Below are 72,089 nucleotides of genomic sequence, written 5' to 3'. Positions count from 1 at the left end.
GTAATGTTGGTCTGTGTCTTGTGTTTATGAGGAAAAACACTGCTTGACATATTTTACTCAAATTTAGCTCCAAAAGAGAATAAAATAGCCAACAATAGAATTATATGACATACAATGTAAAACAAGCATATACTCCAGTCAGTTTTGAAATAATTATTGTGAATAGTTGCAACACTCTCACATAAGTTAGGGGTTTTAACAGTAGGCCATATAGGTCGTTATTTGCCAGCATACTTTTATGGCGAGTGTAACAATTTCCAATAAAACTCACATGGTGCTTCACGTTATAATAATAATTGGCATGGCACGAGAGACGAACTTGAACACTAATAGCATTTCCAAGAGTCCGTCAAACTGTGAAAAGCTGCAGACTCACCTCGGCTACGCCAAACCGCAGACACGCCGCCAGCAACGCGAGCAGCAGCTGTACCCACGAGCTCATCTTGCTGCCCAGCCTCGAGCCTCTTCAACGGACCGGGCATTTATGGAAGCGCGAGAGTCCCTCTCTCCTCAGCACTGCGCGCGGGGGGACAGCGGCTCGCACTGCGGAACTGCGCGCGCGTAGACGGTCTGTCTCCACTGTTTGTTTCTCCGGTAGAGGTATCCGAGGAGGAGGGAGAAGAAAGCGCTCGTGCTCGGTCAGCGGCACGCACCTTTTAATAAGTCCCCGTAAAGGAAAAAAAAAAAAGGATCTCCAATGGGCTGGATGAATGATAAACCTCCACGTCTTAATTCAGGCGCTTTGTCTTCAACGTGATGTCCAGTCTTCTCTTTTTTTAGTCCACCTTGCGCACAAGTGCGCGTTTTACGGCTAAAAGCGCAAGATGTTACCACAAGACCTCATGACATTTCCGAGTCACAAACAAAACGATCCAGGAGACTCAGAAAGTGAGGAAAGTTGAAATGACTCCAAGGATATACCGCTTTCTGTCAAATACAATATATCCAATTGACTTCTCTTGTCAAGGGTCTCTTTAACCGTGACGCGTTACAAAAAAAACCTCACACGCTAAAAGTCTGAAATAACGTCGCAGGTCAGCTCGCTGGTTTGCGGTGCTCTTCTTCCAAGAAGTCTTATCACTAAGCAAAGCCCCGTGTGGCTCGGTGCCCGTCAGCCCTGGACCTGCCTGATTACGCAGTGGTGGTGGTGGTGGTGAGGGGAAGAGCACATTTCCAAGAGTCTCTCTCCCGCCCCCTGCCTGAAGAATGGGTGATAATCTGCGCACAAAGAAGCGACATCAGTCCACAGACGTCCGCCTCGCAGCAGCCCCTCCGAGCAACGTTTCCTCTGTCGTGAATCATTCATGCAGATCCAACGGACCGGGTTCGTCTGTTGATCTGAATTCTGTTTCTGCCACATGATCTGGTTTGAAATGTTCGTATTATTAACCCTGAGGGTGTAAAAATATCAACTGTCGGAGCGTTTGAGCAGTGGTCCTAAAGTAATACTGCAGTGATCTTTTCAGCCATTGTATGAGGTGCAATAGATATAGTTTGAGGTCGTGAACTTGAATATGTTCCACTTAATGTTACTTTATGTACTCTACTATCTACGTACATTTCAATCTAGCCACAACACCAACTTGACAAACTAAATTGCTAGTTACACGTTAATTAATCTGTATTAGTAATCCAATAATATGTGATCATTTAACACTCAGTCATGTGTCTGCAGACCAGCTACTATATATTTATACTATCTGAAGCACATTTATGTAGTTTTACTTCAGTAAGCTGTTGAGTGCAGCACTTTTAAAGGAGTACTTTCCCCATTGTGCTATTGTTACTCATGCTGAAGTAAAGGATCTAAACACTTCCTCCACAGTTTATGAGTGCACAAACCCCATGTTGTAATTTATTCGAGAGTTTTTAACAGATGCCACATTGACAAATGATTCAAAACAACAATGGGTAAAGGTTCACTTCAAATAACTGTCGAGAAACAATCTTCCATGTCCAATTTTGTTATTTATGAACAGTGAGACACTTTGCCATGTCGACCCTTTAGTGTTTATGTGACTTTTCACTTCAAAGTTAAAGACGTAGAGCCACTGCTTTAATTCATGAATGACTTTATACAAAAGACGCTTTAAGCAGAGTCCTCACTTATGAATAACCCATGACCCTAAATTCAGCCTGTTGCATATCGGACCTTTATGCAGCTACTATTGCTGGAGAGGTCACGGGGATAGTTGCCATGCCAACTGACTCCTCTTGTTACCTCAGCATCACGGCGAGCCGGGCTATCTGCAAACAAAAGGTGTTTCTAAATATCACAGGGGTTATTCTCAGAGTCCTGACCTTTGCCGGTCACCCGTGTTCAGGGAACATTTTTAAACAATGCCCGACGGTGACACTGCACGTTTAAACTCAGCCGACCCAGGCCCCAAAAATAGTACATCAGCCTGCCAACCTCGTGGACCTGAAACGATACGGGACAGGGGGGAGGGGGGGGGGGGGGGGTAAAGAGCAAGAATGTTTTTTTATCATCAGACACAAACATTTGAAAAGGTGAAGCGCAGTAGAGAACAAAACTGCTCATTAAATTCATGGTTTCTGACTGAAAGGCGTTGGAGGCGGATCCTCAGACACCACTGTGCTGTATAGCTATGAACAATGTCCCAACGGTCAGTGAAAAGTCTTTTCTTCCAGTTCAATCATGGCCCGGTGAATAATAGGATGCCATTGTTTTCCTAACAAGAGTGGATGGAGGAAACAGCATGAGCTATGGACCTATGTTTACACTCCGTTTCATATTTGCACGTTTGGCCAAGGCCGCTGGCAGTATGGGGTAACGATTGTGACTTAGGATGCCGGTGTAATGCAGTGCTGAGGAAACGCTGGTGATGTGAAGTGAAACGGTCAAATTGTACAACAAATCTTTTTGTACATGTAAAATACAGCTTATTTTGCCTTTCGCTCTCAATTTTTGAAACTCAAAATACTTTTACTAATGTACTTTTTTCACGAATGGAAGTCTGTAGACATGATCATGGTGAGTGAAATATGGGCCTGATATTATAATGTATACCAGGGGCTGAGTTTAACTTCTGAAAAAGACAGCTACAACTAAGGAGTTTTGTTTATGTTCTTCCTCACCGATGCTATCAGTGTTGCCAGTTTTACGACCCTGTACGCCTCAAAACGTATATGATATTATGCCACCACACGAGTGTGTGGTGTGGTTGGGTTTCTGAGGAGATACGAGGAGGAAGAGGAGGAAGCAGAGGAGGAGCAGGTTCTTGACTTGAGGTAGGGATTTTCCAACCAGGAGCGTCATTCGTCTCACAGGCACACACTCACACACACTCACACACACACACACGCTCACACCTGCGACTGTAACATCTCACCACAACCGCAAAGAGAGAAGGCCATCCATCATGTTCTACAGAGGCGACAACTTAACAGGAAATACTGTGCATGCACCAGTACTTAAGGCGCGGTAGCGTGTGTGAAGACATGTAACATTTGTATGCATGCATGCAAATACACTCTTGCATGTGCACCCAAATGCACACACCAAATACGCACAGACTCATTGAAATTGCACATGAAAAGCATTCACACATGTTAAAGCTGTTGTGTGGAACACATCACACTCCCTCAAATGTTGGCTCACACGCACACACACACACACACACACACGCACGTGCGTGCGCTCACTGTCCCGAGCTGACAACCAACTTCAGGAGGACAGAGGGCTCTCTATGCCTAACAATTGAGTGAGAAATGACAGTACTCGCTGAAATATTTAAGAGCTTTTCAGAAGATCCGGAGAGGGTCACAGCACCCTGAGCTAATCTCCTGTTGAACAAAGATGCCATTTGATTTCATGCGTTTTTTCCATCGTTGGCTCAGAAGCTTCAGCGGTTTATTTGACGCAGTAATCGCATAGTTGAGCGCTCTCCCCCACGGTCGGCTTCTCCGGAGGAAAAACATGAATGTACTGTAGTTGTGTTGCACAAAAGCGCCATGGGTTTGTGTGCAACATGTGGGTGCAGGGGTGCACTTCTGGCTGCTGTCACACGCATCACAGTTGAGAGGGGAGACAATTGACCCTCGATTAGTCGCGGGGATAGACTCTCTCCGGCGCGTGTGTCTCAGAGATAACAGAGGATCATGTAGACCAAATGGACTTATGGGAAGTCATTAGCTGTCCCCTCGAGCCTCGAGTATGACCGCTCACCCCGACTCTCAGGTTTCCCCAATCCAAGGGGGAGGAATGTGACTGAATCAGGTCAAAAGACGAAACAGGGGTAGATTCAGGTGCAAGAAAGACCCGTGGCTGATTTATTCACATTCAGCAACAGCATACGCACACATTAAAAAAACAAAAACAGTCAGATCCGAGTAATAATCCGTCTTAGATGAGGGACTTTTATCGTGATCGACCATTGCTCAGTTTGCCAGAGTTAAAGCAGCTGAAGGCCTTCGTGTCTCAGCAGGGATCTGTCACCAGCATCTAACGAATGGGTCTGAATGAGAGGGACTGACAGTGAGGAATTGTTGGAATGCAGTCTGCTGAGACGAGGACGGAGAGAGAGGACGGCGTGGAGAAAAGAAAGACCGACACGCTGAGGGAAGACAAAAACACACAGCAAATCTATGTGAAAAAAAGATATATTGGGGTGCACGTCTGAGGGCAGAACACACAGATTAGCCGGTTTGTCTCAGAGTGCTTCTGGACGAGCGCTAACAGCACTCCCTCGGATGTTTGTAGCCCTGCTGTTGCAACCGGGGCTGATTTAAGCCTCACAGCTGATATGGACTCGATCAGGCTGCATCCTCTACCAGTCTGTACTCTTCATGCATTGGCCCCACATAACTGTACCATCATGTTATAAGTGTTTTAAACGGGATACCTAACCTTCAGTAACTCATTCGTACATGCAGCACTGACTTTTTAATGAAAACCGAGCCGAAATAGCATTTGTCAGGACATGTTTTTCTGGCTGGATTGATCAAAGAAAATAGCCAAAGCTTGTCCTGCAATGCATGTTACATAAGTCTAAAGGATGCAAAGCAAAACAATGGCTTGGGGAGATTTTTTTAAAATATATGTACATTTCTGATGTATTTCTCCAATGGCAGGTTTATGGGCGAAGATTCTGATTCTAATGTTCTCAATGTAACCGAGTAATTCTTTATGCTTTCTTCAAGCTTTGCCAAAATTGGGAGTATGTCGTCAACTCTCTTCTAAATGAGGTTATATTTCTGTTGGATGAGCAGACTGCTGACACTAACAGATAACAGTGAGGCTGGACCACACCACGCTGCAGAGCATAAACACCTCCATGAGGAATGCCTGGTTTTGTTCAGCTCCAAGTGGCTGTATACAACAGCATTCCTCTGCCAGCCTCCCCTCCCTGTCCTGGCTCACAGGGGACTTCCCTGCTCTCTACTGTACAGAAACTACTCTAATGAATTCCATGTAGGCCTACCGTTATAATAATAATAATATCTGTGTCAGGAATAAACGGCATGCACAGGTTAATGATTTACCTCTGTCTGACCTATCCTCTGCCATTCATGAGTCTGATCCTTTATCCTCAAACATACTGTACTTGTCAATCATAAGCCACATCTATCAGCACTGAGACCACTTATTGGCTGGTCCCTCTATTCCAAAGGCCCCATTGCAGTAATAGATTAAAAAATGCACGTATCAGCGCAAACCTGACAAGCGAAAGGATGTTTTCAAAACGCATCAAAGTGTCTCTCAAATCAAATTAGATCGATTTTATGATAAGCTTCATCCACTTATTTACATATTCATCATCTTTGTTTTTAGCCAAGCTAGTGGCTCCACCACTTCGGTCCAGACTGAAATATCTCAACAACTATCGAATCTCTAAATTTCATACAGACAAAAACTTGGGCGATCCCACAACTTTTCATCTAGCTCATCAGCTCAAAGCAACTTGAACAATGTGGCGTTAAGTCCTAAATGGCAAAATGTAAACATACAAACTTGCTAAACAAAGATGGTGACCACGTTAAACATAATGCCTGCTAAAACTCTGCTGGACCGGTTTAACCAAAAGGGCCCAAGACCTCTGGAGGGCCGAGCACAGAAGCTAAATATCCGGTTCACTTACAGTTTTTCTCGATTGCTAAGACACATTTCTTGAAACGGTCGGCCATTCTCTCAAAACTGTAAACACAAAACCTCATCTTCAAGCACTATTTACAAAACCTCTGAATCCTCTTGCAAAATGAAACTTTCGCCTCAAAACAGTTTTACCTGTGCTCAAAATCAAACACTGCTCTCAAATCATAAACAAAGTGATCAAAATAATATACACCATCAAGCAGTCAGTAAACAATACACCAATAAACAGAAAGCACATTGTTCAAAACATATAGTTCTCAGGGAGAAGTCGATTTTTAATCTCAAAACAAATTTCATATGAACGAAAACATGTTCCATTACAGTAGCTCAAAATTGATCAGAAATGACTACTGTGCTTTGCTCTTTGCAATTTCTTTTGTTCTTCCTCCTCCTTGTACCCCTATTTTTACAGTACTGTACCCTGCATCTCACAAACGTGTCCGTTGTCTCTGTGATACTGTAATTCTTGTTCTTTGTTGATATGAACCTGCAACCAGTCAAAATCTATTGAGCAGTCAGTACTGTTACTGTAACAAATAGAAAGCACGATGTTCAAGGCCATACAATTTGTTTATTGTACATTATACAGCCTACAATGCACTGTAGGCCTACTACAGTATACAATACTACAGTGAAAGGGACAAAAATCAAAGGAGTCAACATGTCATCAATGTGCTTCTTCCAGTCTTTGGGCTGGGTCAGGCCAGAGCACTTCGTCGACATCACCTTCAACCACCTGTTTGCTCTCTAAACTGGCTAATATTGGTTGTGTCACATCATTTGATACAAGTGAAATCAATTTTGAGTGATTGTGTTTAATCAATGACATGTGTTCTCTATTTCTATTTGATTGTTGCCACTTGTGTTTACCAGTATGGATGACATGTGCATTAGAGTGCAGAATGTGTTTTGAGACTGAGAATGTGTTTGGAGTTTTGCTGAAAAGTCTAAGTGAGATCTGCAAATTGTGTTTCACCATGTGAAATAGTTTAAGGTATTGACAACAGACTGCACAATTAGCTAAATGAGTTCAGGCAACTGAGAACTTTGTTCAGCCAATGGGTTTTAGTGTTTTAGCAATTGAGAAATACTGTAACATATCCGCAGGTGCCGCTTGTAGCCTACTCGCACGGTGCGACGGCGACCAGACAGACCCTCCTCTTATTGGTCGGTGTTGTTTTCAACAATCACGTACCCTGCAAACCAAACAATGCAAAAAGAGAGAAGCCTGGAGAACAAAATGTATATATACATAAATATACCTGAAATACATTGACCACTACACATTGAGTGTGTACTTGTGTGTTGATGGTAGTATTCAGTTGCTGGATTTTTGGGGCAAAAACACAAATATGGTGTATTCTGTATTACATATATTTAGGCTTCACTGTAGCAACAACCTTGAGAGCAAAGTGAGTGGAAAGGTGAATGTGGGACAGTCAAGCGTGTGAGGGAGTAACGGATGACATGTCAGACAGACAAAAAGGCGGCTGGGATTCACCTCGTAACAAAAATAGATAGGGAAACTGAATAAGAGAGGGAGGAGGGGAGACAGGGTTACAGGTGTATTTGTAACGGTCAATCTAAAAATGCCTCCATGAACTTGGTTTCTCTCCGGGGCTTTTTTCTGCTAAGTTGCTGAGCCTCCTCCCAGTCATTCCTGTTTACAAGGCTGCTTCCTGGTGACGTTGTGCTGAGTGTGTCATGGTCCGTCATCTGGTATTCCTCTCAGAGAGCGGCACCGTGAGCTGTGTGTATGTTTATTGATTGATCCTGAGCTTATTGATCCTGAGCTTTTCACATCGATGTCATAAAGACTAATAGACTATAGACTCTTTCCTTCCTCTGATTGAGGATTCCTAACGTCAACCCTTTGGTGACACGATAGCTTTTATAAAAACCTGTGGGCCTCAGCCATGCTGTTTGTAGGTTACACATCCTGGAACAGAGGACATGACATTGTTCTCTGACTTCATGAAATGACAAGTTTGAAATTGTTGATCTAGCTGTCATAACCTGACCCCTGGGGCCAAAACAAAAATGGGAAGTGGACGTGGAAATGCCAGCAAATTTGAAGTGTCTATTTTGATAAAGGAAATTGACCAAAAAAAAGTGTATATGTTGCAATAGGAGTGAAGAAGCGCTTTGGCATGTGTTGAATACAGAATATGTGACGTGTGGGTCTTGGAGGTTTTGTTGAAAGTCACCTTCAATGCAGTAACGAAAGTAAAGTAACGACTAGAGCAGCTCACTGAATAATTAGTAAAGTAGTGTAATCACTTATTCGGGGAAGATGAAATTCAATTAGAATTTGTATCGCACAATATAATACAGAAGCCGTTCAGAGCGCTTCACATAAAAACAGCAAAAATGCGAAAACAATGTGCACATTAACAGAGATATCCATGTAAATACACGTAATAATATCTAAACATGCTCAGGTACAAACAAGCTTACTGTAAAATACACGGTGTGTTCATTTAAGAAAATGCTGGAGTGAAAAGGAAGGTCTTTAGTGAGTAATTGATCACATTTATTAAATAACTCGCCGGACACTGTTTATTGGATTAAATGTGTTAAATTGTGCTGTTGTTGCTGTTTTTGTATCTATTGTTATCACATCTGCATGGCTGTCTGAAATGTCTGCTGTCATCTGGTCCTTCACTTGTATTGCTTGCTTTATATTTTTTTAGGCCGAAAAAAACATGTGAAGTTTACTGATGGATGTAACTTTCTTTTTCTCCATTTAAGTACCTGCTTTCAGTCTGCAAACCTAGTAACTATCAACCAATAAGAACCTTCGTGGGCCATATGCATCTGTGTTAAGTCTCTTAAATGGAAAATAAAGAGTCCAAAGATCCACTGAAAAAGACATGAAATAAAGAAAAGGAGGCGGCAGGTAATTAATGTGACACGCCCACGCTTGACACCTTTGTAATTTGGCAGCGCTGCTCTTTGTTGCTTTGCCATGCAGCTGCTTCACCGAAAGTTGAAAATCCGAGCGGCGTAAATTACACAGATGTCAAGTCCTCCGCACAGATTCTTTCACGGCTTTTATACGGTGAGCGTGTGCACACCTGCATTCACAGCCACATGCATAATGTGCTGCACAGACGTGCATGTGCACACGCATTTAAACTGGAATGCGCACGCACACCTAGCCATCACTGCAGTCCACACACGCTGCAGAGTCTCTGTCCTTCCACGGTAGCTCACTCAGCAGCACATATTCATACTTTGGTTGAGCAGAGGACCCTGTAATCAAAGCAAACAATCAGACAGGTCCAAACAGCACAGGAGTGGTGCACAGTCAATACCAAACTGCATCCGAAAATGCCTTAAATATCTCTGCTGTACCTGCTTATTAAATTATGAAGGCAAATACTGATCCAATGGATTTGGCGAGGGGAGAAGGAAAATAGCGAGCAATGTTGCCACTTTCTGTCTCGGTGACTGGAGGTATAAAAAACGGTATTCTGGGTAAGCAAAGATAAAGAGAGTGAGGATGATACTCTCACATTTATTTGTCTGATACCACAACTTTAACACGAAAGCTGGGGATATTTTCACAGGATAGTAATGAGATTTTGGTCAGATAGAATTGGTCCAATGAGAAATTTGCTGCTAGAAGTATCGTATATATATCAAGCCACGAGGACAGGTTCAGAGCAGGTAGGCACAGAGCAGGAGGGGGTGTGTGTGTGTGTGGGGGGGGGGCAGCTTTTGAATAAAAGGACATAATGGTTTAACAGGGGAGGAGAGGAAATGAGAGGAGTGGTGCTAAATGAGAGGGTGAGAGCGAGGCGTTAGTTGTTAAAGAGCTAGGGAGAGTGGAAACGGGGAAATCCAGGCTTTACCTCCCAGAAGTCAGCAACTAACTCCTGAATGCCAGTGAGGGTCGTTGAGTACAACAAGCGCTTGGCGTCGCCTGCAGCAGTGATCTCCGTCCCCTCCTACTCCAGATACAATGAAAATTGTGTCTGCAAACAATGCCATCTGCAGAGACGGAGTGGGAAGAAACTTTGGAGTGGCCCGGTTCAGCTGCATGGCAGCCAGGGAACTGTGTCAAGGATGTGATGTCTGGACAACTCAGCAGAGCCTCTGTGTGCCTTGTTTCTTAGGCAGAGCCAGTCTATGGTGTGTGTCTGTGTTACTTTGTGTCAGTAAGCCTGATTTGGGTTTTTTCTACAGAAATAAAGTGATACAAAAACATATTTTGTGTCACTATCACTGTTTTTTTTAAATCTTGTATTGTTTGTGTCCTGCAACAAACCTGTATTCTCAAAGGCGTCAGTATGCTTCTCTCTCAAGTTATCTGTTTTCATTCCTTCACCAGCTACTTCAGTCACTGTTTGAGTGCAACATATGAATGTGTTCCAGGATGAAATGTGAGCCAGTATCCCCATATTTTCAACCATCACTGCTTCCCACCCGTCTCTCAGCTATAAAAACCTTCTGCTTCCAAATATGTCGTGGGAACTCGTTTTCTTTTTGAGCATACCACCACCTCAAAGACACTGCATGCTGAGGTCCTCTACTTTCTGAAACAATGGCTGTGGACAGCTGGTTATGATGTCCAGATAATGTCAGCTAGTTGGCTCTCTTTCTTGTCTGTACTCTATGCTATATTCAGTACCTTGACTTCCTGTGTGATGTACTTACATTACAGAGCAAAAGTGCAACAAATACGCTTGTTTGCTTTGTTGTCGCCAATCAACTCAGGGGAATTGTGGCGTTCAGCTAAAATGAATTGGGGGGAAATTAATTTTCTCTCATTTTAAAATGGCTCTGGTCCCTCACAAACCAACTTCTTCTACAGCAGCTCAATCTCAATGATGCCACACTGACGTATAAACCGGAACTCTCTCTTCCTGGACTCCACATGGCTTCAACGGCAGCTACTTGCTCTCTCTCGCTCCTCTGTGTCTAATTCCCCTCCTCATCCTGCCTCTCCTCTCCCTCTTCTTCCTCTTCCCTTCCCTGGGTTTGTTTGTTCTCCCTCAGCTCCCAGGTGTTTTCCTGCACAGCTCCATGTTCCGCTGAGCAGAGGTGCCGCTTAAGGCTCCTCTTCCGCTCTGACTCAGGTACAGCATACCGCTTCCCCTTACTGCAACACAACACATGATCAATATACACCACACACGTGTGACACACTGGTCACATATTGAAACAGAGACATCAATGACACAGACTGTAGTAGGCAAAACACACACACACACACACACAGCCTTATTGCAGCCCCCTCCCTCTTTGTCCCTCATCCAACAATAACACAACAAACCTTGCTTCCTGTGCGTGGGGGAACAATAGTGGGATGGCTTTGATGGTCAGAGGTGGTTTGTGGTAGATACTCCCTTATCGGCCCCAACATCAGCAGATCAGCTATAGATCCTGTCAGCATCCTACTGTGTGGAACGGCGTTATCGTTTCACCGATGTCAGGATGTATGGACGATGTGCCGCTGCATTAACAGACAGCACCTTAAAGAATGGCTTGTTGTTGCAAGTGTATTATTGTGTATTATTGTGAATATGCCCATGCTGGCTAGTTATGTACTTTGTAGAAAATGAACCACTCCTTTGCACAAAATATTGACTGTGTGCAACAGCTTATTTTAATTCGATAGTTTTGACTTTGTATCATTTACAGTTGGCTTCCTCCTTAACAGCAGATTGTGTGTTGCATGCCTGATTTAAAAGCCGATATGTTATATGAGGTACTTGCACCACTTTACAAATTGTCAGTTGTAATGTAATTAAAGGTGTGCAAGCGAATATTTACCAATTGATCAAATTACTATGAGGTGAACAAACAGAGAATCAGCATCCAACTGTTTCCCACAGTACAAGGAACATTTTAGAGCTATTTTTGGAGGGGGGGGGGGGGGGGGGGTCGTGTTATAGTCAACAACTTCCCTGTTTTAGTTTAGTTTCATCTTTTTCATTAGCTGTCTTTCCAGCAGCAGGCAGCTGTTTCAGCAAAGAGTGACTAATTGATGAACATAGTGGAGCATTTAGCACCTAAAGAGCAAGTTATTTCCATCTGGAGTTGGTGGAGATCAAAACAGAGCTCAAAGAAAAGCAAATATTGGATTTAATTGTTGGATGGCCAGAAACACAACTCTAAATTATTTTTTTCTCAGTGTCTGCTAGACGTGCAACTGTTATTAATACTATCAACAACTTGTGATACACTGATATTGTACCAATAGCTCTCAATAGCGGTTGTAAAAATCAAATATTGTTATCGTATTTTCTTTGATGGAAAAACGATCTTATAATCCTATATTAGATGCCTTTGAATCCCTGAGTTAATAAATGCACCACTCTGGCACATATTAGTGCTACAGACACTAATAACACACGTCCTCACAAGGTTAGAGAATACATACCCCTGTATGTATGTGTGACATTGCAAACACACACACACACACACACACACACACACACACATCAATACACCTGCATCATACAGGGCTCTGAGTTTCAGTATCGGTAAAAACGATGAAAGTACATGAAGACAAGTAACCTCAGCGATACATAAAGCATGTACTCTGCAACTAATCACACACACACTCACTGTCCTCTCATTTCTCTCCTCTGTTGCCTCACTCTCTCCATGTGTATCAATACTACCATTGATTCAATGAGCCACGGGCGTTACCGGGGTCAGAGCTGTGTTGGGATATCAGTTGCCCAGGGCAACATCTTCATCGGTCCGCCCCCACATCCTACATGAAGCCCCCGTCCCTTTTGTCCATGCGCTGCACTGTATACCCAATGATGCACCGTGTGTTTGTGTATGTGTGTATCACTATGGAGCTCCGGCTGACAGCAGCTGTGTACGGCTGTTTGTGTGTGTGTGTGTGTGTGTGCGTGTGTGCGTGCGTGCGTGTGTGTGAGAACGACTGCGTGGGAGAAAGGAGGCGATGAGTCATAGCACACATACCAGCAGGACACAACAGCTCCCCCTGTTGCCGGGGCAGGGGAAGCCCCGGAGGTGTGGGTGTATTGTCAGGGAGAACAGAGCAGACCGTGACATCATAGGACGTCGCTCCCACACCAGAACGGGGGAGAAGTTCAGGGAAAAGGGGGGACGAGGACGGGGGGGGGGGGCGAGGACGGGGGGGGGGGGGGGGGGGAGGACAGGTGGAGGCAGTGGTTCTTTCTTAACGTCAGGGACGGACTGGTGAGAGCAGAATCTGTCACTCATTCCTGAGTTGTACTAATACTTTGATACTGCAGCTTTCATCAACGATTAACTTTTATGAATGAGCCTCACTGTCTGATGAGTCTCGTTCTTTTTCCAGGAGGATTTAGCGAAAGCATTGATTGAGAAGTGATGTCGAAGGAAGAAAGTTATTATCATAGTACTGCTGGATCTGGGTGCTTTTCTGTGCACTTGTGTTAGAGTTGACATATATGTGAGATCATATCGAGTACTTAGTACTACTTAAGTAGTACATATAATTAAAATTTCCAGTATTTCTTTTCTAAATTACTGCATTATGTAGGTCATTAATAAATGTATTTAAAAAGGCACATGCCATGCTGCTACATGTCATGTTGTTGCATCTGTTTTTAACATTAAATAACGTCACACATAGGCTCAACTGATTTCAAGAGTGTAGTAAACTTTGGATTCAAATACTGAAATCAGCAGCCCTGAGCATGTGTGTGTGTGTGAGAGGGAGATCCACTAGGTGTGAAACAGCATGCATCACTCTTCAAGCCTCTGTACTTTGTTGTACGCCGGCCCAGTTCACTAAAACACAAGCACACACACATTTATACACAAGGACAGGGCCCTCACACGCGCATCAACTCATACGCTCACATGCACGTGTGCGCGCACGCAGCAGGGAGAGGAAACTGCAGCACAATGATAAGGTCTGGGAACACAATGGGCTCAGCAGTGCACAGACAGAAGCCAGGACCAGTTTAGCTCTGAAAGGTCAACAAGCCTCTCCAAGCTTTCGTTCAGTTCCCCCAGTTATTATTGTTCCAACATTATAATGATTACTCTGATGGCCTTTATTTTGCAAATGTGGGAGCCATCCGGAAATACCAATGAAATATGAAAATGCAGGCCGGACCAGCGAGGAGAAAAAAAGGTTACTTGTGTTGGAGGGTGAACTTCTTTGACGTCAAGTTTCCCATGGCCCGGCCCGGCCTTGGATTGGACTTCAGGTTCATCTGAGATCTCTGGTGAGGGGCCAATTGAATGCACATCTGCTTTTATCCACACAACAGACAATAACTCCTGTCATGATAGCGAAGGTACTGTTTGCCGAATGTGTCCTCTGTGCACCCACACAGGTGTTGTCAGTCACTCTGGCGGCTGAGACCTCTGATCAGGCTTTGATAAGAATTCGGGACAGGAGACTCATGAATATGTCACTTAATTAGTCTGTAGACATCCACAGTATTGAGAAGAAGGCCAATCAGCAAGACTAACTCAAAACACCTGTGTGGCTTCAAAACATATGCAGGGACTAACTGACAAAATGTGAACGTGTAAGATTAAAATATACTTTAAAGCTGCACCTTGAGACTGTGCACCTTCAAACAGTAAAAAATAACTTCATTGTGTATCAGATATTAATGCATTTCTCAACAAATATGCCGAACTTCGTCGTCATCTTTCTTATATTCCTGTAACCTAAAAACTGTACAATTAGGCCTCCATATCGACAGGACAATTTTCATTATATGTGAAAACAGGGATAAAATTGAAAAAAAACATGCTTCCTGTATCCTTTATGTGTGGTATTTTCTTGCTTTGCAAATTCGACACATTAGGTACCGCGTGGCATCGATAGTGACATCTTTGTCACCTCACATCGCATAGAATGAGCCTGTGACGAGCCTCTCTGCTGGATCTGCTGATGCTGCATCAAGACATCAATTCAGCCCACGAGTGGCGCCGACCTCTCGGGTCCGTCTGAGCGAGCGTCTGACTGATCCTTCAAAGCAATGAAGGAGCAGAGCGGGTCACAGCCCACTCCGAAATGTCACGGCCATTACACAATCCCTGCCCGCATGTATTTTCTCTGTCGGGACACACCAGCTATACCCCTCTGCTCGCTCTGAGGTCCTCCAACAAGACAAAAAGGTCAGGACATTAGAGAGAGGAGAATGGACTCTGGCATGCATGCCTAGCATCATGCAAAAGGTTAGCATGCAGAGTGGGAATTTGGGCAATTAGAGAGTGACCATGACCCACTCTCTCTGACCTTGATGCATTATGTCACAGTTATTGTGGGTAAGTGACCGATGAAGCTTTGCTTTCAAGTCTGGCTTTGTTAAACTGGTGTGGTGAGTGAGCAACTGGACATTTGAAGAAGGGTGGCTCAGATCACTGTGATACTACGTGACGAATCATCATCATCGTCATCAGAAGTCACCGTTAATGGTAAAACTGAACACAAATCATGGATTCTAGACTTTACTTTTTTTGTGTCCATGAAAAGAAAAGAACAAAAAGTTAAATTTTGTTTGTAATTCATGTCCCGTGCCAATAAACCTGACCTCTGCCCAATCACTTTCTTTTTCCCCTGGAAAACGTTTACCAAAGCTCCAAAGAAAGGCAAACCTCCTGGGACAAACAAAGCTTAAGATATTGCTGCCAACATCTAAAAGCAGCATGATTAAAAACAGAAAGCCTTGGTGATGGCACTCATTTCTACAAAGACAGTAGTTTCTCACCATCTCAAAAATGTCTGAAGCCCAAATATAGTTCTGCAGCAGAGGGTTACATGTGAATATCTTCTCCAAGCTGGATAAGAATCTGTAATTGAAGGTGATTGTTTTTGTTTCCATGAGAGTGAAGATCTGTTTTTTCCACGCGTTCAAAAGCAGTAGTCTCACCAAAGACACAGACTATTGGAGCCTCGTAAGTGATAATGACTGTTTGCTGATGTTTCAGGCAAACAGTCGCCTGCGGTTATGTGAGACAAAGAAATTCTTCACCGTTTCGTGTGCGTGTCAGACAGAAAGCATCAAGGCAGAAAGTACCACATGTGTAGTAAATGGAATGTACCATATACTGGTCCTGCATGTTTCAGCTCATTAACTACCATGGTTCACATTACTTTTCCAAAGCAAACCATGCGTTTCACATTGATTTTCTACCCTCTGGAAAAAGGAAGTTTGCCCAGAAGCTAAAAATCTATCTAAAAATCGATGCTGTGCTTTGAAAAATGGTCAGAACCAATGTAAATTAAGTGAGGAAACCTAAAGTGAAATGGCTAACCACCACATGGTTCATTTAAATTTCCAGAAAATAAATACATTAGAATTGTATTTTGACTAAGCTGAGTGACTCTTGAACGCAACACATTGTGTTTTGTTCTCTTGTAGATGACGAGGAAAGATGACAGTTCACTGAGTCAACAAATCCTTCAGCGGTCTTTTCTATTCTAATTTCAAACTTTAAAGACATTTTTCAAGAAGACATTTCTCCTAAACTGTGCATCAATATTAGTTTCTGAATAAATACGAGGGGGATATTAACTAAAGCTTTGCAGACTGTATTTTGGCACAAAATACCTGTGTTTCACCAATGTTTTGCACGAGTAAAACACTGGAAACAGTTAGCCTGGCTCTGTCCAAAGGTAACAAAATCCACTCACAAAATAATCCAGGACTACTTCTTAGCTGGGCACCGCAGTCTTGTGGTCACTGTGAGGTTACCAGCCAACCAGGAAGTCAATGAAGTCATTGAGACATAACGACCTGTCGTTCTTACACCTTAATTTATGTAGTGATTAAACAAATGAGCCATGACGTGTTAATTAGCTAACTTTAGAGTCACTGGAAGGCGGATTATGTTACCTATGGACAGAGCCAGGCAAGCTGTTTACCCGTTTCCAGTTTTTGTGCTAAGCTAAGCTAACGGGCTGCTGGCTGTAGCTTCATATTTATCGTAAAGATATGAGTTGTGCCGATCTTCTCATGTACCTGTCTGCAAGATAGTGAATAAGCGTATTTCCTAAAACGCAGAAGTTTTTCTTTAAAGCTACTTGATGTTTTTGCATTGTTGCGTGTCTCTTGATACACATCATTGTGAACATGCATGGCCTTGTTAGCTTCTGATGACATAGCAGATGCCTGGTGTTTGTGCACAATGTTGATCTCAAAACAAAATACCACATGTATGTGGAAACCTTGGCGAAAGAAAGACTGGGCACTGTGCGTGCGTGCGCGTGCGTGTGTGTGGATAAATGTCCAGTGGCTCTGCATCAGTGCACACGCATGTAAGTGGGAGGAGAGCCATATGCTTCATTGTCCATGTGCTTTTCGCTCGCTTGTTAAAAGCTAATTTCTCTCCCCCCCCCCAAACCATCTCCCTTGCCCAACACCACCCCCTCCCTCTTCCCCTGGCTCGCTGTCTTGTGCGATCAACAATAGTCTATTCTGTGCTGTCCCGTGCGAGTGGAGACACACCCAAAGCCAAGGCCACGGTGCGAGGGGAGATTTTTGGGTGGTGGCCAACTGAGCGGGACACTGGCTCAATTCTCGTCTGGGAGCGTGGATCCTGCCTCGACAAGAGGGAAGAGGTGGTCTGTTTGGCAATTTTAGTGGTCATGTACTGCAGCGATGGGTAGGCCCACTGCAGCATGTTACCAAGGGTACATGGACAGATTGGGGAGTAACTGAATACATTTGAAAAATATATATGTTATAATAGATTGAGCACTGGATAAACAGTTAACTAAAAGTAATGGATACAAGTTGAAAAGGCTAAAGGGAGTGAACCAATGGTTGGAATGGCAAAAGGTAAATTGCTGAAATTAGCTAAATTAGCTAGTTAGCTCAAAGATAAAAGTAACGGATAATAGTTTGAAATGTCCAGCATGCCCACTCCAATGATGGTAGTAGCCTACAAATTATATCAAAAAGGATTGTGATAATATCCACTTTTATACATTTAACGGTGTTAAGTACCATCCAGCACCATGCCATCCATTCAATTTGGTCTTCAATGTTTCAATGTTTCTGGTTGTCGGAGCCCCGAAAGTCCCCACCTCTTCACATATCATGGGGTCCAAAACACACACACACACACACACACACACCAAGGCTCGGGCCCTGATGACGGCCGGGCCACATGCTGACGGTCGTTCTATCGACCCGTTATTCTCTATCACGACAATCTGTTCCTAAGTGCCACAGCTGGAGCCCCCCCCCCCCCACACACACACCCTGCTGCCTCCTCTGATAAGACCAGACTCTCTTCATTGTCTGATAACATAAATATGACACACCAACACACCATCTGACGATCCCCTGTCTGCACCAGCCAGCCTAATTATATAATTATCCCTTGTCTGATTGTGCCCGTGCAGCTGAGACGAGGGAGGGCCTTTGTGTGGCGGTGGAATGTGGTGCGCTTGGCATTTTTCAGCGAAAGGGCAGCTTTCTGGATGCCGCTGCCAGAGGAGAGTAGAGGAGGGTGAGATCACAGCTGCTGGTGCCCACTCTTCTTTTTTCTCTCTCTCTCTTCTGACTCTATCACTCAGTCAATCTTTCTCTTGCTTCTCTCGATCAGTCTCTGGATCTAGCTCTCCCACTTCTGGACAATCCCATCTCTCTTCTGTATCTGCCCCCCCCCCCCCCTTATCCTCTTCATCTCCTTCTCACGAACTATTCTGCCCAACACTTAACTCCTCTCCAGACCTTCACGTTTGGCAAACCCAGCTGTCTTGCAGATGAAGTGGCCTTTTCGAGATGGAATGCCCAGGATTTGGCTCTCCGATGATAAGAGCTGACAAACTGTTTCGGAGAAGCCGAGCGGCGATTTCTGATAGCGAACTCGGAGGCGACTGCTCCGTCGCATGATAGGAAGGCCCTGCTATTGTTTCTGGTGGAGAGCTGTTGAGGGGATAAGAGGGACTAGAGCGTGAGCAGGTGTTGGGAGAGATTACAGTATAGGCCTCGAAAGCATGCACCTCTTTTCTTGAATCAAAGTCAAAAGCAACAAGCCGCGCGTCACATAAACCATGTTGTCCTACAGAACAATAGAGGATCCAGACCTTTTTTCTGACATTTACATCAAGGGCCTCCCAGTCATTGCACATCGCTACAGGTTATATGTTATGAGTTTTATTACTTTATCAGATGCCTTTTATACTCACTAATGAAAACAGCAGGGCTAAGAGTATTTTGGCGCCAACGCTTTCCCTCTGAATTCCTCCGTAGGACCTGCTGTATAATTTAAGAACATGTCGTCATTTCAGCAGACCTAGCCAAGATAGATTGCACTTTCAAACACAAATATTCACACCCTGAGGTGAACTTGTATGTCCGAGGCCTCAACGGGCTCAAAAGTTTGAATGCAAGGTAGGAGAAAACCAAGTTCTCCCAACTTTTCTTCCCAGCGCTGCTCTGCATGTTGGAGTAAATACAGGCGTCACAAGAGCGACCTGAAGTTCACGTTGCCGATCAGCTGCAGTAAACAAGTGTATCAGAGACCTGAGACGGCATTGTTTAACCACAAGTGTGCATGTCTGCAGCAGAACCACTGGTAACCAACAGCACTTGAGAAATTCCCATAGAATTCCGAGCTGTCCGTCTGATCCCTGGGCCCGCTCGTCAAAGGCCCCCTCTGGTGATCACACAGCACGGAGTATGTGAAAGAATGCTGTCGGGACACAGCAGGACACAGGGGGCCCATGTATTCCCAGCACAAGCTTCCCTAAATGCCCCCAGTGATTTTTTTTATTTTTATGACATCAATAAAAGTGAAAAATTTGATCACGAAGTACGAGAGACCGTGGCAACGGACCCCGAGACAATATGTGTAAATAAACAGAGAAGTTGGATGAGAGACATAGTTTGGGTGCCGGAGCCAAGAGGAGGACCTCTCCCACTATCGGCGTGGCTGTGAGAGCTCCATTGTTTTGCCCATCTCAAATAGCCCTGACAAATTGTGCTGAATGTCCAACCTCTGTCTAAACTAGAGGCATCTTCCAAAAACATGCTGGCACGGCGCCAGAGCTCTATTTTCCCATCCGGATTAATGATCATCAGCCAGGCACCGCTCCACAGCGCCCCTACTGGTGAGTGCAGTTACTGTGGCTGTGAAGGGCAACTTCAATGTGCAGAAAAGATTCATATTGGACTAACAGTATTGCAGAGCTTTGATTAGTAATTTTTGAAAAAGTCCTTTAAAATAAAAGCTTGAATGTATAAAATAGTGGGTTACAGTTCTCATTGTGCATTATGTCCTAAGGAAACTTGATTGTCTCTCTTGCTAACAAAACTTTTCCTGCATAACTCCATCCTCTGTTTCTATTCCCTGTCCTCTATTGTATTACATCCAGCTGACAGGTGGAGAGCGAGGGAGAAAAAGACCCGACTTTTCCTGGTATTCTCTGTCTATGCACTAATAACGGATGTTGTTACATATATGAAATACAGTGCTGAGAGAAGGAAGAGGAAAAAATATAGAGATAATGATATATGTATGAGTAAATGATCTGTGGATACATTTATCACATATAGTACCTTTTAAAGCAGGGGTCTCAAACTCAAGGCCCGCGGCCTGCCAAGTCATTTTATGTGGCCCGCGAATCCGCCAGCAAAAAAAAAAGTTAAAATATGAAAAAAAAAAATAATAATAATTAAAAGTTAGACTTGATAATTAAATAATCCCCATGGTCGAAATTATGAGATAGAAAGTCGAAGTTATGAGACTGAAAGTCATAACTATGATAGAAAGTCATAACTATGAGATAGAAAGTCATAACTATGAGATAGAAAGTCAAAATGATGAGATACTTAAACACACAATCATAGAAGCAGCTCTTTGGCTGGTTACTGTACATTTGAAATGGAAATGTATTGTGAGTACATTGAAGACTACTTTAAACATGGCTTTAAAAGACATGAAATACTTCACGTGGGATTGTGCAAATGCACCCTTGAAAGGATTTTAAGCATTGAACAAAGTTATTGTAATAACTTGTTTGATATTTGTCTTTGCTATTTTCTTTAATAGTTTGATCTTTGATAGAGTAATGTGGGTTTCTTAACCCTCAAATAAAAGGATTTAAGTTATAATAATAATAATAATAATAATAATCCTTTATTTTATATAGCGCTTTTCTAGGTACCCAAAGACGCTTTACAAGGATCCATGCACACAATGTTCCCTCTAAGCTGCGCGCTTGAGCAATCGCGCACTGCTCGCACATTCTCAGCGCACAAGAAAATCTATGCAGCGCATAAAATAAAATTCAACATAAACGTATTAATTAATATCTAATATTAGTCCTAATCTTATCTAATCAATTAAACCAATAATAATAATAATAATAATAATAATTTTGTTTTCTGTACTATTTTGCAACGTAACTCAGTGAGTGACAGGTGTCCAGCCAATGATACGATTCGGTTCACTTACGCTACGCAGCCAATCATAGCATTGACACTATTGCCCTGCCCATTCGCGCCGTGCAGGTTAGCTAGCTAACAACAGTGCGGCGGAGTTACGAGACGCAAATGCTAACCCCTTATCATGGCGAAACGAACGGGCAGCGACACATCCACTCACCAAGCCATTGGAGAAAAGAAATGTGGTTCTTTTAAGCTTCCAGTGCAGATTGTGAAAGAGGATTCAGTTTAATGAATCGTATCAAAACAGCATCCAGAAATCGTCTTGAAGTGGCACATTTGGACCAGCTGATGCACATAAAGTCAAAGCAAGAAGCAGACGAAGCCATCAACCTGGACAAAGTGTACAACCATTGGAGAAGTGAGAAGGGCAGACGTGAAAAATAAGGTAAAATTTAAGTCAGATTTGTGCATATTCTAGTGACATTTATTAAGATTTTTTACTTATGGATATTAATCATTAAATTATGTTACTACTAGATAATTTATGGGTAGTAGAAATGATAATAAAAACTGAGTAATTACATATTTTACAGACAGAGTTACAGGAATTTACACTGTAACACAAGCTACAGCACACGTCATTGTGCAAAATGTGAATGTTTTAATGTGAACAAAATGTTATGTCTGAAAGGTGTATATGTATCATTTCTTCCAGAACAGGACCCTCACACAGGCCACAACAGGACCTCACACAGGCCAAAGCAAGACTCTTCCCATGGCCAAGCAGGACTGTCACATAAAACATACTACACATCTCATGAACAACAAGATTTTTGTCTTTTTCCTTTAAAGTTTGTCAAATCACTTATATTAAAAGTAAACTAGTGAAAATTGCTGCTGTAATTTGATTCTTTTAATAAGCCATGTAACTTGCTATGATCCAAGGTTTTGAACAGGTGTGATACTGGTGTGTGGCCACAGCGTGCACATCTGATGTTGCTCACAGTGGTCCTCAGTGTGCTCAGGGAGCTTGTGTGTATGCCCAGACACATGAAAAATTAGAGGGAACATTGCATGCACACCATTCGCCCAGTCATACCGGTGATGGTAAGCTACGTCTGTAGCCACAGCTGCCCTGGGGCAGACTGACGGCGTGGCAACTAATTTGTGCACAACGGCCCCTCCGACCAACACCAAGCATTCACTCGCATTCACACCAAGCATTCACCATTCATTCCTTGCATGTTTTTCCGAGGTGGGGGAAACCGGAGTGCCCGGAGGAAACCCACGCGGCCACGGCTGAGAACATGCAAACTCAACACAGGTTGTACCAGGAATCGAAACCAGAAACCTTGACTGGGAAGCGAACCCAGTACCTTCTTACTGTGAGGCAGTGATCTTAACCACTCTGCCACCGTGCCGCCCATAACAGAAATGTGCTTAAATATTTTGCATTGATATAACTGCATGTACAATATTTTTACACTTGAATAAACAATAATCAAATGCAGAGAGAGTCATTTACCAATATGTTAGGAGACGTTACATTTACACAGTCTTACATTTACAACCGGCCCTTTGTGGCCAACCGTGATGCTGATGTGGCCCCAGAGTGAAAATGAGTTTGAGACCCCTGCTTTAAAGGGTTATTATTGAATAGACATCAAAGCACTGTGCAGATTGAATGATAGCTGAATGGTGCCACCATGTGTTAGTGCACATTTATTGCAGTTTACATTCTACAGACTCAGTCAAACGAATAATCAGTTCATCGTCAGATTATCATTTTAAAGAAATAGAAAGATAACATGTTCTTTACTCTCCTTATGTGTTGATCAACATAAAAAGGAAAAGGTAAATCTTGCAAACACACAGAGACAAAGTGTGAGATAAAAATGTTCAAATACCACTTCAAGGTTCATTAACAAAATCTGCACTTGGGAGTGTGTTACGTCTGTGTGACCCACGAGATGTAGTTTGTGTTTGAATTCTCAGCCCCTTCCTCTTGTGCCTCTCTATCTGCAGTTTCCTGCTTTGTGGTCGCAAACAATGTGAGGGACCTTTCAAAACACGCTTTATACATGCATGCTGCCATTCAACATGAGCTAAATCTGTCATTTAAAAATAATACATCTTTAAAAAAATATATACAGCATATATATATATATATATATATAGCATCTTTTTAAGAGATTTTAAGACATAATTGTGGCAATAACTTATTACACCCTAACCCCCTAAACAGTTAGCTAAAAGTGATGGATAAATGTTTGTACAGCTAAAAATAATGGACAATAGCTGACGTAGCTAAAAGTAATTTATAAACCGATGAAATAGTTGTTAAAAGTTGGATAAATTAATAAAAAGTGGATAAATTATCGAAATAGTTAGCATTTGATTGGTTAATAGTTGATTTAAAATGGCTAAAACGTATGGATAAAGGTTGAAATAGATAGTTAAACAGAATGGATAAATTGTTCAAATGTAACATAATTAATAACGTTAACTAACATCCAGTTTAAAATCAGTTCAAATGAACACATTTGGTTCATAGTGGTGTTCTGTTTCTGATTCTATCACATTTCATACACCGTAGGCACAGCTACAGGAGCAATGTTGGGGTTAAGTGTCTTGCTCAAGGGCACATCGACATGCGACTATAGCATAGCCAGGGGTCGAACCGCCGATCCTCTGATTGAAGGACAGCCCTGCTCTGCACTTTGCCACAGTCGCCTCTCTCTAGAAGTAATGAACCAGTTACTGAAGATGATCTACAGACCTTGTTGTGAGCAGTTTTATGCCGGAACTATTTTCCATCTACCGAACTAAAACTATAAATAATAAATAAACAGCCTGGTCAGTGCTACTCGGCAACTGAAACCGACACATGTTAACGTCAGCCACACTCTTTACCTAAAACTCACTGAATGGTTGTGTTGTCTAAACATTTTGTGAATGTCGACGTTTATTTATTTATTTATTTTTTGAAATTATTTATTGTATTTTACTTGATTTTAATTTCCTCATCCTTCTGTTTTAATGTTGTTCTGGTGCATTTTTGCATCATATAAAACATTCTGAAATTGCCTCTTGTGCGTTTAAACGAAACGAAAATATAAGAAAATGATAACACATTTAGGTTACTTCATCTTTCACAACAAAGTGAAAAGATACATCTTTATCCTGTGTGTACTCTCATGTGTTCCTTCAGACTTCCCTGCTGTTTAAATCTTTTCCCACAAACATCACATCCAAATAGTTTCTCTCCTGTGTGAACTCTCATGTGTTTCTTCAGATCTCCCCCTCTTTTAACTCTTTTCCCACAAACATCACATCCAAATGGTTTCTCTCCTGTGTGAACTCTCATGTGTGTCTTCAGATGTCCCTGCATTATAAATCTTTCCCCACAAACATCACATCCAAATGGTTTATCTCCTGTGTGAACTCTTGTATGTCTCTTCAGACTTCCCTGCTCTGTAAATCTTTTCCCACAAACATCACATCCAAATGGTTTATCTCCTGTGTGAACTCTTGTATGTCTCTTCAGATGTCCCTGCTCTGTAAATCTTTTCCCACAAACATCACATCCAAATGGTTTCTCTCCTGTGTGAACTCTCATGTGTTTCTTCAGATCTCCCTGATGTTTAGATCTTTTCCCACAAACATCACATCCAAATGGTTTCTCTCCTGTGTGAACTCTCATGTGTTCCTTCAGAGCTCCCTCTCTTTTAACTCTTTTCCCACAAACATCACATCCAAATGGTTTATCTCCTGTGTGAACTCTTGTATGTCTCTTCAGACCTCCATGCACTGTAAATCTTTTCCCACAAACATCACATCCAAATGGTTTCTCTCCTGTGTGAACTCTCATGTGTTTCTTCAGACTTCCCTGCTCTGTAAATCTTTTCCCACAAACATCACCACCAAATGGTTTCTCTCCTGTGTGAACTCTTGTATGTCTCTTCAGACTTCCCTGCTCTGTAAATCTTTTCCCACAAACATCACATCCAAATGGTTTCTCTCTTGTGTGAACTCTCATGTGTCTCTTCAGATTTCCCTGCATTGTAAATCTTTTCCCACAAACATCACATCCAAATGGTTTCTCTCCTGTGTGAACTCTCATGTGTTTCTTCAGATATCCCTTCCGTGTAAATATTTTCCCACAAACATCACATCTAAATAGTTTCTCTCCCGCTTGGGCTCTTTTCTGTGAATCTACCTTTTTCTTCACTTTCAAACATTTCTTACGAACCAAACAGCTCAAGTACATTTTTCCATCATTACACATCATGGGTCTCTTAAGAAAGCCCTTGTAGTAAAATATATTACTACACTTGAAGAAGCTGAAGGATTTCTTGCCAGTGTTACAGACTACATCCCTTACAATTGTTTCCTTAACTTTCAGAGCATGTGCAGCAGAATCTGGTGCCCTGGTCTCCTTCCAATCACTGTCACTCTCCTCTGTTTCAGATCCAGAATCTAACAAAGGCTTTTGCCAATCATCATAACTGACTTCCATCTCAGAGTCAGAAACCATTTCATCATCAGCATTCGGTTGCTCGTGACGATCTGGATCGAGGTTCCCGGCTGGTCCTGATCCTCCACAGTCCTCTACACCAGTAGCTGAGCTGCTGGCTGGAGGCTCTGCCTCTCTGTTATCCTCCTTTTGGCTATGATGAAGCTGTGAAGACTGAGGTATCTCATAGTCATCTTCAATCTTCAAAAGCACAGCATTGAATAGGAACCTAGTGGCATCTGCCTCCTCCAGCCCTTTGAGGTGCTCTGCCTTCAGACTGGACCAGAGTTCCTTTGGCTCCTCTTTTATGCAGAGGGGCTCTTGGTCCTCCTGTTCCTCTTTTATGCGGAGGGGCTCTTGGTCCTCCTGTTCCTCTTTTATGCAGAGGGGCTCTTGGTCCTCCTGTTCCTCTTTTATGCAGAGGAGCTCTTGGTCCTCCTGCTTCTCTTTTATGCAGAGGGGCTCTTGGTCCTCCTGCTTCTCTTTTATGCAGAGGGGCTCTTGGTCCTCCTGCTTCTCTTTTATGCAGAGGGGCTCTTGGTCCTCCTGCTTCTCTTTGATGCAGAGGGGCTCTTGGTCCTCCTGCTTCTCTTTGATGCAGAGGGGCTCTTGGTCCTCCTGCTCCTCTTTTATGCGGAGGGGCTCTTGGTCCTCTTGTTCCTCTTTTATGCGGAGGGGCTCTTGGTCCTCCTGTTCCTCTTTTATGCGGAGGGGCTCTTGGTCCTCCTGTTCCTCTTTTATGCGGAGGGGCTCTTGGTCCTCCTGCTCCTCTTTTATGCAGAGGGGCTCTTGGTCCTCCTGCTTCTCTTTTATGCAGAGGGGCTCTTGGTCCTCCTGCTCCTCTTTTATGCAGAGGGGCTCTTGGTCCTCCTGCTTCTCTTTTATGTGAAGGGGCTCTTGGTCATCCTGTTCCTCTTTGATGCAGAGAGGCTCTTGGTCCTCCTGCTCTTCTTTTATGCAGAGACGCTCTTGGTCCTCCTGGTCCAGGCTGGGGCTCCCCTCAGTGGGAAAATCTTCTTTCATCATCAACAGCAGCTGAACATCTGCAGGGAGAACATTATGGACAACTGTGATGTCACACTCATGTCTCTGGTATCATTACATTATCTTACTGAGATCTTGTGTCACACATCATTACCGATACTAAATAAGTGTCGCAGTACCCTGCCGTTAAAAAATGGTTCAATACCCCATCTTATTAGTACCGTTACTTTAAGAATGGCAGTACTTTATTAAGAGCCGTATTTTGGAGTTGAGACGATGTGCAACAGCAGATAACTGCTTCCACTCGCTACAGATGTAGTGGGAGTGTTTTTCTCTCATATGTCAATACAAGTGTCCTTATCTACTGTCCGTATCTACTGTCTGCAAATACGACAAACAGTGACATATGGCTCTAAAGTGCTGCAGGGTTGTAATTTGTGTCTATACATATGAATGTAATACAGTAATATCAGAGAGGCTCCGTCGTCCTCAAGAACCAAAGAATCAGACAGCTTTACAAAATGGCAAACACATGGTGGACTAGTGATTACTGAATGTCTTGGGACACAGTCTACTGGACTGATAAATGGACTCATCTACACAGTAACACTAGCTGTGTCTCAGTTCAGGGGCTGCATCCTTCGGAGGCTGCATTCGTAGAACGGGTACGTCACAGCGCTGCGACTAGGCTGTCCCATATCGCAAGATTTCGAAGACTCCTTCAAGCCGACGAATGCAGCCTTCTGCCCCCAAATTCGGAAGACACAACTGATGTATCCTTCGCGGCCCACCATATCCCAAGATGCACTGCGTGCTGATGAAGATTTTATTTTATCCAACATGGCGGCGAGTGATGCGGGAGCTGGAGAAGCGGCAGTATTCACTTTTAAATGCATGTATTGGATTTCAACCCACTCGAATATCAGCGATACTGATGTTGAAGCAAAATAAGAGATCTTATAGCATCACGTGTGTTAAAGTGATCGGTTAAGTTACATGACATTGAAGCTGACGAGCAGTGGCGGCTGGTGGAAAATGTTCTAGGTAGGGCCATCCTATCAATTTCAGCAAACATCCCAGAATGATTTAATGCAAAAAAAATAAAGTATCAAACACGCATTACTACTTTGCAGTTAAATATTTAACATTTATTCCAACACGGAAAAAATCAGTAAATAACACTTATATAATAAAATATAATATAACATAACATGTTTATTTTTTGAGATGCCCCTATAGACCTCGTTATAGGAGGTAAAGATCAGGAGAAGTAAACATGAAGTGTAATTATGAATACTGATGTTAAATTAAGCAATGATGAGTTTTCACTGTTAATTTACCATCTATATTAAATGTTGATGCCTCCATGACCAAGTTAAGCAGATGCGACTGAGGACAGCTATGTAGAAGAAAAGAGGTTCACTTTGTCTAATATGTAGCTTGACAGAGTTCTCCATGTGTCCTGGTGTTCTCATGTTTCCTTACCTCCTCATCCCTCACTCCCTAACTGTCCGTGCTGGATCTGTCCCCGTTGTTTTAAAAAGATAAATAAGTTATTAGCATGACGTCATCTTGCTAGCCAAACCTGTCTGGTGTACAGCTGGTAGTGAAGCTTCGCATGTACTGCTTCCCTTTCCCCGCGCGAGTCTGCTGTCTGATTGTGAGGTCAGGCTGATCTGATATCAGCATCTTTGGCTGCAGAATCTCCGCCAAAGTTCTCCTCTCAAACGGGTCTTGGAGGAGTCGTAGAGACTGTAGAGACTTCTCCTGACGAGAACGCGCAGCTAGGGGGGGGGAAATCTTTTTGGCCCCACTGAATCTATTTGAGGGCGCTGATTGGCTAAATTGTATGTCACTCATTTATATCTTCAATCAGCAATTGGCTAAACTGCTTCATAGACCCGCCTCTTTTGGGCAAAAACGATTTTGTCCCCCTAGCTGCACGTTCTGAGACTTGTCGTGCACACAGGCGGAGGGGACGAGCAGGAAAAGCATATCTTTTGTGCAGATATCATATTTTACACATATTACTGGGTACATTCCATAATTCAAACACAAATATTGACAATTTGTAAAACTTTATGATTATTATAATTTTTTTTTGTGTGGCTCGAGGTGGGGCCATGCCCTCTATTGACCAGCCGCCACTGCTGACAAGTTAACTAACGTTAGCCGCTGCTCTATTAACGCTCGTCTGCCTGCATCCGACCGTAGTTAGCATTGAAAAGTAACTTTTAATAACTTCACTTTCAAACCTCTATCTAGATTGTGACGATTTTACAGATTTATAATTCATATCATGTACATAAACGGACCAACGTGAGCTCAGGTAGGCATGTTGTGAACCTGAAATGTCACTTTCAGTCCGCTAACGTTTCAAACATTGAGATTAATTTCACGAATTTGAGTATTTTGCCAATTCTGTTCTTGTTTTGTTACAGGGAGCCAGGAGCTGAGGGGAGAACGACGGACAAACATTCAGCAACCATGGCTTTGAATTAAGACATTAGTCCATTTGTAATATCTCCATTTGACCATCTTGTACTTAAGCATACAGTTACATGAGCTCTCATCCTGTACAAAGCCTTCACTAATAAGACAACCAGTAGCCAACCGGGGCGACCGTGGCTTACGGGGTAGAGGGTTGTCCGCCAACCGAAAGGTCACCGGTTCGATCCTCGGCTGCACCGTGTCCTGTGTCGAAGTGTCCCTGAGCAAGACACTGTACCCCTAACTGCTCCCCGGGCGCCTGTCATTGGCAGCCCACTCCTCCCTATATACACAGGGATGGGTCAAATGCAGAGAATAATTTCCCCACTGTGGGACTAATAAAATAATGTTTCTTCTTCTAGATCCTTCTCATGTGTTAATGTTGCTGTCACAGAGATGACAGTTGTGATATCACATTTTTATTTTATTTATTTAAATTGAAAATAAGACATCCATGTAAATGATTTCAATGTGAATTGGTGTATATTCTGCTGTGTAAAAATTGTCAATCTTCGAGGTTTGGATACTTGTGTTGACATTATTGATAACTTTTTAACTTTTCATCATTTTGTCAATGTGATTCGGACAATTTTGAGAAAATGTGTCTGCAGGGTGTGTGACCTATATAAAGTGTGTTACTGCAAGTTAATAAACATGTTTGCTGACATTTGTTTTGCTGCTGTTAATGTTAACCGTCTTGATTGATTTCCTCTGGTTTAGGATATATATTATATATATATATATATATATTGCTTTGTTGTCTGTAGTAGCAGCTATTGTGGAGTTAAATTCGTCATTTTACAATGCTGCTAATGCCTACATGCGGAGGAGGCGAGCTGTTCTTCGAGCGATGAGCGAGCTGCTTGACCATCGGCGATCAGCCCCCACGGAGCGGCTGTCTGAAGCTACAGTTAGCAATAAATGCTATTCAGAGCTACAGCTACAAACAGACAACACAGAGGAAACTAGTGATCGACGCTGATTCGTTTTACTTTTTCCGTTTGGTGGCCTTGAGAGACCTTAGTCTGCAAGTATTTCTTTATGAAAATATGTACGAATATATATTATATTCGCTAATGCTAATCGCGGTTAGCATTTCCTCATTGGCGGTAATGTTAAAATTTGGGGGGACACATTTAAAATATGTTTTACTGGATGAAGAGGAGCAGCGATTCCAAGACGCTCGACATGTCTAAAGCCGAGATTCTGAGAGGAATCGTTACCGAGAAACTCACCACGGCCGCGCAGGACATCTTGGCGGTGGTGGGGAGGACCGTGGCCGGCTACGAGGAGGAGGCGTCGGGCTTCAGGCGGGAGATCGACCGGCAGAAGAAGCAGCTGGAGGTCCTCCTGCAGCCTCGTGTCTCTCTGGAGAGGAGAGGTCTGTTGCGGAATTCCGTTCATGATTTCCCTTTGTTTGCTTCCTGACGAAGCTGCAGACTTCAGAGGACATCAAATAAAACGCTTTCACACTTTGTGGTGATGTGGTTGAACAAATTAAGCCCGTTTTCCACGAATCAATGTGCTAATAGTGATGTGACCTTTCGTGTCGAGGTATCGAAGCTTGTGTCGAGTAATCCAGGAAGATTTTTACGAGGCGCGTATCGAGGCTTGTGTTGATGACGTATGTGGTGACGTGCTGACAGCCAATGAAATTGCAGCATTATTAACGCTGTCCAAGGAGCTCAAAATCCACTTTCATATCGCTGGTTTCAGCTCCTGGACGCAGATTCGAGTCTCACTTGGGGCTACGCCACACATCAATGATAAAGAGATATTTATAAATCAAGAAATGTTTATCCAACTTTACCTTTTACTGATTATCACTAGATTGTAGTGGCAGATAGAGTATCAAGTACTTGACTTATTTATGGCTATTAACCTATTATATTGTAGTTTTTACTGTTGACTATCATGATTCACGTATTAATGAGACATGTAAACATTAGTGAAAGAAATATATTTATTAAACACAACAGGGACAGTGAATATTGAACACAGAGCCAATAATGCAAGGTCACAAATACACAACACAAATATGTTAAACAAATATAATGATCTTCTTCATCCAGATCCTCTGCTGCTGTGAACAGGTCCACTGGCTGACTTCATGGTCGTAGCCAGGGAGCTGTGGAGGACGGGTGGGGACAGCTAACGGCCTGGGTAACGGCTCACCGAGTCAGACAAGAATAAACAGAGCAAATTAGTATGATTTTGGGTTCGTCTTGATTTCATCTTTTTGACATGAAAAACATTGTAATACTAACTTTGATCTGTCTGTGCAGGTGACAGTTGACCTGGCTCTGCAGACGTCTCAGGAGAAATCAGGGGGGCCTCTGACACTATAGAGAATATTAAACATGTTATTATTATTATTGACAGTAGGATGAAGCAAGGATGTAACATGACATCTACACTGTAGTCTGTGAAACTCAGCAAGCTGGACACTAGAGTGCTGCCTACCTTTTGTCTGAATACAGTGCAGCAGTTACTTTAAAGAATTAACAACAGTTTTGATGGACACTACATATAGTTTATTTTTAAGATGAAAATACAGGTCAAATAATACACACCAGGGACTGTGACAGGCGTCTCTGTTGATGGACGACCCGCTCCCTCTAGCAGCAGACACGTGAGCTCCTGGGAAACAGGTACAGGTCTCTTTACAGTTAGAGCAGCGGCTGCAAGAGAAGGATCACAAAACATAATCAATGGTTTATAACAGATATGAGCACAGTGACTATGACAGATACGTTTACATGTTGGATGTATTTACCATCTACTCGTGAACCCTTCAGATGAGTTGGTGCAGCCAGTGCAGCAGATGGTTCTACAACGAAAAAACCTTGTAAGTCATTTATATTTTGACAATATACAAACACTACTGTTAGTATTGTTACTTCACCTTTCTCAGCCTTATCCAATGACAGACTGTTTCTCACATTAATATGTAAAGAATATACTTCATTCATACACGTGTGTTGATGTTTCAATGGGTTAATATTCAGTGGACAGTCATGATGTAACCTAGGCAGGTGAAGCAACATGGCACACTTCAAACACATGCATTCAGGTGTTAGTAACACAGCAGTTTCACACATACATATTGTTTCTTTTTATCCATAGAAGAAACCAAAGAGTGATACGTACCCTCATCATGACTGGTATCAATTCATAGGACAACAAGATAAGTAACTAGTAACTAATGCTGTCAAACACACGTGGAGCAGTTCATGTACATAACTATGATCTACATGCATGAATGAAGTTTCGTGACCTGATACAACGGAGACGTGCGTGTTTATTTAACGTTAACGTGATTCAAATGAAGCACCGGGTCCAGTCATAGCTTGTTACGTGTCCGTAAAGTAACATCCAGAGTATGATATTTCCTTACTAATTCTGTATGAAAGTTTGAATATATACGTCCTTTACATTCTGCACTATCGATGCATTCTACTTCACTTTTCTTTTTTAATTGAAGTACCAGGAGGAACTCTTCTTTTTGAGGGGGAACAAGATCATCTGATTCCCTCCACTTCGCATGACCTTTTGGAGAGTGACTTCTTTGTTGTTGCTGGCCGAATGATTGGTCATTCATTCCTCCATAATGGGCCATGTCTTGGAGGACTCAGCCCAGCTATCCTGCATGTGCTCTTTGGTGGATCCCCAGAAGAATATTAGATAGATACATAATAGATATTAAGGACTGTGCTGACCTTGACATCCGTGAGACAATCAAAGTGGTACAATACATTTTTCCAGTAAGATTTTAATGATACAAATTCAGGGCAAGGACAATAAAAGTAATACCTGATGTCAGAAATTTTTCTCTGATATTTATGCCACAATCACATCATTTACTAATTTAAACCAGCAGGGGGTGCTGAAGCAATATTAGTTATTGACAAGTTGTCCTTTCCCTATTTGTTGTATCAAATCTGAATGTTATGCAAGTCTTGAGAAATCAGGAATTCTAATCTATTCTAATTGTCATTATTAGCTGGAGGGTACAGCAGATTTGTCATCTGAAGAAAAAAACATAATCAATGAGTTGGCACTGACATGGGATTTGCCTGCAGTCACATCTGACAACAGAAGATGGCTGCTGGACAAACTGCTCCTCCATGCTGTGAGTATTCTGATCTGTACTGAACAGATCATACAAACCAGACCGACTAATCAGAGTTGAAGTTCTGATGTAGGACAACATTATGTCTTTCACATTTTGTCTTTTTTGTGACATACACAGATGGGTGTTGATGAGTTTATTAATTAGTGCTAATTAGGCTGTCAGTTAAAGATTAGTAAAACTGCTTTGCTTTTCTGTTGTGATGCAAATGTTTTGCAGGTCCTTGGAAGAACCTCAAAACAAGTGAAAGTTACGAAGGGGGTTGAAAGAGACACTGATCTGGCCTTTGCTAACCGAGACGAAAGACACAATTCCCCTCCTCTTTGCAAGAGCATCTGATTTACAGTGCACACCACAGGTAAGTGACCCCATGATGCTAAGTCAAAAACACTCACACAAATTACTTTCTCAGAAATGACATGTGTTTTCTACCCTCTGGCAGCCATTGGTTTCAGTTCATTACAATAAACATGAACCTGGTGAGATCTGAAACGTGTTGCATTGAAATTATCACAGTCAGCATTTGATCACTTTTTCCTCCTTTTTTAAAGTTAAACCTACATCACTGCATGAACAAGTACTGCTCAAACATGGTTGTGCTGAAGTCCTTGCAAGTTGAGTTTCATAGAAATGAATTGACACAAATTCCTGCCTAAAAAGAAGGAAACCAATTTAAAAAAAGTGTTGCCATGCAAAAACCTCCAGCATGGTTCTTTAAAATAACAACTATGCCCTGATCGAATTACAATTGGGATTATTAGAATTGAAAATTTCTCATTTTCTATTCTGCTGTTTATTGTGCTTTCTATTCTCTTGTTTGTTTGGAAACAAGTGTTAACTGATCGTATGAAATGAATCCGTCAGATGGTCTTGGAGAAGATAAAATGGCCAACAGAAGATGAGGATGAAGACAGTGATGTCTCTTTGGAGGATACATGTCGGATCACAGGATTCCTTCGCACATTTATTGAGACCGGTAAATGAATAGAAACTTTTAATAGTTTCTCACAGGTTATTTGTGAGTTTGTTGTGCTTCCTCTACTTTTCTTTTTAACTATGAATTCTCAGCAACAATAACAACCCAAAGCACAAATTAAGTCAAATAATTATTTTTAAATTGCTTTCATGATTGATGTAACAAAATCCTTCACGGCAATTAAAGAAATATTGACTTTTCTTTTTTGGAAGCATCTCCAAGCATCCTTGGGAAACTGGTGCAGTTCTGGATAGGATGGAATGTGCTTCCCAGACACCAGCTGGATATTAACGTGGTGGAGAGCAACTTCCCCAGTTCTTCCACCAGCTGAAACTTCCAGGACATTACAAAGACTACTGTAACTTTGAAAGAGACATTCTTGCTGCTATTTGTAGCACTGACACTGGGTTTGGATTGATCTAGGGAGACTGTACATCAATATATCACTCTGTATGTACACTTTAGTAATCGTGTAGCATTGTTGTCTTGCTTTTCCAACCAAAATATTGAATTGCAGTATAAAAGCAGTTTAATGAGTGATGTAAACTAGGACCTAGTTCTGTTAGTGTGTAACACTCACACACACAATGTGGTGATGCATATTTGTCTTCAAGCATTATCTCGTAGGTTTAATCCCATTCTTCCCTGTTTAATTGTTTTAAAGATGATCGGGAGACTGTTACAACAGAGACAGATTCAATTGTTGTTGCTGTTCTTTATTTGTGATATTGTTCTGAAACGGGATGCATGTTCCAGTTCCTCGAGCCTTGTGATTCAGTGCGTACATTGACATCGGCTTTAAAAAAATATGTATATATATATATACATACACTGTCAGAGCTGTCATTACCATTATTTTTACTTTTGTGTTCATCTTTTTAGTCATGTGAAACAGGAGTTTAGTAAATAAGAATGCGATTCAACGCTGGTTTCAGAACTTTGCTTAATCAGAGCATTTATGTAACTTTCACCTGCATCATAGAGCTTGTGACGCAGGCATTTACTGGAGCATTTCTGATATTAAGCTCAAAGTTTGTACAAAGACATTCAACACATTGGACAGGGGGCCATCAGGGTCTGGTAGACTTTCAACTTCCTGGTCAGTTAGTGAGCGTTGCAGCTGAACTTCAGGGACCACAACACCAGGCTGACGATGACCACACGGTCCAGTCCAGTCAACTCCAAACTCCATGTCAACCTGCAGTTAAAAGAGTTGAGGTTAAAGGGTCTGTTCAGCCAAAAGTAATTTATTATGTAGTAAGTTATTCTGGTCAACATGTCTACAGAACTGTGAGTCATTTTCAGTCAGTTATTACTTTTTTAGAACCTTGTTTGAAATATCACTTGTTTTATCATTTTATCATCAGGTCCCTTTCCTCTCTCACACTCTCCCCATCCTCCCCCCACCTGGAGTTCACTGACCACATGAAAGAGCTGGTCATTGCTGGAACCAAACACACTCCTCGCCCCACTCCTCGACGGTTCCACAACCATCCTCTGTCTCCCCTACCTGATAAAGGAAATAATTGATATCTTCTGGGTCCAGGCTACAAGGCTAATGACACCAATGACTCTCCAGGATAAGTCGGGGCCCTGTATGCAGCTAGCCGTCTCAATTCCTGTCCTGCAAGTTTATAGAAAAAGAAAGGTGAGGCTGCGAAGAAACAACAGTAAACCTGCAAACTTATCAAACTTAGCATACATTCCTCGTCAGCCTGTCCAAATAAAATGCGCAAAGAAAGCTTGAACCACATTAAACTTAGCTTTATTAAATGTCAGGTCTCTGTCAGGAAAAACATTTTTAATCAATGATTTTATTGTTAGGCACAAACTGGACATTTTGTTTTTATCTGAAACTTGGTTAAATCAAGATAACAGTGCAGCTGTTCTTATTGAATCAACACCTCACAACTTCAGTTTCATGAGTGAAACAAGAGCACATAAGAAAGGAGGTGGAGTTGCTGTTTTATTAAATGATTCTCTTCGATGCAAGCAGATGTCCTTTGGTCATTTTGGTTCTTTTGAATATGTGGCTCTGAATTCCACTCAAGCTTTATTCCGAAACATTTACAGACCGCCTAAATACTGTGCAACCTTCTTTGATGAGTTTACTGAACTGCTGTCTGTAATCTGTATTGATTTTGACTGTGTTGTTATTGTTGGTGATTTTAATATCCATGTTGATAATCCCCAGGACAAAGAGTCTATAGAACTATGTGGTGTCCTTGATAACTATGATCTGACTCAGCATGTGACAGGACCCACCCACAACAGGGGGTACACTCTGGACCTAATCATCACCAAAGGTGTAAACATTTCCAAGGTTGCTGTGACTGATGTTGCACTCTCTGATAATTTCTGTGTTTTCTTTGAGAGTGCAATCTCCTTGCACACAAATGTCCAAACCAAGGTTGTGACAAAGCGTTTCATCTCTGAAAACACCAGTGAACTATTTATTCAGAAGTTCTCCTCCACACCAGCCCTCTCTTGCCGCTCAGTCAATGAGCTTGTAGATGGCTTCAATTTTAAAGTAAAAAATATAATTGATGCCATTGCACCCACTAAAGTGAAGGTTGTCTCGGGTAAGCAAAGATCTCCTTGGAGAAATGCTACGCTGGTCAAAATAGAGAAACGAGAGTGTCGGAAAGCTGAGCGCAGGTGGCGAAAAACTAATCTCCAGGTTCACTGTGACATCTATAAAGAGAGACTTCGCAATTATAATTTGGAACTTAGAAATGCAAGGCAGTCATTTTTCTCTGACATCATAACCAAAAACAAGAACAATACACGCGCCTTATTTGCTACCGTCGACAGGCTAACAAACCCTCCAGTGTCGGTAGCTGCTGAGCTCCAATCCACTTGGGCATGCAATCAATTTGCCTCCTTTTTTACTGACAAAATTCAGAAAATTAGACAAGCAGTCAGTGCCTCCACACCAACCACAGGATATGTGTTGTCCCGATCTCTGAATAACATCCATTCAAATATCATGACACAATTTCATTCAATCGACCGTAGAAGCCTAGAAGACATTATACAACATCTGAAGTCATCCTCCTGCTGCTTGGATATTCTACCAACACACTTTTTCAAAAATATTTCAAACTGCATGACCACTGATCTTTTACAAATTGTAAACACATCCCTTCTCTCAGGTGTCTTCCCACAAGCCCTAAAAACTGCAGTTATTAAACCACTCCTAAAGAAGGCTAGTTTAGACTCCGCAACAATGAAAAATTATAGGCCAATATCAAACCTCCCATTTTTAAGTAAAATAATTGAAAAAGCGGTTTTCCAACAGCTGACCAACTTCTTGGCCATAAATAACTGCTTTGATTCAGGATTTCGACAGCACCACAGTACTGAAACTGATCTTGTTAAGGGTTTCAACGACATCCACTTAAACATAGACAATGGCAGAAGTTCAGTCTTAGTGTTACTGGATCTCAGTGCTGCATTCGACACGGTCGACCATGCCATACTCCTAGAAAGACTAATAATCTGGGTGGGACTCTCTGGCACAGCACTTAACTGGTTTGAATCCTACTTGAAGGACCGAGAATACTTTGTGTCTGTAGCTGATTACACATCAGAGCTGACTAAAATGACATGTGGTGTTCCCTAAGGTTCAATACTGGGGCCTCTTCTGTTCAACATCTACATGCTTCCACGAGCTCAGATTATGGAAAACAACAAAGTGTGTTATCATAATTATACAGACACACACATCTACATAACTATGTCACCAGGGGACTATAATCCCATACAAGGGCTGGGTAACTGCATTGAACAAATCAACAACTGGATGTGCCAGAATTTTCTTCAACAAAGATAAAACAGAAGTAATTGTTTTTGGTACCAAGGACAAACAATTGAAAATCACCGCTCAGCTTCAATCACTGATGTTAAAACCCACAAACCAAGCCAGAAATCTAGGTGTAGTTATGGATTCAGACCTCAACCTGAACAGCCATGTCAAGACAATTACAAAATCAGCCTACTATCACCTGAAGAATACATCAAGGATTAGAGGACTTATGTCTCAACAGGATTTGGAAAAACTTGTCCACGCATTTATCTTCAGCAGACTGGACTACTGTAACGGTGTGTTTACAGGTCTCTGTAAAAAGTCCGTCAGAAAGCTGCAGCTCGAGTCCTCACTAAGACCAGGAGGGTGGATCACATCACCCCAGTTCTAATGTCTTTGCACTGGCTTCCTGTCCAACAAAGAATTTACTTTAAACTCCTGCTGTTGGTTTACAAAGCACTGAATGGTTTCGGGCCAAAATACATCTCTGATCTGCTGCTACCTTATGAACCATCCCGACCCCTCAGGTCGTCTGGGACCGGTCTACTTTCTGTTCCCAGAGTCAGAACTAAACATGGAGAAGCAGCGTTCAGTTTTTCTGCTCCACATATCTGGAACAAAGTCCCAGAAAGCTGCAGGTCTGCTGAGACCCTCAGCTCAATTAATATATTAATCAATTTCCTGCATTTCTGCATTTTACGACTGCATTTTATTTCTTACACTGTTTTTTAATGTTTTAATGAATGTTCTTAATTGTTTTTAAACCTCCTTTTCTTTTGCCTTATGTTTTGATGCTTTTAATGGTTTTATGTGAAGCACTTTGAATGACCTTGTTGTTGAAATGTGCTATACAAATAAACTTGCCTTGCCTTAAAAGGTGTCAAATCTGACTCCGTTCACCTTTTATCCAGTAATAGGGTCACAGATTATCTGACCAATGAAGAGTTTAATTCATGGCAACCATGTAATGCCAACGTTACCATCAATAAACATTACGTAAATCTGCACACATATATTGCAACTTTTAAAAGATAATAAGTTAAACCAGACAAACACTTGACATGATGTGGAGTAAAACTACACGTTATACAATTTATATATAAACACCTTATTCCGTACTGTACCATCCTCCGACGAATCGTTCTCTCGCACACTCCGAACACCTGTGCTATGTCCCCAGCGGTGTGCCCCCATAGTAGGTGTGCTTCGATTATATTTGGAGATAAAATGTACGACGGACGTCCATGGCTCGCCTCTTCTGTCTCTGAGAGGATGTAAAGTTGGCGGGCAGCTTCTTGAAGACTGTCAAACACTCTTTGGTCAACTTCCACATCCATATTACTATTGAGCTGAGCCAAGTCCTCTATCAACCTATCTCGCCGAAACTGAAGATAGTCATTGAGTGCATGGTTCTCTACTTCGTTCGCTAATGATCGTATTTCATTTGAAATGGCTTGTAAAAACAATGCCATGAATAAACCGACAATGAATGAATGAATGAATGAATGAATGAATGAATGAATGAATTTTATTTATATAGCGCTTTTCACAGACAGTACTATCACAAAGTGCTTAACAGAGCAGACATTTAAAAGCATAAAAACACAATGTGACCCTACGGTCAATAAATTACATACACAGAGTGAATAAAAAATGTTAAAGAATAAAATTAAAATAAAAATAAAAATGTAAAACAAATGTTAAGAGCAGGTCTAGGACATGGGTTTACTTTTACACAAACGCCAGCCTAAACAGGTGGGTTTTTAGCTGGCTTTTAAAAGTATCCACAGTATCTGCGAGGCGTAGAGTTGCAGGCAGAGCATTCCAGAGCCTCGGAGCCACTGCCTCAAAAGCTCGGTCACCACGGGTCTTAAATCGTGTGCGTGGGACTGACAGAAGACCTAGAGCATTTGACCTGAGAGTGCGGGCGGGTGAATAGGGGCGAAGTAGATCAGCTACATAAGTCGGAGCCTGACCATGAAGTGCTCTGTAAGTGATGGTGAGAATTTTGAAGTGTATCCGAGATGCTACAGGAAGCCAGTGGAGAGATCGGAGTACGGGGGTGATGTGAGACCGTCGGTTTGTCCTGGTGAGTAATCTGGCGGCAGCATTTTGGATGACCTGCAGACGGTTAAGAGCAGATACACTGAGTGATGTAAAAAGTGAGTTGCAGTAGTCAATGCGAGAGGAGATAAATGTGTGTATGATCATTTCTAATTCAGGCGTTGATAATACAGATCTCAGTTTACTGATATTTCTTAGATGGAAGAAACATGACCTGGACAGCTGCTTAACATGAGGGTCAAATGACATGGAGCGATCAAAGAAAATCCCAAGATTGCGCAGGTTGCAATGGGAAGCAGAAGAGAGAGGACTAATAATCTGCCTGATCATGGGGACAAACTCCTCTGGAGCAATAACTAGGACCTCCGTCTTAGAGTCGTTGAGTTGCAGGCAGTTTTCTGCCGTCCAGTCTCTGATGGCATTGACACAGTCCAGGAGCCTAGTTAATGTGAATGCCTCGCTGGGTTTGAATGACAGATGGAGTTGGATGTCATCTGCATATAAGTGATAGGACACATTATAGCTTTTTATGATCGGCCCCAAAGGTAACAGATAAAGTGAAAATAACAGAGGCCCCAGAACCGAGCCCTGCGGTACACCACAAGACAGTGGAGAGGTAACAGACACAAAAGCACCCACAGAGACATTGAAACTTCTGTCACTGAGGTAAGATGTAAACCAGTCTAACGCTATGCCAGTTATGCCCACCCAATCACGTAGCCTCTTAATCAGGATGTCATGGTCTACAGTGTCAAATGCAGAACTGAGATCCAGAAGAACTAACACAGAGCAGTCACCTGCATCAGCACACATGAGAATGTCATTTGAAACCCTCAGGAGAGCGGTTTCAGTAGAGTGTTGCTTACGAAACCCAGACTGGAACTTGTCGTACATATTGTGCCTCTCCAGTGCAGCAGTAAGTTGTTTGGCCACCACTTTCTCTAAAAGTTTGGACAGGAAAGGCAGTTTTGATATGGGCCTGTAGTTCATGGGCAAAGCTGGATCTAAGTTAGGTTTTTTTTAATATGGGCTGGATAGTGGCATGTTTGAAATAGGAAGGGACAATTCCTGTATACAATGAGGAATTGACAATAGATGTTACTGCAGGGCCAATAGTTAACAGAACGTTCTTAAATAGAGAGGATGGAATTATATCCAGAGGGCAAGTTGATGGCTTTGTATTGTTAATTAAGTCCATCAGGTCTTGAAGGCTGATAGGCTGGAAAGAGCCCATAACAGCAGGAGATTGCGAGGAGCTACAAGTAGCCGAACAGATCCCAGGCCGAATGCCAGACCTAATACCTGTTACCTTATCATTAAAATAGATCAGGAATTTGTTGCAATCGTCAACAGAATAGCATGGTACAGTGGAGACAGGTGGTGAAACAATTCCTCTAATTGTGTCAAACAGAATCTTGGGATTTTTCTTTGAAGAAGAGATTAGGTTGGCAAAATAAGCAGTTCTAGCTTCCTTTACTGTGGTATTAAAAGAAACTCTGAGGTCTTTGAGATATAAACGATGCACTTCTAGCCCAGTAGCTTTCCAGAGTCGCTCTGCCCTGCGACACTTCTGTCTCACGCTGCACACAGCTTCTGTCATCCACGGAGTAGTGTTATAGGCAGCCCGTGTCCTTTCCTTAAGAGGTGCCACTTTATCCAGCAAAGTGGTGCAATGTTCATTAAAGGACTGTATCAAGTGTTCAACATCATTGAGATTTGTGTAAAAGTCACAGCAGAAGTGCATCGAGAACTGATCAGCTGTACTCTGAGTAATAATGCGTGAGTGGAATGTTTGTTTCAGACACAAGGGGTCAGCATTGACAGAAAGATCAAAGAAAATACATTTATGGTCACTGATCAATAGGTCCTCACAACGGGTATTATCAATATCAAGACCCAGAGAAAACACAAGGTCCAAGGTGTGACCACCCCTGTGAGTGGCGCCAGAAACATGTTGCGTGAAATTAAAAGATTCAGTAATATTGAGAAACTCAGTAGCTATACAGTCTGTGGTATCATTGACATGCAGATTAAAATCACCAACCAGAAGCACTTTGTCTAGCTTGATAATAGAGGTCAGAAAGTCTGTGAATTCTGATAAAAACTGACCTGCAGGACCTGGAGGTCGGTAAATTAAAAAACAGTAAAACGGCTTTTGCCGGCCCACTTTAGTCAGCTGTAGTTCAAAAGTAGCATAGGATTCTGTGCTCCCCAAGTGGCAGGAAAACTGATTCTTCCAGACCACGGCGAGGCCTCCACCGCGGCCTGTCAGACGCGGTGTCCCAACATAAGAACAGTCCACAGGGCAGAGTTCATTGAAATGGATGCATTCCATATTCTGTTGCCAGGTCTCGGTCAGAAATAAAAAAGCCAAATTATGACTTGTGAACAAGTCATTTAAAATGTGAGCCTTGTTTGTTATAGAGCGTGCATTAATCAAACACATTTTGATGGGGGAAGACACTGTGTCGTCATCAGCACAGGAAGCTTTGGGGGTATGTGCAATAGGACGGATCACTCGTGCAGCACCTCGAAACCGACCATAACTAGGGCGCGAGCGCGAGTCTGTGATTCTCACGGGAATGTTCATGGGTCGTGGAGTGGAAGTTACGTTAGAGGCTGGAGATCCTCCATTCCGCCAGGGGGAGCTGGTGTTGCTTGTAGGGGATGAATGCGGCTGATGAATTATCGTAGAGGAAGAGTGACAGCGGACAGGGGATCCAGGTGTAAACAGTCAATCATGTGAATGGGAGTGAACAGCATACTGTAAATTAGCCGCTAGCAGGCGGCTACCCAGCTTGTTAAAATGAATACCATCCTTCTTAAAAGCGGAAGAGCGGCCCCAAAACAGATTAAAATTGTCAATGAAGCTCACGTTGTTCATCCTGCAGGCGGCCTGGAGCCAGGTGTGGAGGCTGAGGACTCTGCTGAACCGCTGTGATCCACGGCCGAGTGTTGGACTTGGACCACTGATAAAAACAGACAGTCCACAGCTGTTTAAAAAGCTTAAAAGATTTGTAAAATCCATCTTGGTCAACTCGGACTGGTGGAGGGCTGTATCGTTGATTCCCACATGAACGATAATTCGCCGAATGGAAGACGGGAGGGCGCGCATCAGGCCAGGCAGTGTCAGCAGGATGTCTGGAGCCGTTGCTCCGGGGAAGCAGTGTGTCTCCGCGTTGAAGAAACGGGTGTTCCTGATGATTGAGTCCCCGACTATCAGCGTCGTCGGGGCGAAGAGGGGACGAGGCGGCAACACTGCGCGTGCAATACGCGTGGATGGAGGCGAGGATTCAACCAGTGGTGGCGGAGCAGACAAGCAAGGACTGAGAGAACGGGCGACCGAAGCTCGCCGCGGTGCTGGTGTAAAGCACGGTATGGAGCGGCGTGTCCTGGGGCGAGAGGAGGGCTCAGGAATGACTGGCGTAGGGATGTCGGTGGACCCGGGGCTGTGGGTCCCCCGAGGCGGCAGCTGGGATGATGTAGGAAGCTGGGAGTCCGTAGTCAGAGGAGGGAACTCGTGCAGGGCAAGGGCGTCAAATCCATTCTTCAGCTGGACATCGAAGCCATGGGGTGTAGGAGATGAGCGTCTCCCTCTCCGGCTGCCGCGAGCACAGACCAGGGACCAGGGCTCGTGATGTGATGGAGTAGAGCTGACCAGGGCTTTAGGCTTAGCTCCGAGCCGTAGCCAGGACGCCTCAGGAGCTGCGACCGGAGGAGGTGCCGCGGCAGCAGGACTGGAAGCGATGGACTCATGCACGCGGTCGCTGGCTGTGTCAGTCTGTGATGGACCGAAAATGATGGTGTCCATGAGGCTCTCGGCATACTGGATCCTGTAGAGCGTGGATATTCTTCCCTCCAACTCTGTGATTTTATCCACCAGGCGGGCGCAGCTGACACAGTCGGGTGGAGGGGTGAGTGAAGCCATAGCAGATCAAATGCAAAAACAGTTCTAGTTATAAAAAAGTTCTAAAAAACTTCTAGTACGTGTTGGCTGACATCGTACTATTAGTAGATCAATTAAAACTAGAAAAAAGAGGGTGAAACAGACACTATGCACAAGTGAGCTGGATCAGGTGACAGGCAAATTGGAGGGAAAACAGCAGCACAGCGTCAGCAACTCGTCACTTCCTTCAGTGTGACACTGGAAGAGTGGTGTGATGCAATCAGCATCCTCCCAGACCACTGATGTCAACAGTGGGGGATGGGTTGGCGGAGGTGTGTGTTACAGGACTCAAGGCCACCCCTGAGAACAGTAGTCCACAGTACAAAAGACTCACCCAAGGTGGGATTCGAACTCTCAACCTTTTGCTTGATGTACCAGGCCCGGCTAGCTCAGACAGCAGAGCATGAGACTCTTAATCTCACATTTCCCCTGGTTTGTGTACTAATATTGGTCGGGGCGATTGGTTGCCCCGTCTCTCAGAGGTCCCTGCGGCCGATCAACCTGGTCACAGCTGTTTTCTGTCCTGGCCCCACAGTGGTGGAATGAACTCCCCACTGATGTCACGACAGCAGAGTCGCTGCCCATCTTTCGGGTCAGAATGAAAACTCACCTCTTCAAGAAGTGCTACCCTGAGCCTTCCACTTAGCACTTATTGTATTCATACTAGTTTGTTGCACTTATTGTTTTCGTTTGTTTCTGCACTGTACTTTGGCTCTGGGTTATGCTCTTAGATGCTTGTTTAAAAAAGGAGATGCTGTAATAAATAAAAGTCCTGCTCCTCTATGGAAACATAACCATCATGACTAGAAGTGTAGAGAACTACAACATGTCGTTTGTGCAGAATAACAGTTAGAATGGAACAGTTATAGTGGAAATAAATGGAGGCTCTATGGCTATAAATATTAAACTATTTACATTTTAACAACCTCTACTTCAGCCTCTCCTCTCTGCTCTGTGTTCACTTCCTGAAGTTCCGGAGGATTCCCAGTCCGACGGTTGCCCAATTTTCTCATTTCCCAGTCTGAGTTGACCCGTCAAGATCGACATCATTTTGCATTTCCCGGTCTGAGCGAACCCGGTCAAGTCGTGCTGAGGCATTGTGACCCCCAACTATTCTGTTTTGCGGTCTCACTTGACCCGGACCATTCTGTTCTGCGGTCTAACATGACTCCAACCTATCTTTTTCTGCAGTCTATCGAGATCCCCTCTATCATTTCTTGGATCAATTGAAATCCCACTATCCTATTCTGCAGTCCATCGAGACCCTATTCTATCCTTTGGTTAACTTGACCTCTCTTAACTCAGGTTTAACATCAACTCATGAAATATCACCCTAACAAGTTCTACCCTTCAACTTTCTCTCATAACTATTCTATTTTGTTTAGGAATTCTCTGCGGCAGTAGGTACGGTATTTATTTAATTCATTCATATAAAATAAATCTTTTTTGTGGGATTAGGCTTTATCTGACCTCAGCGTCACTACCCCTTGGTTATCCTACTTCAGGATGGAGTCCAATCACCCAAAGCTTTGCACTGTTCATATTTGATGTTGTATAATAAATTAGTGTTGAATTCAAATTAACTCTCTTCGGATTGAAATAACCATAACTTGTCTGAAATTTCCTGAATGATTGTTTTATGGTTGGTTTCATGAGATAATAAAAACAAACTATCATCACGTTTGATCTTTCTCTTCATTTATTTCAGGAAAAAGATGTTAAACTGAATGCTGACCTGTCAACGAAAGTAAAAAAAGACTGTTCACACTTTCCCGATGATAACGAACATTTAGGGAGTTATTATTATTATTAGTAACATTTCATCAGATTTCTAGGAAATACAAAGTTATGAGTCTGTAAAAAAAAAATGTTACAACAGTTTCAGTAACACACCAAGAAAGAAAAAAACAAACCCATTGATTTCGTTTCCTTTTATACAGAAGGTATACTGTTCCACCGATTAGTTTTTAAATACAATCAGTTTGAATATGTATGAATTAGACATGACAGTAAATGTTGCATTTTGAATACACATATTTCCCCTGATGAACAGTCTTTGGTTCCCTTTTGTTTCCACCATCACAGACTTACTGTTTGTTGTCATTGCTTTGAATGTAAATTAATTAATTAATTATATGTTTGGAAAAAAACTTCCCCTTTCTTTTCATTTATAAACAAAGAAGAAAATATAAGACAATGAAAACTGCAGTGGTTCCTGACAACATATTTAGGGAATTCATCTTTCACAAAAAAGTGAAGATAGATTTTTATCCTGTGTGAACTCTCATGTGTCTCTTCAGACCTCCCTGCTGTGTAAATGTGTTCCCACAAATATCACATCCAAATGGTTTCTCTCCTGTGTGAATTTTCATGTACGTCTTCAGACGTCCCTGCACTGTAAATCTGTTCCCACAAACATCACATCGAAATAGTTTCTCTCCTGTGTGACCTCTCATGTGTCTCTTCAGACGTCCCTGCACTGTAAATCTTTTCCCACAAACATCACATCCAAATGGTTTCTATCCTGTGTGACCAATCATGTGCGTCTTCAGACTTCCCTGCATTGTAAATCTTTTCCCACAAACATCACATCCAAATGGTTTCTCTCCTGTGTGACATCTCATGTGTGTCTTCAGATGTCCCTGCATTGTAAATCTTTTCCCACAAACATCACATCCAAATGGTGTCTCTCCTGTGTGAACTCTCATGTGTGTCTTCAGATTTCCCTTCTCTTTAAATCTTTTCCCACAAACATCACATCCAAATGGTTTCTCTCCTGTGTGAACTCTCATGTGTATCTTCAGCGTTCCCTTCTCTTTAAATTTTTTCCCACAAACATCACATCCAAATGGTTTCTTTCCTGTGTGACCTCGCATGTGTTTCTTCAGACTTCCCTGCTCTGTAAATCTTTTCCCACAAACATCACATTCAAATGGTTTCTCTCCTGTGTGTACTCTCATGTGTCTCTTCAGATCTCCCTGCACTGTAAATCTTTTCCCACAAACACCGCATTCAAATGGTTTCTCTCCTGTGTGTACTCTCATGTGTTTCTTCAGATCTCCCTGCACTGTAAATCTTTTTCCACAAACATCACATCCAAATGGTTTCTCTCCAGTGTGAACTCTCATGTGTTTCTTCAGACCTCCCTGCTCTGTAAATCTTTTCCCACAAACATCACATCCAAATGGTTTATCGCCTGTGTGAACTCTCATGTGACTCTTCAGACTTCCCTGCTGTGTAAATCTTTTCCCACAAACATCACATCCAAATGGTGTCTCTCCTGTGTGAACTCGCATGTGTTTCTTCAGATCTCCCTTCCGTGTAAATATTTTCCCACAAACATCACATCCAAATGGTTTCTCTCCTGTATGAACTATCCTGTGTCTCTTCAGACTTCCCTTCAGTGTAAATCTTTTCCCACAAACATCACATCCAAATGGTTTCTCTCCTGTGTGAACTCTCATGTGTATCTTCAGCATTCCCTTCTCTTTAAATTTTTTCCTACAAACATCACATCCAAATGGTTTCTCTCCTGTGTGAACTCTCATGTGTTCCTTCAGATGTCCCTGCATTGTAAATTGTTTCCCACAAACATCACATCCAAATGGTTTCTCTCCTGTGTGAACTCTTGTATGTCTCTTCAGACCTCCCTGCTGTTTAAATCTTTTCCCACAAACATCACATCCAAATGGTTTCTCTCCTGTGTGAACTCTCATATGTTCCTTCAGAGCTCCCTCCCGTGTAAATCTTTTCCCACAAACATCACATCCAAATAGTTTATCACCTGTGTGAACTCTCATGTGTTTCTTCAGATCTCCCTGCTGTGTAAATCTGTTCCCACAAACATCACATCCAAATGGTTTCTCTCCTGTGTGAACTAGCATGTGTTTCTTCAGATCTCCCTTCAGTGTAAATCTTTTCCCACAAACATCACATCCAAATGGTTTCTCTCCTGTGTGAACTCTCATGTGTTTCTTCAGATGTCCCTGCATTGTAAATCTTTTCCCACAAACATCACATCCAAATAGTTTCTCTCCCGCTTGGACTCTTTTCTGTGAATCTACCTTTTTCTTCACTTTCAAACATTTCTTACGAACCAAACAGCTCACGTACATTTTTCCATCATTACACATCATGTGTCTCTTAAGAAAGCCCTTGTAGTAAAATCTATTACTACACTTGAAGAAGCTGAAGGATTTCTTGCCAGTGTTACAGACTACATCCTTTACAATTGTTTCCTTAACTTTCAGAGCATGTGCAGCAGAATCTGGTGCCCTGGTCTCCTTCCAATCACTGTCACTCTCCTCTGTTTCAGATCCAAAATCTAACAAAGGCTTTTGCCAATCATCATAACTGACTTCCATCTCAGAGTCAGAAACCATTTCATCATCAGCATTCGGTTGTTCGTGACGATCTGGATCTAGGTTCCCGGCTGGTCCTGATCGTCCACAGTCCTCTACACCAGTAGCTGAGCTGCTGGCTGGAGGCTCTGCCTCTCTGTTTTCCTCCTTTTGGCTATGATGAAGCTGTGAAGACTGAGGTATCTCATAGTCATCTTCAATCTTCAAAAGCACAGCATTGAATAGGAACCTAGTGGCATCTGCCTCCTCCAGCCCTTTGAGGTGCTCTGCCTCCAGACTGGTCCAGAGTTCCTTTGGCTCCTCTTTTATGCAGAGGGGCTCTTGGTCCTCCTGTTCCTCTTTTATGCGGAGGGGCTCTTGGTCCTCCTGTTCCTCTTTTATGCAGAGGGAGTCTTGGTCCTCCTGCTCCTCTTTTATGCGGAGGGGCTCTTGGTCCTCCTGCTCCTCTTTTATGCAGACGGGCTCTTGGTACTCCTGCTCCTCTTTTATGCAGACGGGCTCTTGGTACTCCTGCTCCTCTTTTATGCAGACGGGCTCTTGGTCCTCCTGCTCCTCTTTTATGCAGAGGGGCTCTTGGTCCTCCTGCTCCTCTTTTATGCAGAGGGGCTCTTGGTCCTCCTGCTCCTCTTTTATGCAGAGGGGCTCTTGGTCTTCCTGCTCCTCTTTTATGCAGAGGGGCTCTTGGTCCTCCTGTTCCTCTTTTGTGCAGAGGGGCTCTTGGTCCTCCTGCTCCTCTTTTATGCAGAGGGGCTCTTGGTCCTCCTGCTCCTCTTTTATGCAGAGGGGCTCTTGGTCCTCCTGCTCCTCTTTTATGCAGAGGGGCTCTTGGTCCTCCTGCTCCTCTTTTATGCAGAGGGACTCTTGGTCCTCCTGCTCCTCTTTTATGCAGAGGGGCTCTTGGTCCTCCTGTTCCTCTTTGATGCAGAGGGGCTCTTGGTCCTCCTGGTCCAGGCTGGGGCTCCCCTCAGGGGGAATATCTTCTTTCATCATCAACAGCAGCTGAACATCTGCAGGGAGAACATTATGGACAACTGTGAGGTCACACTCATGTCTCTGGTATCATTACATTATCTTACTGAGATCTAGTGTCGCAGTACCCTGCCGTTAAAAAATGGTTCAATACCCCATCTTATTAGTGCCGTTACTTTAAGAATGGCAGTACTTTATTAAGAGCCGTATTTTGGAGTTGAGTCGATGTGCGACAGCAGATATCTGCTTCCACTCGCTACAGATGTAGTGGGAGTGTTTTTCTCTCATATGTAAATACAAGTGTCCTTATCTACTGTCCACGGCTCGTCTGCAAATACGACAAACAGTGACATATGGCTCTAAAGTGCTGCAGGGTTGTAATTTGTGTCTATACTTGTGAATGTAATACAGTAATATCAGAGAGGCTCCGTCGTCCTCAAGAACCAAAGAATCAGACAGCTTTACAAAATGGCAAACACATGGTGGACTTGTGATTACTGAATGTCTTGGGACACAGTCTACTGTACTGATAAATGGACTCATCTACACAGTAACACTAGCTGTGTCTCAGTTCAGGGGCTGCATCCTTCGGAGGCTGCATTCGTAGAACGGTTACGTCACAGCGCTGCGACTAGGCTGTCCCATATCGCATGTTTTCTAAGACTCCTTCAAATGCAGCCGACGAATGCAGCCTTCTGCCCTCAAATTCGGACGACACAACTGATGTATCCTTCGCGGCCCACCATATCCCAAGATGCATTGCGTGCCGATGAAGATTTTATTTTATCCAACATGGCGGCGAGTGATGCGGGAGCTGGAGAAGCGGCAGTATTCACTTTTAAATGCATGTATTGGATTTCAACCCACTCGAATATCAGCGATACTGATGTTGAAGCAAAATAAGAGATCTTATAACATCACGTGTGTTAAAGTGATCGGTTAAGTTACATGACATTGTAGCTGACGAGCAGTGGCGGCTGGTGGAAAATGTTCTAGGTAGGGCCATCCTATCAATTTCAACAAACATCCCAGAATGATTTAATGCAAAAAAATTAAAGTATCAAACACGCATTACTACTTTGCAGTTAAATATTTAACATTTATTCCAACACGGAAAAAAATCAGTAAATAACACTTATATAATAAAATATAATATGTTTATTTTTTGAGATGCCCCTATAGACCTCGTTATAGGAGGTAAAGATCAGGAGAAGTAAACATGAAGTGTAATTATGAATACTGATGTTAAATTAAGCAATGATGAGTTTTCACTGTTAATTTACCATCTATATTAAATGGTGATGCCTCCATGACCAAGTTAAGCAGATGCGACTGAGGACAGCTATGTAGAAGAAAAGAGGTTCACTTTGTCTAATATGTAGCTTGACAGAGTTCTCCATGTGTCCTGGTGTTCTCATGTTTCCTTACCTCCTCATCCCTCACTCCCTAACTGTCCGTGCTGGATCTGTCCCCGTTGTTTTAAAAAGAGAAATAAGTTATTAGCATGACGTCATCTTGCTAGCCAAACCTGTCTGGTGTACAGCTGGTAGTGAAGCTTTGCATGTACTGCTTCCCTTTCCAGCGAGTCTGCTGTCTGATTGTGAGGTCAGGCTGATCTGATATCAGCTCTTTGGCTGCAGAATCTCCGCCAAAGTTCTCCTCTCAAACGGGTCTTGGAGGAGTCGTAGAGACTGTAGAGACTTCTCCTGACGAGAACGCGCAGCTAGGGGGGGGGGAAATCTTTTTGGCCCCACTGAATCTATTTGAGGGCGCTGATTGGCTAAATTGTATGTCACTCATTTCTATCTTCAATCAGCAACTGGCTAAACTGCTTCATAGCACAACATGCTCTATCTAGATTGTAACGATTTTACAGATTTATAATTCATATCATGTACATAAACGGACCAACGTGAGCTCAGGTAGGCATGTTGTGAACCTGAAATGTCACTTTCAGTCCGCTAACGTTTCAAACATTGAGATTAATTTCACGAATTTGAGTATTTTGCCAATTCTGTTCTTGTTTTGTTACAGGGAGCCAGGAGCTGAGGGGAGAACGACGGACAAACATTCAGCAACCATGGCTTTGAATTAAGACATTAGTCCATTTGTAATATCTCCATTTGACCATCTTGTACTTAAGCATACAGTTACATGAGCTCTCATCCTGTACAAAGCCTTCACTAATAAGACAACCAGTAGCCAACCGGGGCGACCGTGGCTTACGGGGTAGAGAGGGTTGTCCGCCAACCGAAAGGTCACCGGTTCGATCCTCGGCTGCACCGTGTCCTGTGTCGAAGTGTCCCTGAGCAAGACACTGTACCCCTAACTGCTCCCTGGGCGCCTGTCATTGGCAGCCCACTCCTCCCTATATACACAGGGATGGGTCAAATGCAGAGAATAATTTCCCCACTGTGGGACTAATAAAATAATGTTTCTTCTTCTAGATCCTTCTCATGTGTTAATGTTGCTGTCACAGAGATGACAGTTGTGATATCACAGTTTTATTTTATTTATTTAAATTGAAAATAATCCATGTAAATGATTTCGATGTGAATTGGTGTATATTCTGCTCTGTAAAAATTGTCAATCTTCGAGGTTTGGATACTTGTGTTGACATTATTGATAACTTTTTAACTTTTCATCATTTTGTCAATGTGATTCGGACAATTTTGAGAAAATGTGTCTGCAGGGTGTGTGACCTATATAAAGTGTGTTACTGCAAGTTAATAAACATGTTTGCTGACATTTGTTTTGCTGCTGTCAATCATCTTGATTGATTTCCTCTGGTTTAGGATTGCAATAATATATATATATATATATATATCTCATGGCATCAAGTGCAGGAGCTTATGCCGACCGTCCTCGGCTTGTTGGAAAAAAAGATGCCAGAAGTGAAATCTGGAAGTACTTTGGCTACATTGCAGACATTGAAGGAAAGTCCACTGACATACAGAGACCCATCTGCAAAATGTGTTTCAAAGCCACACAGACCAAGTGAGGCAACACATCAAACATGGCAAAGCACCTTTCAGACACCCCAAACTTTTCAAAGCAAATGTGATTATAAACATGAACACCCCCAAGCTCACCCATATACAGCCTAACAGGAGTAGCCTTAGCCTAGTTTGACGACAAGCCTATTTGATCATGAGGTCACAATGCACACAGACGTGCACTAAATGAAACACAATTGATGCAAAATGGCTCCATGCTGGTGGAGCCTGAGGGTGGATCTTGAGGTAATTATTTTTATTTTTAGTTAAGGAAAAATAATTATTCCATGAATTAAGATAAAATATGAAGTGAAAATATCAAACTCACAATGCAAGTAAATTAAGCATTGTTTATCCACCCACTCCCACAGACAGACAGATGCCAGCAGAGTCAGCAGCAACACAGAGACAGAGTTCCCTTCAGCTGTGTTTGAAAGCCAGCGGAAATATGAGAGGCTCAAAAGATGCGAAGAGGTTAAACATTAATATAATGCCATTTGTTAAGTGTTAAAAAAGCTGGGGAGGAACAAGCTGGTAAAAAAGGGAACCATACAGATGTTTTATTTCTCACTATTATAGATAAATTTACCAGTATCGTATCGTATTTGGGGTATTGTATCGAATTCTGGTATCGTATCGTAAGTATCGGGTATCATGATACTGTTGGGATCTAACCCTTGCGTCCTGGCTGGCTGAGAACCTCACATGTGCTTTCAACCAAAGAAGCATCCATGTTTTCCTTCCTTTCAACAAAGGCCTGATCTGGGGTCTGCCAGAGACCTCATGCCGGATGACCCCCCCCCCCCCCCCCCCCCCAGCTCCGGCCAAAACGTGATGCTGGTCCCTCATTGGCCAAGAAAGGGCCCCCCACTGGTTGTGCCACCTGGTTTATAAGCCTGAGCACAGCTTAATTCTTCCTCTTCCGTCCGGACACCGTACTGGTAACAAGAAGATTCACAAGGAAGCGCTTGCCTCACCACATGGAGTGGTCTCACCGACGTCACGATCTCCTTAGTTACGAGGTCTGTCCGCCATGTTGGAGTACATACAGATCCTACATGGCGGCGAGTAAACAAGTAAGTGCGGCGAAAATACAATACTTTGAATCACTGGATAGTGCATCAAAGGTTCGCTACCTGGCCAAATTGAAGGTTATTGGTAACTTGGATCCCTATACGATGAGTGCAGATGGTTTCAGTGCCGATCCTACTTATCTTCCATCGGTAAACTACGCCAACATCTACACGTATCTCGTGAACACCCCCAGTCCTTACACAAAAGACGAGTTGGAGTGCTACAAAGGGCTCAACGCTTATAATCTGTTTGTCAGTGGATGGGTCCGAGACGTCAAAGCAACGGTCGTCGACAATTCTCATCTCGTCATTGGAAGGGTAAATATGTACAGATCTGGTCAGATATTTAGCAATATTCAATGTTTACTCAGTGCAAACAGACACGTGTGTTTGTTTACATTGTACATGCATGTCATTGTGTGCGTGTGTGTAGGAATTCACTTTCAACTAACTCCTAACTTCACCCCCCCCACACACATATATATATATATATATATATATATATACATACATATATATACACATATATATATATATGATCTGACGTTAAACTCATATCAAGCAATGCTGAGGCTGCATCTCTGTGTTTCGCCTGTTGTACACGCTCGACACGTCTCTGGTACCGACTGCTGTCACGGGCCGATGAAGCTTCGGTAACCTTCTCATGTCCAAGTTTAATTTATATTTCCTTTATTAAATACTGTTCACAAACGAATTAGTAAATAAAATCACTGACCACTTATAAAGTGATCCGCACATACTCTAGTGTACGCCAAATTCCATCCTTTATATCTCGAGAGATGCGTGACAGCCATTTCTCGCGACGTCGCTTGGATAGCTCCTTCGTGTCATTTCCTTGATGTGTAATGACCGCTGGCAAACGAAAGAATGATTTCTTGTCTATCAGCTCTGCTGCCACAACCAAAGACAGCACAAAAGTTCACCACCGATAGGTTATGCGACTCAGCCGTGCATGCCAGTGGCTTTGTGTGTACTCCAACATGGCCGACAGCTAAACTGTGACGTCACACGAGACCACTCCATTGCCGGCAAAAGGGCAACTGAGCAAATTGCTAAAAAGACCACAGTCATTCACCTTTACACTAAAAACACTGTGTCAAAAATGTCTGCTTAATAAGTAAGTGCACGATAAAATATGCATTAACGCGATAAAAAAAAATACCGTGTAAGATCCCAGTCAACTGATGAACACCTCAGATCTGTTCTGAGAATTGCCATAACCAAACTGACACCCCGAGCCAAAAAGTTTGCCCACCCCTGAGTTAGACGCAATAGGGCAGCCTAGAGGGATTCCAGAGGAGTTCCAAGCACGAAATGAGATTCAGGCTGGATTTGAATCTGTACTGCCCTGAACTACTATTAATTATTAGTTATTTAATTTAATATGATTATATTTTAATGTATATATTGTTTTTTTAATATAATGTTTTATTCTAATTGCTTACCTGTATCATAAATACTGCTTTAGCGAAAATTTAGCGAAAATTCCCCTTTTGTGTTTAATAAAGTGTCTATCTGTCTTAATAAAGTATCTGTCTGTCTTAATTCACTTTTCAGATGAAGTGTCCCCTTTGTTTTTGTTTCTTTTCGGACATAATTTACAGCCGCACCGCTCTACAACCCGAAACATCTTCCGTTGTTGTTGTGAGTGCAATCACTCCAGTGTGTGTGTGTGTGTGTGTGTGTGTGTGTGTGGGGGGGACACATTTAAAATATGTTTTACTGGATGAAGAGGAGCAGCGATTCCAAGACGCTCGACATGTCTAAAGCCGAGATTCTGAGAGGAATCGTTACCGAGAAACTCACCACGGCCGCGCAGGACATCTTGGCGGTGGTGGGGAGGACCGTGGCCGGCTACGAGGAGGAGGCGTCGGGCTTCAGGCGGGAGATCGACCGGCAGAAGAAGCAGCTGGAGGTCCTCCTGCAGCCTCGTGTCTCTCTGGAGAGGAGAGGTCTGTTGCGGAACTCCGTTCATGATTTTCCTTTGTTTGCTTCCTGACGAAGCTGCAGACTTCAGAGGACATCAAATAAAACGCTTACACACTTTGTGATGATGTGGTTGAACAAATGAAGCCCGTTTTCCACGAATCAATGTGCTAATAGTGATGTGACCTTTCGTGTCGAGGTATCGAAGCTTGTGTCGAGTAATCCAGGAAGATTTTTACGAGGCGCGTATCGAGGCTTGTGTTGATGACGTATGTGGTGATGTGCTGATAGCCAATGAAATTGCAGCATTATTAACGCTGTCCAAGGAGCTCAAAATCCACTTTCATATCGCTGGTTTCAGCTCCTGGACGCAGATTCGAGTCTCACTTGGGGCTACGCCACACATCAATGATAAAGAGATATTTAGAAATCAAGAAATGTTTATCCAACTTTACCTTTTACTGATTATCACTAGATTGTAGTGGCAGATAGAGTATCAAGTACTTGACTTATTTTGGCTATTAACCTATTATATTGTAGTTTTTACTGTTGACGATCATGATTCACGTATTAATGAGACATGTAAACATTAGTGAATGAAATATATTTATTAAACACAACAGGGACAGTGAATATTGAACACAGAGCCAATAATGCAAGGTCACAAATACACAACACGAATATGTTAAACAAATATAATGATGACAAAGCACTCCCCTTTTCTCTTACTTTCCCTGTTCAACCTCCCATCTCTTTTTTTCTGTCTCATAAAAAGCAGACCCCTGGAACATTTTCCATAATTACACATCATACGTCTCTTAGGAAAGCCCTTGTAGTAAAATCTATTACTACTCTTGAAGAAGCTGAAGAATTTCTTGCCAGTGTTACAGACTACATCCTTTACAATTGTTTCCTTAACTTTCAGAGCATGTGTAGCAGAATCTGGTGCCCTGGTCTCCTTCCAATCACTGTCACTCTCCTCACTTTCAGATCCTGAATCAAACAAAGGCTTTTGCCAATCATCATAATTGACTTCCGTCTCCGAGGAGTCAGAAACCATTTCATCATCAGCATTCGGTTGTGCGTGACGATCTGGCTCTAGGTTCCCGGCTGGTCCTGAACCTCCACAGTCCTCTCCATCAGTAGCTGAGCTGCTGGCTGGAGGCTCTGCCTCTCTGTTATCCTCCGTTTGGCTATGATGAAGCTGTGAAGATTGAGGTATCTCATCATCAATCTTCACAGGAACAGTAGTGAATAGGAACCTGGTGACATATGCCTCCTCCAGCCCTTTGAGGTGCTCTGCCTCCAGACTGGTCCAGAGTTCCTCTGGGTCCTCTTTTATGCAGAGGGGCTCTTGGTCCTCCTGTTCCTCTTTTATGCAGAGGGGCTCTTGGTCCTCCTGCTCCTCTTTTGTGCAGAGGGGCTCTTGGTCCTCCTGCTCCTCTTTTATGCAGAGGCTGGGGCTCCACTCAGGGGGAATATCTTCTTTCATCACAAACAGTGGCTGAACATCTGCAGGGAGAACATTATGGACAACTGTGAGGTCACACTCATGTCTCTGGTATCATTACATTATATTACTGAGATCTAGTGTCACACATCATACCAATACTAAATAAGTGTCGCAATACCTTGCTCTTCACCACAACTGTCCGACACAACACCCACACTAAACCGCCTGTCCATCTCACACTCTATTTTATCCTTACTGTAAACAAAAACTCAAGATACCGCCTACGCTTTGGGCAGTGACTCTCTCCCAAAGCTGAGGGTGCAATCCATAGTCGACCATTTATTCTTGTGCTCACAATGACAAGTTCACAACAAATCCAAAATGTCAGAGTTTTTACATCTCACTTTTATACCTTCGTTCTTCTTAAGAGTAATTCAGGACAGTATCGATTCAAATCCAACTTAATCTCGCATGGAACTCCTCTGGAATCCCTTTAGGCTGCCCTACAGCGTCTAACTGTTGGTCGGTGTAAAGTTTTTTGTGGCGACATTGTATCGATACACCGACGCCAAGTATCAATATATTATTATATAAACGATTAAAAAAAAAAAAAGATTTGGGTCGTGGTACCCAAATTGGGTAAATCTATATTCAAGAAGTTTAGTAGTAGTAGTAACGTCTCTGTGTAGCAAACAACTGTCAAATAAAATAAAGAAAGTACACATCAATTACATTTTAACAAATATTAATCTCATTTTTGAAATTTAACTGGATGGATTATAAATACATAGAAATACATGAATACATGTTCTTCTCATTTCAAGTAAAATAACAGCTGGATTAAAAAATGAATTACGGAATGAAATTCAATTTAGAAAAAATATTTTCACTGAATGTAGCTTTAAATTCAGTTCATTCAGGGTGAAGTGAAAAAGCCACTATATTATATTTTTCTCATCTACTAAAAAGAGAAATTTGTGTTTGAAGAATTCAGCTATATGAGTCTGTCCACTCAGTCTAATGACTCTGGTCTCTCTCTCTCTGTTGGAAATCATCCTATGATTTGACTTTCACGACTCACACTCAACAGTCCTGCTCTGCTCATATATCCTCGTCTCTCCCCGTGTGTCACGGTGTGTGTACATCTCACTGAAGCCAGGAAACTTGTCAGAATGCCTCATTCAAGCTTCATCACGTGACTTGATTCACAGTAGCCAGGCTCATGGGGAGAGTGCAGCGCATAACTGTCTCTCTGCTCTCGACATCCACGCATCGCAAGTTACACTGAGTTATATAACTCTTATATCCCACTTATATAAGTTATAGTTCATATACTGAGTCCACACGTTTGCATTTAGTTAAGTTGGACTGTGTAGTAATACAAACAGTTCAGTTTGTCAGGTTCATGCAACATTTATGACATTGTTGGTCAGTCTGTCTGCTTGACAATCCTATTTTGCTGCAATAAAAATGATTGAAGTGAGATGAACAGACTGAAAACTTGATCTTATTAGATAAAACACGTTGACACAGTTTTCCTTTGGGGACATAATTTTGAAGTTGAAAAAAGTAATAAATCGCAATATAGGCCGATGTTATCGCAACTCAGAATATCGCAGTATCGCGATAATACCGCAGTATCGTGATAATATCGTATCGCGGGACCTCTGGTGATTCCCACTAGGGCTGCAACTAACGATTATTTTTAATAATCGATTAATCGGCTGATTATTTTTTCGATTAATCAGATGAAAAAAACAAAAAAGCATTAATTTCCAACCCTTTATTCAAAAACAGAACTGATCTTCAGAAAGTGCACAAACAGGTTGCTCCTTGAACATCCCTGAGCTGTTCAAGTAATAATTAAAAAACAAAAAAAAACAAATTGAGTAACACAAAAAACATACACGTGCACAAAAATATGTATATTTTTGTTTAAAGGGACATGAGCTGTCAGAACAATAAATTTATAAAAAATAAAGAAAAATACAAATCAGAAAACTTAACAGGATTTGTTTGAACGTCAGAACTTGTTCTCTGCACTACACTCACAAACTGAATCATCACTGTGGTGCTCCCGTGCCATATTATGTCGCTTTTGCATATCTTGCAATGAACACACTTTTTTAATTTATTAAGTCTGAAATGCTCCCACACCTTGGACGACTTAGGTCGTACTGATTTATCTGCCTCCACCATGTTTCAGAACAACGTTACGGGTCCGATGGTCTTTCCTCTGTTGTCAATAGTTTGATCGCATGTTTACTTTTACTGTGAAGAGACAGGAAGTAGCATGATGCATGCTACGTGCTATGATACGACAACAAGGATAACCCCTTTTTGCTGACCCCTTCTCCTTTGATGTGCAAGATGCCCCTCCTGTGCTTCAAATGGAGCTCATTGACCTGCAGTGCAATTCTGAACTCAAAGCCAAGTTCAGGGAGGTGAGTGGAATAGCAGACAAGCGTGGACAATTTTTGAGAGAATTGCCCCCCACCTTCCCTGAGCTTTCCAGGATGTTCAAGCGGACCATGTGCCTTTTTGGGAGCACATATCTGTGTGAAAAGCTCTTCTCAACCATGAACTTTAATATGTCAAAGTACAGGTCCAAACTTACTGATGAGCATCTTCAAGCCATACTGAGGGTCTCAACTGCTTCCTCCCTCAAGCCAAATGTGGCTGAGCTGTGTGAGAGGAAGCGCTGCCAGGTCTCTGGTAGCAAGGAGTAGGCAAGACAAGCCTATGTTCTGAAGAACCGTTCATGTTCTGAAGAACCGTTCATGCTCTGAAGAACCCGTTCATGCTCTGAAGAACCCGTTCATGCTCTGAAGAACCCGTTCATGTTCTGAAGAACCGTTCATGCTCTGAAGAACCGTTCATGCTCTGAAGAACCCGTTCATGTTCTGAACTGTTATTAATGAAGATTGGATCAGTTGTACTTTTTTTGGAATACTTGATGCGGCCCAGCCTCACCCAGACTCTACCTCCAGCGGCCCCCAGGTAAGTTGAGTTTGAGACCCCTGGTTTAAAGTGTTTGCAAACTTTGTTATGGCAAAGTTCAATAATGAATTCAAAAGTAGTGTATTGCGCACTTTTATTTTAAAAGTACTGCTATATGAACAAAAGGGCAATAACATTTGGTTCACGAGATGCAGGTAGCATGTTTTATACTTAATGTGAATATAATTCATACTTTGTTGGCATCTTATTCTGACAACCGGATGTTCGTCTGAAGAAACCGGATGTTGCCTCACGTTAATGTTTCCGCTAACTTTCAAAGTCCTTCGCTCGCTCCCGATCTGTGCCGTTTAAATGAGTTTACCGTGAATTTCAGCTTATAGGTGCACTAAAATGTAAGTGTCTGCTGAGTTGACCACGGAGATCTGAGTGTCTGCTGACTTTACCGCAGCGATATCCAGTAGTCTTCAGGGAGAGCAACAGCTGGTGCAGCTTACATCATATCTCCAATAGAAAACGATAAACATGAGACAGTCTTTTACAATAATAATTAATTAAAAATACGTACCTGTTTTTTTGGTGTTGTTTTTTATTATTATTATTTTATTTTCCCATCTCAAAAGGCTCAAGGACACACACACACGTTCTCTCACACACACATACACACACACACCTGACTATAGGATGTTTGCTGGCTTTTATCCCACTGTTCTTGTCATCCTCTTGTCTTTCAATTAAAAAAAAAAGAAAAGAAAAAAAAATTAAAAAATGCGCGACCACGCGATAAAATAATTGACGGCGTTAATTAATGAATGCGTTAACGCGATAATAAAGCGTTAACTTGCCCAGCACTAGTAATAAACAATAATAACAAGTCTAGATTAACTTATTGTGAGTGTTGATGGAGCTGCTACAATGTTAGCTTAGCATAGCACGGATCAAAACAAACTCCATTCAGAAAACAACCAGTTTAAAGGTTATTTGCTTGTCGTCTTGCAGAGAGAAAATATAAAACATGAATTCAGACTTTTGCACAAATCAACATCATTACGTCAACATTTCTGCATCTTTTTTATCTGCTTATTGCGATTTAATTACAACTAAATCTTCATATGTGTTAGTAAACCAGCTGACTCGTGACTCACCTTCAGGCGGCTGGAGAGGGCAGAGTTTCCTCGCCCGGAGAGCCGGATGCTCCTGCAGATCTCCTCAGGCGTGAGCGTCTCCACCCTCAGAGGCTTGAGCGTCTTCGTCCGGTCCGACGTGAAGACGTCAAAGGGTCTCTGATCGGCCCGCTGAGGGAACGTGGACCTCAGCAGGTCCAGGAAGTCCTCCTCCTGGAGTCCACGAACACCTCACCTCCTGAACCGGGTACTTCTTAAAAACTGAAGAAGATATGAAAACATTTTTTAAACTTTTATCACCGCGGCTGTAAAAATAAGACGCTCTGTTGTCTTTGTGAAACTAACCAGTGTTCGAGAGCACAGAGGTCAGAGAGTCCTCAAGGATGCAGACCCTCAGGACCAGCTGGCTCTGTCTGTCAGTGCTCCGAGGTCTGTCGGGCCTTCTCCTGTCAGACCGGCCTCTGGGGGAAATGGATTTTCCACTGAACAACAAAGCAAAATAAAGTGAAGTTATTGTAACTTATATAAATACACATTAAAACTAGCATACTGAGCTTACTGGCATAGTAATATGGCGTTAAGATAACTAGCATGCTAAGCTAACTGGCATGCTAACATCGTGCTAAGCTAACTAGCATGCTAACATTACGCTAAGCTAACTAGCATACTACATACTGAGTGGTTTGATAGTCTGAGTCCTTCAGTTCTTCTCGTCTGTCTGGAGCTCGTCGCAGCTGCTCTTCGTCATTGAACCACAGGAGGCCCAGACTCCCAGTGTCCTCCACAGCTGGACCAGCTCAGACCACAACTCCCAGTTCAGTTCATCACAGACACTTCAACTCCTTTCACTGTTTCAAACCGCTTCTACTGTACATTTTAAGTGACGGTCTGAATACTTATACTGTAAGAGAGTACTTCTACTGTGACAGAGTACTTTTAATGTGTGATTTTTAGTACTTTTACTGTAACAGTACTTTTACTGTAACAGAATACTTTTACTGTGACAGAGTACTGATACTGTAACAGACAGTGGTGTATAAAGTACTCAAAAGCCATACTTGAGTAAAAGTAAAGATACCTTACTGGAAAACTACTCAAGTAAAAGTAAAAAGTCACCTCTTAGAATACTACTTGAGTAAAAGTCTTAAAGTATCTGATATTTATTGTACTTAAGTACAAAAGTACTTAAGTATCAAAAGTAATTTTCTGATATTAAATGTACATCATAACCTGAACATTAAATGAACATCATAACCTGTTCATTGAAAGTAAAAGTACAAGTAAATGCTGTTAATAAAAAAGCAAAGGGTCAGAATTGTGAGAATTATGAAGTTTATTCTTTTAAGTGCTGTGGCACCATGACCAAGGACATGGAGCTGTGTTGAACATAATTGGGTTGCTGTGATCCATCCAGGAGCAACAATGTTCAACATAATATATTGTACATAAGTATACTTTTGCATCTACTATGAACTTATCATCATAATTCTCCGTAAAGCAATATGACACTATGAAGGAGTTGTAACAGTGCGTTTATAAGTCTGCTCATTAGACTAGAGGATGTAGAGGACAAATGCATAATATTATGTTCAGCAAAACATATCCACTTGATGCATCAGGTCAGTGGTTTGAGAAAGGACGCCTGCCTTGTAAACTCCTATGGGCCTGATTTGAACACAATAGACAAAGGTTTTGCTCAAGCTGAATCTGCAATTGGGCGACTGCTACCATCATAACTCCATCTGATCATCCACAACATGACTCAAATATCAAAACATGATCAATACTAAAGTAACAACCCAGTCATTACTTGAAACTGAAACATGTCCTGTTCATCTTCAAAAGAAGTTGGTTTTCAAAATTGCGAGAATTCAGCCTCGCTCTTCTTGGGTGAAGACTAGTCCTGCGATGCTAAATATCCTTTCACAGGCCGCTGAGGCAGGTAGAGGTGTGTTCAGCGTCACAGACAGCTTGCACACAGCTGCGAAGAATTCCCCGAATGCTGCGCTCTCGCGGCTCCTGTCAATCCGTGTATACAGCTACAGCTAACGTTAGCCAACTAGTGCTGCACAACTGTCAACACTTCCTCAGCTCACTAACTCGCTACTAGTGATGGCGAGATGAAGCCTCATGAGGCCTCGCAACACTTCAGCCAATTGGTTCGAGAAAGGGTTCATTACTCGATGCTTCATGTGCACACGATACCACCTACTGGCCAAGTGTATAATCACAGACAGCTGTATCTGAACCACATAATGTGATGCATTGAATTGTTGTGTCTGTTATGGCTGTTGGGAATGACTGAATTACAAAAATGTATGACCAAATCATTTCTGTACATAAATGATCACATATGTGCATAATAAAATATTTTTATATATTTTTTGAATGTATTCTGTGTGTGTAAATTTTTCCCAAAATGGGAGTATCATATGATATGACAGGTTGTGTAATGATGTTATTATGTCACTTTAGGAAAATGGCATGGGCTTAAGCAGACAGAGGACAGTGAAAGTGCTTGTGGAACTAGGAAGAGGGGACTGAATATGCTTGTGTAACTTGGACAGTGATGTACAGGACAGGGGATGTTTTATTCATTTTTATTCAGAAATAACAGTTTCTCAACAGTTTTTAGTTTTAAACGATTCCTTTTTTTTGACACAACCTCTCCGGCCTTTGAAAACACCCTGTCACAGGGTACAGAAGATGCTAGCGTGCACAAAAACGCAAACACAAATGCCCTGAATCCAACATCATCCACAATACTGAAGGGCTGTGTGTCCTTCACTATCATGGAGACGAGGGCTTCATCCAGCTCTTCTTTTCTGGTGGCTGGTTAAAAGAGAATAAATACAGTGTCTGTTACCTGTCTTAATTTGCACAATGAACAAAAGTGAACAGGGAAAAATTGTGATGGTGCATTTGTAATATTGTAATGACTTACCATGGCTGGGTGACGCTCCAGTTTCCGCACGGTAATGCCTTAGCATGGATGAGGTGTTGTTATTGTACCCCAACTCCTTGGAGCACAATAAACACCTCACCTTTGAATAAAAGAAGAAACTGTGAAAAATACAGTTCTTGATAAGCAAACCTAATGTGTCTGAAATAGAGTTAGCTTTAGCTTACCTTATTAGGAGTTATCAAATCAAAGTGTTCCCACACAGGGGAAATCCTCCTCTTCCTAGCTGGCTCCATCACCTATCCTTCTCTCCTCACTCTCCTCACTCTCCAAACTATCTCTCTCTCTCTAAACTCTCCAAACTATATAAACGCTATCCAAACTATCTCTCTCTCTCCAAACTATCCAAACTCTCAACTGACCGCAACTCTCCACCAACAACCCACATTTTGAATGGAGCCTGAGTGGTTTATATTGCTGTCGAACCTCCCGGCAAACTCTGAACCACTTCCCGAAGCAGTCACGTGGTACAGCCGGGCAGCGAGGCTTCGGACGTCATCATTTTTGGCTCCTCCCCTACATGAAGCAAGCCTCGATACGCGCTTCAAGGAAACGCCCCCTCCATTACTCGACACACGCTTCGAAGCGTCGGCACATCTCGTAACATCACTACTCGCTAGCGATCCACGGGTGTTGGTCTTCGTCACCACCGTCGTTTGTTGCGGGAGTAGCAGGTGCTTCCATTTCTGCTTCCATCATGAAATCAGTCATCGTAGAGTGGAATGCTACTCAGGTAGTCACCCGCTAGCTTATAGCATGTAGCATCCTGGGCATCACTGGGAATCAACACACCGCGGCTTTGAGAGCACTTGTTTGTAATTGCGCATTAACGTGATTAACCAATGATTTAACTTGCTGCTAGGACCACCGATTCACCAAACCTGCTGGCTTGCAGTCTGTGTTCCACCACAGTCCCCGACGCTGCTCTCATGATTCATTTTGTTTCTGAAGATAGATTTGATTTTGTAGCGAGTAACGAAGGTTTCAGGGGAAATGTATCGGAGTAAAAGTATCAGTTTTCTTTGCAAAATGTAGTGAAGTAAAAGTAAAAAGTAAACAGAAATATAAGTAGTAAAGTAAAGTACAGATACCCAAAAAAACTACTTAAGTACAGTAACGAAGTATTTCTACTTCGTTACTATACACCACTGGTAACAGAGTATTTGTACAGTGTGGTACTAGTACTTTTACTTTATAATGTGGTATTTGTACATTTACTGGAGTGAAGGACCTGAATACTTCCATCACTGGTGACGGAACAGTATATATTTATATTTTCATAGTTTCAATAATACTTTTATAAAGTAACTCACGTGACTGCCATGACTCCTCCCCTTCCTCACTCAGAACAACCACCTCGTGACCTTCCTCGTCCAGAACCAGGGCTTCGTGGATTCAACCGAAAGTAAAAGAGAGTGAGACACACATTTAAAAACGAACGGAAACACGCGAAGGTATTTCATCGTATTAGCACATTGATTAGTGGAAAACGGGCTTTATTTGTTCAACTTAGTTAAACTTTGTGTTCCGAGTTGTGAACCACATCATCACAAAGTGTGTAAGCGTTTTATTTGATGTGCTCTGAAGTCTGCAGCTTCGTCAGGAAGCAAACAAAGTGAAATGATGAACGGAGTTCCGCCACAGACCTCTCCTCTCCAGAGAGACACGAGGGTGCAGGAGGACCTCCAGCTGCTTCTTCTGCCGGTCGATCTCCCGCCTGAAGCCCGACGCCTCCTCCTCGTAGCCGGCCACGGTCCTCCCCACCACCGCCAAGATGTCCTGCGCAGCCATGGTGAGTTTCTCGGTAACGATTCCTCCATTCCGAGAAGGCAGCGCTCTCCAAACAGCGGCAGGTGGGACCGTTGTAATCCGTGTATCATCCGCTTTGGAGTTGGCTTCCTTCCCTGGTGTAGTGTGTAATGGGCCGGGGCACGGATGAATATCTCCAGATAACAGCAGGACAATTGTGATAATCAAGAGTGTGGCTTAGCGGAAGTAGAGTTGCTGGTTTCGTGCGTTTCGTCACTCGGTTGTACAAAGATGGATGAATAAACGATGCGGCTGAAGCGTGTTTCCCATATCCACATTTGACCATGTCTTGATTTGTCAGTTGGCTTGACAGATCGGTGTTGTTTGCGTATATTCTTCCACAGCTATAAAAGTTTAGGGGTGGGTTGATGACAACAGTTACAACTAAACTACGGTAACTTGATGTCAGCAGGTCTTATAGAGTTAAAAAGCAATCCATAGAAGAGGAGAAAGGGCAAGCTCAAATCGTGGCAGCGGCAGCTAGTACAGGCACTTCCGGTTGCAAGCTCAGCTGCCACGACTTTCCGTGGCAGCTGGGCCTGCAACAGGAAGTTGTCCGTGGCAGCTGGGCCTGCAACAGGAAGTGATTGCCACTGTTTGCGACTGGTACCACTAGCATCTTGTGGCAGCTGCCAGTGTTTCGGAGCGGATTCCGCCGTAGTTTAGCCTTTATTTGTCGTTATTTGACATTATGTGACAATACATTAAGGTCATTGAAGGCATGATGAAGGCATGACTGTTGGTAGTTGTAATTAGTTTATTAAAAAAAGTCCGAATTATCATGGTATGGCCACTCGTTTTTGTCAACAAGCTAATTGCGGGCTAACTTCCCTTGAAACCTGTTACCCATGGCAACGATAAACACTTTCACGCTGCAGACTAAAGGAATGCAAATTATAAATATGGATGGATATGCAATGTACTGTTTAGAGTGATAGCAATCCATATAACATGTTGACTTGGATATATATACGCAGTATATAGATATATATACAGTATGTAACAAGTTGTTGCGACAGTTAACACCGTTGTGTGGTACCTGCCACTACTTTTCGCGACAGTTTTCACTGTTTGCGACTGGTACCACTAGCATCTTGTGGCAGCTGCCACTGTTTCGGAACGGATTCCGCCGTAGTTTAGCCTTTATTTGTCGTTATTTGACATTATGTGACAATACATTAAGGTCATTGAAGGCATGATGAAGGCATGACTGTTGGTAGTTGTAATTAGTTTATTAAAAAAAGTCCGAATTATCATGGTATGGCCACTCGTTTTTGTCAACAAGCTAATTGCGGGCTAACTTCCCTTGAAACCTGTTACCCATGGCAACGATAAACACTTTCACGCTGCAGACTAAAGGAATGCAAATTATAAATATGGATGGATATGCAATGTACTGTTTAGAGTGATAGCAATCCATATAACATGTTGACTTGGATATATATACGCAGTATATAGATATATATACAGTATGTAACAAGTTGTTGCGACAGTTAACACCGTTGTGTGGTACCTGCCACTACTTTTCGCGACAGTTTTCACTGTTTGCGACTGGTACCACTAGCATCTTGTGGCAGCTGCCACTGTTTCGGAACGGATTCCGCCGTAGTTTAGCCTTTATTTGTCGTTATTTGACATTATGTGACAATACATTAAGGTCATTGAAGGCATGATGAAGGCATGACTGTTGGTAGTTGTAATTAGTTTATTAAAAAAAGGCCGAATTATCATGGTATGGCCACTCGTTTTTGTCAACAAGCTAATTGCGGGCTAACTTCAATTGGTACTTGTTGCCCAAAAAAAAGTCATGTTTGTTCCAGCGAGCAACTGGGACAACCAGGTATGTGCAACATGAGTGGCAACTCAACTCTATTTTATTTATATAGCACTTCACACACAACACAGTGAAAAGTTCAGTTTTATGTAAGTAACTTATGATTCGAGGGAAAATACATTTTGGAATATTTGCAATTGACGAACCTGATGAAATGATTGTGGAATATTGGAAGTTGTCCCACCTCTGTTTTTTCATAGGGTTTTCCATGACCACATAAAGAACTACCAATGGGTTCAATGCTCAACTTGCAAAAATTGGCTGCATTTTGAGTGTGCTGGTGTGGAAGGTGACTGGACATCAAAGGATTTCTTTTGTGGATGCAACATTGTCCAAGATGTGTAAGAATCATCTCATTCATTCGTTGATTGATATAAAAGTGACAATTGTTTTAGTTGTGTTTGATATAAATTAGGGAAGAATTTCCCTTAGTATCTCCAATAATTTTCAGTTTTATGTTCTATATTAAAGTGTCATATATTTAACATAATTCATGGATCACTGGAGTTAACACATAATAACATTGTAAAATTAACAAATAAATAAATAGACAACGTAAAAAAGACTGTTAATGACAAATAAATATACGATTACCCAAACAACATTCATAGCCTTTAGCGATTTACAGTATATACTGGCAACAAGCTAGTTATATATACAGTATAACCAATGTAAAATTTGATACATGGTAATTAAAGGTGTATGTTGTAAAACTACAACATGTAAAGATTTTCGTCAAATTCAGGCAATGCTTCTGTCTTAAACAGAGACAACATCTTGGAGTCTGTTAAAGCAGAAGAAATTCTTCAGGATGAAGAAATAAAGGTAATAACATACATTGTACATTTTCTCCAGTGAGCTGTACAAAGGTTTTTCACATAAAAATGGTATTCACTAATTATACATAACACTGAATCTACAACTACATATACATCTTATATTTCAGGACTTGGAAAGAAATCTGCAGAGTGGGCATTTTCTCTCCAACAGAATGTATCTGTGGAAACACAGAGGATTGGATGCAGCCCTGCGAAAATATCACAGTGAACATTTCACTTTATTCAGTGACATGAAGGTAGAGTGTGCTGTTTTTGTCTTATTTGTACACACAGCATTTTAGGCAGAGGAGGGGAAAAGGTAGGACTAGATTGATAGAGAAATGTTACCGTGACATTTTCTTGTTCTCCTCTTTCAGGATGGTATACAAAAAGTGTTTTATTTGTTTCTTATTTACTTGTTTTCCCAGACAGAACAGATTATCCAACGTCTGGAAAGACTACTGTCAGTGCCTGGAACTGTAGCTGAGAAGCAGCTATTCATCACAGAGGTCATTTTGCCAGAGGTGAGCTATTGAGGATGTGTACCAAATTAACAATTACCGGTAGTTTAAGAATTACGTTTACAGCAGAAGATTAGTGAGTTATTAATGGCATAGGCCTCCGAGAGATACAAGTGTCAATAGACATTTGAGAACACCATTTGGAGAATATAAACCAAAACTACAACTGGAAGAATAACTTAGTATCAATGTGCTAACTTAACTGGGTAACCTGGTACAGGTAAGTATCAATTTAAATGAAATATAAATGTATGTATGTAATGACTGACAATTAACATTTGGTAAAAACTGTCAAATTGATTTAACATACTTTATAATTATTATTATCGATACATTTTTGTAGGTTGTGATTCAGTGGTTGCAAAAGACCAGCAACATGTGCAGATACCAGGCAGAGTCTGTGCTGCTTGAGAACACATATAAAGAGAAAAGGTAGACCACATGACTTGTGTTTGAATTGTGGGTGAGCATGCATATGTGTAACATCACGAAATCCATTATGCTAATCCTGGCTAAGAGTGGTTTTGCATGTGAAGTTGACATAACTGTAATGACTGAATGTGGCAGTGGTTCATTTACAGATAATATATTTTTTTTCAGTGCTCCAGAGTTGTCAACAAGTGACAGAGAAAGCACAGAAGAGGTAAGAAATGTTAAAATCTTTGCAGTCAGAGACACAGATGCTGGTGCGTAGTTTGATTTACAGTGGCTTTATTTCTGCATTAAACAACAAAGCAGAGTATATTTGATTTACCGTAATCCACAAGACAAATTCTATTTTTTGCTGAAATAACTTTTAACGGATTCATGTGCTCAAGGGCGACACCTGATGGCGGAAACCATGCAGCACATTCACAAACATCAGAACTTCATATTATGTATTGCATGCATGTACAGGAATAACAATTAAGCTGAATATAAACCGATTAGATGAATGAAGTAGAATCCAAAAATAAGAAATAATAGATTTTGGGCTGCCTGATAAACAATAAAAAAAATGGATTAGCATGAAATACTAAAACTGTAAATATAAATGAATGTCATTTAGCCTTTCACATAAGATCCATCATGAAGGTATTGTCTGTTGCATGATCATAAGACAATATATTACATTACAGTCATTACAGCAATTTTGGGGTTAAGTGTCTTGCTCAAGGACACATTGACATGCGACTAGCAGAACCAGAGCCAGGGATTGAACCGCCGACCCTCTGATTGAAAGATGGCCCTGCTATCCCCTTAGCCACAGTCGCCCTATATAGAATCACTTCACTACTTAAATTAAGCAGCTTTTGTGAACTCACAGGATATCTAATAAGATTGGTGCTTAATTATGTGCATGGATTAAGCTCTGGCTAGAATTGGTTTGCAACTATTTATTGTCAGCATTAATTTACATAAATAAATACAGGTAAATCTTATTATATACTGCCATTCAATTTGAAAGGCTCTCGATGGAACCCATCCAGCATTACTGTTTGTTCTTTGTTGCTTATTTCTCTAAATAGAGATTTGACTTTTAGATGTTGAATGACACATATGTTGACAAAGACAACATTTGTTGTTACAAAACATCTATTTGTTAATTAGGTACTGTAAATGCTGTACAAGTTTGAAGTATTAGTTGGTTACAACACCAATATACAATAAATACTTTGAGTACACTTTATTCTTTACTGCAGGTAAATGTTCTTCTGAGAGACAGCCTGGCTGCAGCTGACTGGTGTCTCAAGACACAATTTGATGGAGGGTTTAAAGTTCCCGCTGTCCTTTCCATGGATGAAAAGGAACAACAGGAAGCCCTCCAGGAGCTGCACAACTGTGATGACCCGAGTGAAGAGTCTCCAGCAGAGCTTTTCACTTTTGTTTTTGACAAACAGAAGGACTATAACAAATTCTGCACAGACCTTATTGATGAAAACAATTTGAAAGTGTTTTCGAGGTTTGAGGAGAAATAGTTAGTCTACATGTGCTTTACAAGTATTGTAACTCACTAATCTGTCACTGTCAATGTATGTTCGTTTAAATGTCTGTATTTTGTTGTGTTATTATTGACAATACGTCAAATTGTTATTGTTTGTTCAATACATTTTTTTTTAAATAAACCATCGACCAAACAGCCGTGTCACCTTTCCCAAAACTTGTGACAACCCACACGTTATATGGATTGCGGTCAACGGAAAGGAAGTGGCAGTAGCGGGTCATTTGTAGGTCATCTAAACTGGATATAGATGTTTGGGGTCTATATCTGTGATTGGTCATCTGTGGTTTACAATAGCTGGAATGATGTAGATCAAGCTTCATGTGATCAGGTTCTTCTTACTGCCTCCCCCAAACTACTGTCCTGTTGAGACAGACAGGACAAACAGAGAAAAAAAGTTGTACACAAATTGTATTAATATATCCATACATAAAAATATATTGATATAGATACATACATACACATACTGTATATATATATCCAAGTCAATAGGTTATATGGATTGCTATCACTCTAAACAGTACAATGCATATCCATCCATATTTATAATTTGCATTCCTTTAGTCTGCAGCGTGAAAGTGTTTATCGTTGCCATGGGTAACAGGTTTCAAGGGAAGTTAGCCCGCAATTAGCTTGTTGACAAAAACGAGTGGCCATACCATGATAATTCGGCCTTTTTTTAATAAACTAATTACAACTACCAACAGTCATGCCTTCATCATGCCTTCAATGACCTTAATGTATTGTCACATAATGTCAAATAACGACAAATAAAGGCTAAACTACGGCGGAATCCGTTCCGAAACAGTGGCAGCTGCCACAAGATGCTAGTGGTACCAGTCGCAAACAGTGAAAACTGTCGCGAAAAGTAGTGGCAGGTACCACACAACGGTGTTAACTGTCGCAACAAC

General features: G+C 42.1%; 2 protein-coding genes and 1 long non-coding RNA gene across 4 annotated transcripts in view; 1 reads left to right on the top strand and 2 right to left on the bottom strand.

Annotated features, from left to right (window-relative positions):
• Nucleotides 1–1,125, bottom strand: part of pdgfbb (platelet-derived growth factor beta polypeptide b) — a 10,936-nt gene extending 9,811 nt beyond the window's left edge. The window contains exon 1 of the mRNA XM_079281392.1: nucleotides 377–1,125. Coding sequence (XP_079137518.1) covers nucleotides 377–442 — 66 coding nt within the window. The 5' untranslated portion in view covers nucleotides 443–1,125. The remainder of the gene's footprint in view (nucleotides 1–376) is intronic.
• Nucleotides 1,126–32,115: 30,990 nt separating this feature from the next.
• LOC306787378 (uncharacterized protein) lies at nucleotides 32,116–48,487 on the bottom strand (the record flags this gene model as incomplete). The annotated part of the gene is made up of 3 exons (XM_079282497.1): nucleotides 32,116–32,127; nucleotides 47,579–47,686; nucleotides 48,083–48,487. 3 exons carry the CDS (start codon nucleotides 48,485–48,487, stop codon nucleotides 32,116–32,118), a joined length of 525 nt encoding a protein of 174 aa, XP_079138623.1.
• An 18,960-nt stretch (nucleotides 48,488–67,447) lies between these two features.
• Nucleotides 67,448–69,604, top strand: LOC306787229. Of its 2 annotated transcripts, none has more exons than XR_013772536.1 (6): nucleotides 67,448–67,864; nucleotides 68,059–68,199; nucleotides 68,626–68,683; nucleotides 68,805–68,995; nucleotides 69,105–69,200; nucleotides 69,541–69,604. It is a non-coding gene; the product is annotated as an uncharacterized lncRNA (long non-coding RNA). The 2 variants fall into 2 exon arrangements; XR_013772537.1 differs by having other exon boundaries at nucleotides 67,454–67,864; nucleotides 68,805–68,933.
• Nucleotides 69,605–72,089: the final 2,485 nt, after the last annotated feature.

This window comes from Melanostigma gelatinosum, assembly GCF_949748355.1.
Source record: "Melanostigma gelatinosum genome assembly, chromosome: 13".
In the NCBI taxonomy this organism is placed as follows: Eukaryota; Metazoa; Chordata; class Actinopteri; order Perciformes; family Zoarcidae; genus Melanostigma; species Melanostigma gelatinosum.
This window is presented reverse-complemented; position numbering and strand designations above follow the sequence as displayed.